At 52.4% G+C, this 70,543-nt stretch overlaps 1 protein-coding gene across 2 annotated transcripts; it reads left to right on the top strand.

Annotated features, from left to right (window-relative positions):
• The first annotated feature begins 22,975 nt into the window (after positions 1-22,975).
• Positions 22,976-44,102, top strand: DCTN3 (dynactin subunit 3). Of its 2 annotated transcripts, XM_054032523.1 has the most exons (7): positions 22,980-23,087; positions 24,344-24,428; positions 25,820-25,906; positions 26,940-27,023; positions 27,987-28,045; positions 42,505-42,564; positions 43,546-44,102. In XM_054032523.1, exons 1-7 carry the CDS (start codon positions 23,001-23,003, stop codon positions 43,633-43,635), a joined length of 552 nt encoding a protein of 183 aa, XP_053888498.1. In that variant the 5' UTR covers positions 22,980-23,000; the 3' UTR covers positions 43,636-44,102. The 2 variants fall into 2 exon arrangements, with proteins under 2 accessions (XP_053888499.1, XP_053888498.1); XM_054032524.1 differs by lacking the exons at positions 42,505-42,564; positions 43,546-44,102 and adding an exon at positions 30,149-30,467 and having other exon boundaries at positions 22,976-23,087.
• Positions 44,103-70,543: the final 26,441 nt, after the last annotated feature.

Here is a 70,543-nt window from a genome sequence, read left to right as displayed (position 1 = left end):
GCGGTTAGCCAGTGGGGTGAGACCGAAGTCCTCCTAGTCTGGCTGGTTTGGTTTGCCTTAGAGGTGGAAAAACCCCAGCCTTGGGCTGTAACTGCCCTGTTTGAGCAATTTGTCCTGAGTTGGCGCTCTCAGTTGGGTCCTGCCAGAACCGCATTGTCACAGCCCCCTAGCCTGCAAATAGGACCAGGAAACCCCTAACACTTAGGCTACATCTACACTACAAACTTGGTTCTGCTGCATTTACCCTGCGTGTGCCAAGCCCTACTGCAGTTACCTGCCCCAGGCCTGGCTCTGCTGTAGGTGTTTTTCATGTATGTGGCTCTGATGCATTTGCCTACCTGTGTTTGAATGCCCTGGTCTCCTTCCCCGAGCCCTCTGGATGCCGGGCTGGTGCGGTCTCAGCGTGGTGATGGGACGTCGGAGATCACCAGTGTTCAAAGTTGGGCCTGGGCCATGTATGCAGCGCGTGTCAGTGCAGACACGCTCAATCCCCGTCATCCCTGGACTCCGACCTGGCCTGCTGTAGAACAAGAGAATGGGTCCCAGCCCCCCAGGCTCGCTTCGGTCCGGCGAGGTTTCCCGAACCTAGTGACTTTCACATGAGACGGGGGGCGGAGGGGGTGAGACGCTGGGAACGCCTGCCTAGGGAAAGAGCAGGAGACATGGGGTGCAAGCCAGGGATGGATGGCAGGGCTGTGCTGGGAAGCGCTCCAGAAACTCCCTCAATCAGGGATGCTGCAAAATGCCCCTGCAATGCCCATGAAACTCCCGCCCCCAGCAGGAGCCTGGCAGACGCCATGCGTCTCGGGGAGGAGTGGGCTCCAGGAGCTAGATTCGCAGGGTGCTGAATGGCAGGGCGTCAAGGTGACAGCTGGCCCGACCTCCTTCACGGGACAGCAGCAGCTTTGTGTAGTGTGGGTGTTAGACTCATGTTAGCAATGCAGGTAGGGCTGGGGCCAGGGCGAGGTCACGCAGGCCGGCGTGAGACCACCAGCCTCTTGGAACAAGCCGTAGCCTAGCGATATCATTTCCCAAGGCCTCCGCAGCTCTTGCCGTCAGCCTCCTCTCCTGGGTCTTAAGGGGCGCGGGGGAGAACATAGACAACATCCACCTACCTCTCTGCTCTTCCAGCCCGCCCTCCCTTCGCCCCTGGAGACCACAGCAGCACACGCTCGCTGCACTCCTTCCCCAGGCTGAGGGCGGGAGCAGTAATTGCATTGTTGATTAAGGAGCTCCTTAAATGAACCGAAAATTACAACCTAGAATTGCTGCTGTGATTATGAATCCATCCGTCACTCTCCTCTGGTACTGCATCAACAGCTGGTGCCGCCTGCCCGGAGCACTGTGAGCCAGCCGAAGAGGCTTACTAAGCCCCCACCTAGTCTAGCCTCCCTGGGGGCCAGTACAGGATGGTCCCAGTGCCTTCTCCAAACTAGTTTTAATAGCCTAAGGGAATGAGGCTCCCAGCATCACCCCAGCTCTGACCAGTCTCCGTCCCAGGGCTCTGCTGCCAGCGATGATCACACGGAACAGACGCTCACCCGGGATTCCCATATCTGCCTGGATTCAATTGGGGTCAAAAATACCTTGGGAACAGACTTCCACCTGGCTGCCCCGGGAAGTGCAGAGGCAGCTGGAATGAGAAGCATCAGCCAGAAAAAGAACTGAGCTGGGCTTTGCAAACCCGAGGGAGTCCCGGGCCAGTCGGAGTTCTGGACAGGCACAGTGTGAGTTAATGACTGCTTCTCGGAGCAGCTAGTCCTGAAACCCACAGCGCAGAGGCAATTCTTGATTTAGTCCTAAATGGCCCATAGGATCTGGTCCAAGAGGTGAATAGAGCTGGACCCTAATGTAATTAAATGTAACATCTTTTCTGGGGGGAGGAGGGGGAAATACCAAAGAAACCCACTGCAGTGACATTTAACTTCAAATACGGGAACTACACAAAAAGGAGGCGGCTGGTTAAATGGAAATTAAAAGGAACAATCACAAGAGTGAAATGCCTGCAAACTGCATGGAAACTTTAAATATACCATAATAGAGGCTCAAATGAAATGTACACCCCAAATTAAAAAACACAGTAAGAGGACCAAAAAATGCCACCATGGCTAAACAGCCGAGTAAAAGAGGCATGTAGAGGCAAAAACTGGAAGTTTTTACAAACTGGAAGTGAAATCCTACTGAGGAAAATAGAAAGGAGCATAAACTCTGCCAAGACCAATGTAACTGTGTAATTAGGCAGGACAAAAAAAAAGGATTTGAAAAGTAAGTAGCAAAAGACACAAAAACGAACAGCAATTTCTTTTATGTCCATCAGAAGCAGGAAGCCAGTCAAGCAATCCGTGGGACCAGTGGATGATGGGGGTGCTAAAGGAGCACTCAGAGAAAACTGTTGCCGAGAAGCTAAATGAATTCTTTGCATCCGTCTCCACTGGAGAGGATGTGAGGGAGACTCCCACACCTGAGCCAGTCTTTTCAGGTGACAGATCTGAGGAACTGTCCCAGATTGAGGTATCAATAGAGGAGGTTTTGAACAAATTGATCAATTAAACAGCAACAAGTCACCAGGCCCAGATGGGATCGCCCAAGAGTTCTGAAGGAACTCCAATATGAATTTGCAGAACTACTAACTGAGGTGTGGAACCCATCGCTTTAATCAGCCTCTGGACCAGACGACTGGCAGCTAGATAATGTGATGCTGATTTTTTAAAAAGGCTCCAGAGGACATCCCAGCAATTACAGGCCGGTAAGCCTGACTTCAGTCCCAGGAAAATTGGTTGAAACTTTAGTAAAGAACAGAATTATCAGACACAGATGAACACGATATGTTGGGGAAGAGTCAACATGGCTTGTGTAAGAGGAAATCATGCCTCACCAATCTGTTAACGTTCTCTGGCGGTGTCAACAAACATGTGGACAAGAAGGATCTAGTGGATATAGTGATCCCTCACCACAGGCTCTAAAGCAAAGTAAGGAGTCATGGGATAAGAGGGAAGGTTCTCTCATGGATCAATAATGGTTAAAAGACAGGAAACAAAGGGTAGGAAGAAATGTTCAGTTTTCAGAATGGAGAGAGGTAAATAGTGGGGTCCCCCAAGGATCTGTAGTGGGACCAGTCCTATTCAACATATTCATCAATGATCTGGAAAACGGGGTAAACAGTGAGGTGGCAAAGTTTGCTGATGAACAAAATAATTCAAGTAGTTAAGCAGACTGTGGGGAGTTACAAAGGGATCTTACAAAACTGAATGACTTGGCAAGAAAATGGCAGATGAAATTCAATGTTGATAAATGCGAAGTAATGCACATTGGAAAGCACAATCTCAACTATGCATATAAAATGATGGATCTAAATGAGCTGTTACAACTCAAGAAAGATCTTGGAGTCACTGTGGAGAGTTCTCTGAAAACATCTGTTCAATGTGCAGCAGCAGTAAAAAAAGCAAACAGTATTAGGAACCATTAGGAAAGGGATAGATATTAAGGCAGAAAATATAATGCCACTATATTAATCCATGGTACACTCACAGCTTGAATACTGCCTGCAGTTCTGGTTACCCCATCTCAAAAAACGATATAATAGAACTGGAAAAAGTTCCAAGAAGGGCAAGAGAAATGATTAGGGGTGTGGAACAGCTTCCATAGGAGAAGCAAGAAAAAAGACTGAGATTGTTCATCTTAGAAAAGAGACAACCCAGGGGGGATATGACAGAGGGCTATAAAATCATGACTGATGTGGAGAAAGTGAGTAGGGAAGTGTTATTTACTCCTTCTCATAAAGAACCAGGGGTCACCCGATGAAATTAACAGGCAGCAGGTTTAAAACAAAGGGAAGTATTTCTTCACACATCGTGGTCCGTCTGTGGAACTCGTTGCCAGGGGATGTTGTGAAGGGCAAAAGTATAACTGGGTTCAAAAAAGAACTAGATAAATTCATGGAGGATAGATCTATCAGTGGCTATTAACCAAGATGCTCAGGGAAACAATCCCATGCTCTGGGTGTCCCTAAACCTCTGACTGCCAGAAGCTGGGAATGGGCGACAGGGGATGGGTCACTTGATGATTCCCTGTTCTGTTCATTCCCTACCTGGCAGTGCCCACAGTAGGAAGACGGGATACTGGGCTAGATGGACCTTTGGTCTGACCGTGTGTGGTGTTTCTTATGCGCTTATGTTTCCTCAGAAGGTTCACCCCAAAGCCCAGCGTGGAATCTCACCGGGATGCAGCGAGGAGCTCTTCCAGCAGCTGAAGCTCACATTGAACAGTGTGTTAGTGCGATGGCCATGCTTGGCCCCACTGCTGGCTTTGTTGGCAACTTACCAAGAGCCCGAGGGCTGCAGATAGCCTGCAAAAAATGTCACAGATTAGAGCTTCCCTTATCTTGAATGCATCTCATCGTGTTTGTCAGCTGCTCCGTATTAAGTGGCAAGACAAGATCAGCAATGAGGATATTTGTAGCCAAATCTACCAGTCGCCTCAGTGAGCACTGATTTGGTTGTGGTGGCTTTCTTGGTAGGGACATTTTATTGGGATGGAAAACCAATGAATTATGAAGCGTGTTTTCCAAAGAATGCTGTTGGACGGCCGGCAAGCACATGGTCACCAAACGCTTTGGTGGCACAGTAGGACCTAGATGGAACATCCATCCAGCAGGTCTAAAGATTGAGCCGGGTGGTGTGTGATCTGTAAGGAGGCAATGTCCCTTTGGGATTTGCCTTGATGCTGCTGCTGCTGACTTGAATACAGAGGTGAAGGCCAATGGAGACTACAGGTGCCAGATTGCTGTGCTCCAGCTGGGTGCACCGTGGCCTCACTACGGTTCATGCTGGGACCCATAGTCTCGGTGCCACAGGCCGGCCTGCAGGAGTCTGCACTGGAGCGTGAGTCCTATCGTGTGTGCTGACAGCATATAGAATGGAGACCACTCAACCTCCAACCTCCAGCCTCCGTGCAGCGCAAAGCCCGAGGCGGTTTGGATCCCGCACGGTTCGGGGTCAGCACGGTTTGAAGGGAGGGGCGATTTGTAAAATCTGGGTCTGGCCTGTGGTTTGGTTCCAACTTCCCCGGTACTGTGGGGAGGGCTGGGGCTGGAACTTTGCTTCTGGTCACTCTCTGGTTTATGGTTTCCTCACCCAGACTCTTTACCCCCACGTCTCCTCCATGCTAATTGTGAATCACCCTCTCTCCCTTCCACCTTGCACACCCCGCTGCCCTGCGGCAGCTCCCCGCCCCCCCCGCCCTGAGGCACTCCCCCCCCCCCCCCGCGGCAGCTCCCCCTCCCCGGGGAGCCGTGCTGCAGCTCCCCACCCCAGCTCACCTCTGCTCTGCCTCCTCCCCGAGCACGCCGCCCCCACTCTAATTCTCCTCCCAGGCTTGCGGCACCAAACAGCTGATTGGCACCGCAAGCCTGGGAGGCGGGAGAGGTGGAGCGGCGACCACGTGCTCGGGGAAGAACGCTGTAAAAAAAAATTGGGAGCACCGCTTTTTGGCGCCCCCAAATCTTGGTGCCCTAGGCAATCGCCTAGTTTGCCTTAATGGTAGCACCGGCCCTGCTCCCTTCCACGGTGCAGGCTCCTCGGGGTCCTACAGAGGTTGCAGCCTGGTGTTTGCCACTCCCCCTCCAGACACAGAGGTATGCAGGAATCTGAAGTTTCATTCACAGGGCCGGTTGGTGACCTCCTTCAGTCAGCAGGTACACTTATAAAGTGCGATTCGGCGAGCACTCACTGACGTCAGGGACAGCCCTTCTCCAGAGGGGAGTGCGAGCAGGCTGGCGTGCACACGGCAGCAGCCTTGAGACACACGGGGAAAGGCTAATGAATACTTTACATGCAAAGCTATTGTCATAGGGACAGAATCACAGGCATCAAACTCATCTGCTGTGACAAAGCCCGAGGAAACCAAGGCACTGGCACGTGAGCCCACACAGACACGCATGCTTCTGCAGATGCACAAGTACACACACCGACATGTACAGCTTCTGCAGATGCACAAGTACACACACCGACGTGTACAAGCTTCTGCAGATGCACAAGTGCACACAAACATACGTGCATGGCCATACACACATTCTGACTCATGCCTGCACATACACAAAACATATGTACACTAACATCCATTCATATGCCACCCACTTTGGAGCTAGTCCATAGAGGGGATAACAGCCTACTACTTCTGCCCCCTGATGGAGCTACTCCTTTGGCTCGAGAGGCAGAGGTCTGTGCTTTGGTGCTGAGGGTTGCAGATGGGGGATTGTTACACACGTTTCCTACTCAAGTCCAGGGCCGGCTCCAGCCACCAGCGCAGCAAGTTGGTGCTTGGGGCGGCCCTTGGAAGGGGGCGGCACGTCCGGCTGTTCGGCGGCAATTCGGCGGCAGATCCCTCTCAGATAGGAGGACCTGCCGCCGAATTGCCGTTGATCGCAATCGTGGCTTTTTTTTTTTCTTTTTTTTTTTCTCTGCTTGAGGCGGCAAAAACCCTGGAGCCGGCCCTGCTCAGGTCACATGAATTTTGTCCCGTTCAGGCTCCTCTCTGCTTTCTCATGGCCCTCCCCCTGCAACGCTTGCTGGCAGCGGCTGGGCCCAGGGTGCAGTGTGACCCCGCCCGGGTATACACAGTGCACCTGTCCCTGGAGCTGGGCTCTTTGCGGAGCATTTTCGGTGCCATCGCCCAGTGAAAATGAAGCGTCGCTGGGAGCCTGTGTCACTGGTGTCTGCTGCGGCCTCCATGCTGCCGGGTGGTGAGGAAATCACGGCTGTGCCGGGCCTCCTTTGCTGTAGTCCCCTCCAGCTGGGCTGGGCCTGGGCTGCTCAATGGTGCGGACGCCGGGGCTGGTGCCCTGATGAATTCCTCAGTGTCCCGTCTCTCTCTCCCCATGTTAATCTGGGCCCAGGCGTCTTATTCTCCCCCAGCGTTTTCCTCACTCCTGCTTTTCCCTCGTGTACCACCAGGGCTGGATGACGCCCGTCCTACACCCCTGTGCTCTCCACCACTGCCTCTTGGGGATCTTACCAGGGACTGCACGGGGTGCTGCAGAGAGTGATACTGGTGACCCCGGAGGGGGCGCTCTCCCCTCACGGTCAGTGCTCACCCCAATGGCCCAGCGCGGTGCTAGGGGGCACCGCTGCGCTGCAGAGAGTGACACTGGTGACCCCACAGGGGGCGCTCTCCCCTCACGGTCAGTGCTCACCCCAATGGCCCAGCGCGGTGCTAGGGGGCGCCGCTGCGCTGCAGAGAGTGACACTGGTGACCCCACAGGGGGCGCTCTCCCCTCACGGTCAGTGCTCCCCCCAATGGCCCAGCGCAATGCTAGGGGGCGCCGCTGCACTGCAGAGAGTGACACTGGTGACCCCGCAGGGGGCGCTCTCCCCTCACGGTCAGTGCTCCCCCCAATGGCCCAGCGCAATGCTAGGGGGCGCCGCTGCGCTGCAGAGTGATGCTGGTGACCCCGCAGGGGGCGCTCTCCCCTCACGGTCAGTGCTGAGCCCTAGTGCAGTGACAGTCCGTGTCCCCGTGCAGGGCCCTGAGGCGGAGTGCGCTAGGCAGTGAGCTGTGGTGACAGGATACGTGCAGTAGAGCTGGCTGGCAGTGCCATGCTAGGAACCCCTTTCCCTTGTTCCTCAGCCCCAGCAGCATAAATTACTAGCCTGTCTCGGGACCTGGCCGACGTGTCTCCCCTGTTCCCTGATGGGGCAGCGCTTCCCTGCTGACTTCCCCGGACCCCGGCATGGGCTTTCTTGCGTCAGCCCTGCTCCCTGTGCCCATTCCCCACCAGCTCAGCGCCCCAGTGTGGGTCGGAGAATGAAGGAGCATTCCAGCCCCCAGCTTTCCCGTCCCGGGCAGCAGCAAGATGCAGGCGGGGGAGAGCCGCACCCTGCGGTCGAGGGAGAAGCTGTCAGGGCTCCCTGTGAGCAGACCTCCAGCCCCGGTGACAACCCAGAGCCCGTGTGCGGGGCCCCAGGCGGATCTGGGAGCTCTGGGCAGGCCGAGCAGACCCCGCAAAGGGATCTGAGTGACTTCCGAGCTTGGCTCTGCCCTGCCTCGGGGGCTGTGGAGGGGCTCTCTGCTGAGTGACCACGCGGGGGGCTCTGGAGAGGAGGGGCACTCACCTGAGGGGGACACGCTGCTGAAATCCCAGTGATAAGAGTCTGTTGGAAATAACGGGGGGGCTGGTCCCTGACGGGGATCCCAGGCTCTGCTCCCTTCCTCACTGCCGGGGGAGATTGCTGGCCTCTGGGCACCACACGTGACAGGCTGCAGCCCCTGCTGCCCTGCAGACAGACTGGCACGGACCCAGGCTGTCCATGGAGGGCAGGGGGCTGGAAGCCAGCTCGCTGCGCCCCGGGACGTGGGGGGCTGTAGGGGGGTGAGGCTCATTTGAGATGGCTGGGGGTTGTGACAGCCCAACCGGAGGGCTGCCTGGGTAAGGTGACCAGACAGCAAGTGTCAAAAATCGGGACGGGGGTGGGGAGTAATAGGTGCCTGTACAAGACAAAGCCCCACATATTGGGAAGTGACCGTATAGAAACGGGACATCTGGTCACCCTGTGCCTGGACAGTGTGGAGATGGCAATGGGGCAGGCCTCCGGGCTGACGGGCTTGGGGCAGGACCCCCACCCCCAGCAGCTTCCCTCTCTGACACCGGGCCCTGCCTCAGGGCACATCCAGCCACAGGACATTTGGAAATCATCACAGATCATGGGGTGGAGACCGGGGTGGGCGGGTCTGAAGCATCGCCCTGTCCTGTTTTCTCTCTTGCAGACATAGTAAAGCACAGGAGATGTTAAGAGCCTTGCCGACTGGATTGAACCTGACATTTGAGACAGGGAGGGAGGACCCCTTACGGCAGGCAAACCCCTCCCCACCCGGGGGGCCCGCGCACCGTTGTCTCCTAGCTGTGACACTCTTGGCATGAGACTCATTCCTGGGAAGCTCTGGCTGCGCGTGGAGCTGCCTGGCACATCTCCAAAGGAGTGATTTACTGTAATTCCCCTGGAAAGCCACTTTGTCATCACTCGACTGGAGAGCTTGAGCCGGGCTTAAACAACAGGCTTCTGAGGAGCCTTGAATAATTCACTGTAATAAATATTAATCACTCAGATCCATTGTGGCGGGCGTGTAATTGCAAGGAGCGTTCTGGAAGCGCGGCTCGGGGCCCCCTGCAGAAGAACGTTAACTCTGCCATTGCCATGCTCCCACCGCAGGGAAACGGGGATGAGCGTTAGCAGCACGAGCGAATTCCTAGGGCGGGGAGAACCCTCCTGGTGTGCCACAGGCCTGCTGTGTGGTGCTGGGGCTGCTGGCACTGCTCAGGAACCAGAAAGCGACAAAAGACAAATGTAGTTCGATTTCAACAAGCCCCCCGCAGCGCCTTGAGTCTGAAAGCGGACGTGACACCGGGCGTGGGCTGGGGGCTGGAGTTCAGCAGACGTAAAGCCCCCGCAGCGCCTTGAGTCTGAAAGCGGGCGTGACACCGGGTGTGGGCTGGGGGCTGGGAGTTCTGCAGACGTAAAGCCCCCGCAGCGCCTTGAGTCTGAAAGCGGGCGTGACACCGGGCGTGGGCTGGAGGCTGGGAGTTCTGCAGACGTAAAGCCCCCGCAGCGCCTTGAGTCTGAAAGCGGGCGTGACACCGGGCGTGGGCTGGGGGCTGGGAGTTCTGCAGACGTAAAGCCCCCGCAGCGCCTTGAGTCTGAAAGCGGGCGTGACACCGGGCGTGGGCTGGGGGCTGGGAGTTCTGCAGACGTAAAGCCCCCGCAGCGCCTTGAGTCTGAAAGCGGGCGTGACACCGGGCGTGGGCTGGGGGCTGGGAGTTCTGCAGACGTAAAGCCCCCGCAGCGCCATGAGTCTGAAAGCGGGCGTGACACCGGGCGTGGGCTGGGGGCTGGGAGTTCAGCAGACGTAAAGCCCCCGCAGCGCCTTGAGTCTGAAAGCGGGCGTGACACCGGGCGTGGGCTGGGGGCTGGGAGTTCTGCAGACGTAAAGCCCCCGCAGCGCCTTGAGTCTGAAAGCGGGTGTGACACCGGGCGTGGGCTGGGGGCTGGAGTTCAGCAGACGTAAAGACCCCGCAGCGCCATGAGTCTGAAAGCGGGCGTGACACCGGGCGTGGGCTGGGGGCTGGAGTTCTGCAGACGTAAAGCCCCCGCAGCGCCTTGAGTCTGAAAGCGGGCGTGACCCCGGGCGTGGGCTGGGGGCTGGAGTTCTGCAGACGTAAAGCCCCCGCAGCGCCTTGAGTCTGAAAGCGGGCGTGACCCCGGGCGTGGGCTGGGGGCTGGAGTTCTGCAGACGTAAAGCCCCCGCAGCGCCTTGAGTCTGAAAGCGGGCGTGACCCCGGGCGTGGGCTGGGGGCTGGAGTTCTGCAGACGTAAAGCCCCCGCAGCGCCATGAGTCTGAAAGCGGGCGTGACACCGGGCGTGGGCTGGGGGCTGGAGTTCTGCAGACGTAAAGCCCCCGCAGCGCCTTGAGTCTGAAAGCGGGCGTGACACCGGGCGTGGGCTGGGGGCTGGAGTTCTGCAGACGTAAAGCCCCCGCAGCGCCTTGAGTCTGAAAGTGGGCGTGACACCGGGCGTGGGCTGGGGGCTGGAGTTCTGCAGACATAAAGCCCCCGCAGCGCCATGAGTCTGAAAGCGGGCGTGACACCGGGTGTGGGCTGGGGGCTGGGAGTTCTGCAGACGTAAAGCCCCTGCAGCGCCTTGAGTCTGAAAGCGGGCGTGACACCGGGCGTGGGCTGGGGGCTGGGAGTTCTGCAGACGTAAAGCCCTCGCAGCGCCTTGAGTCTGAAAGCGGGCGTGACACCGGGCGTGGGCTGGGGGCTGGGGGCTGGGAGTTCTGCAGACGTAAAGCCCCCGCGGCGCCTTGAGTCTGAAAGCGGGTGTGACACCGGGCGTGGGCTGGGGGCTGGGAGTTCTACAGACGTAAAGCCCCCGCAGCGCCATGAGTCTGAAAGCGGGCGTGACACCGGGCGTGGGCTGGGGGCTGGGGGCTGGGAGTTCTGCAGACGTAAAGCCCCCGCGGCGCCTTGAGTCTGAAAGTGGGCGTGACACCGGGCGTGGGCTGGGGGCTGGGAGTTCGGCAGACGTAAAGCCCCCGCAGCGCCTTGAGTCTGAAAGCGGGCGTGACACCGGGTGTGGGCTGGGGGCTGGGAGTTCTGCAGACATAAAGCCCCCGCAGCGCCATGAGTCTGAAAGCGGGCGTGACACCGGGCGTGGGCTGGGGGCTGGGAGTTCGGCAGACGTAAAGCCCCCGCAGCGCCTTGAGTCTGAAAGCGGGCGTGACACCGGGCGTGGGCTGGGGGCTGGAGTTCAGCAGACGTAAAGCCCCCGCAGCGCCATGAGTCTGAAAGCGGGCGTGACCCCGGGCGTGGGCTGGGGGCTGGAGTTCTGCAGACGTAAAGCCCCCGCAGCGCCATGAGTCTGAAAGCGGGCGTGACCCCGGGCGTGGGCTGGGGGCTGGAGTTCTGCAGACGTAAAGCCCCCGCAGCGCCTTGAGTCTGAAAGCGGGCGTGACACCGGGCGTGGGCTGGGGGCTGGGAGTTCGGCAGACGTAAAGCCCCCGCAGCGCCTTGAGTCTGAAAGCGGGCGTGACACCGGGCGTGGGCTGGGGGCTGGGAGTTCTGCAGACGTAAAGCCCCTGCAGTGGTATAAACTCCTCCGTGGGTCTCCTGTGCTGTGGGGAACCTTCTTGCTGATTTAAACAGGGCCCTGCCCCTCCCCCGCCCCCAGCAGCAACTGACTGAGGTTGACAGTCCAGAAATCTGGAGAGCAAATGCCAATGACGTAATACCCTGATTTGCATAGCTCACGAATACACATTTTCTCATTTACATAAACAGCAGAAAGTAACCCAGTTCTAACACCCTCGGGTTCAGCACAAGCCACCCACTGTCTGTCTGTCCTCAGCTCCTTCTGTAGTCTCACTCTGGCTCTGCAATTGTTGTTTTGCCCAAGTGAGGGCCAGGGGAGGGCTTTGAAAGCTCCAAGGTGAAAGCCAGTGCCCGGGGGGTGAGGGGGCTCAGGCCTGGGTCCCCAATGCATCTGTCTGTCTCTGCTGGGGAGCCCGGAGGCTCCAAGGCAGGGAACCGGGCTGGGCTGAGAGCAGTGTTGCCAACTGTGAGCCACTTTCAGGATGTCCGGGAGGATTTTTCTTACCCCCCAGCTCCTGGAGTCATGGGATGACGTGAGAATCTCAGTTTCCATTTAAAAAAACAAGAAAGCCAGTTTCTGGCCCTCCTGGTTGTGGAGAAAAGCCTGAAACTGTGACTCTGAAAGGCTCAAAGGCGAATCAAAAGACCTCCGCACCCCGCCATTTATTATTTTTAGACTGAAGATTTTGGGGACAAACACGTTAGTTTGGAGCCCTGCCATGGCTTTGGGTGCTGGCCCTGCTGTCCACAGAAGCTGCAGGCTGACAGTCCCGCCAGGCAGAGGGTGGATGGCAGCTGGCGCACCTTTGCAGATCTGCCGCCCACCCAAGAACTGCTGCTTTGCACCCAGCCAGCCCCTGCTCCATCCAGGACTGTGTGCAGTTCTGGTCTCTCGTGTTTAAGAAGGATGAATTCAAACTGGAACAGGTACTAGGATGATCCGAGGAATGGAAAACCTGTCATATGAAAGACAACAAGGAGTCTGGTGGCACCTTAAAGACTAACAGATTTATTTGGGCATAAGCTTTTGTGGGTAAAAACCTCACTTCTTCGGATGCATAGAATGAAAGTTACAGATGCAGGCATTATATACTGACACATGTCATATGAAAGGAGACTCAAAGAGCTTGGCTTGTTTAGCCTAACCAAAAGAAGGCTGAGGGGAGATATGATTGCTCTTTATAAATATATCCGAGGAATAAATACCAGGGAGGGAGAGGAATTATTTAAGCTCAGAACCAATGTGGACACAAGAACAAATGGATATAAACTGGACATTAGGAAGTTTAGACTTGAAATTAGACGAAAGTTTCTAACCATCAGAGGAGTGAAGTTCTGGGACAGCCTTCCGAGGGGAGCAGTGGGGGCAAAAGACGTATCTGGCTTTAAGACTAAGCTTGATAAGTTTATGGAGGGGATGGTATGATGGGATAGCCTCATTTTGGCAATTAATTCATCTTTGATTATTAACAGGTAAATATGCCCAATGGCCTGTGATGGGATGTTAGATGGGGCGGGATCTGAGTTACTACAGAGACTTCTTTCCTGGGTGCTGGCTGGTGAGTCTTGCCCACACGCTCAGGGTTTAACTGATCGCCATATTTGGGGTCAGGAAGGAATTTTCCTCCAGGGCAGATTGGCAGAAGCCCTGGGAGGTTTTCGCCTTCCTCTGCAGCATGGGGCACGGGTCACTTGCTGGAGGATTCTCTGCACCTTGAGGTCTTTAAACCACGATTTGAGGACTTCAATAGCTCAGATATAGGTCAGGGGTTTGTTACAGGAGTGGATGGGTGAGATTCTGTGGCCTGCGTTGTGCAGGGGGTCAGACTAGATGATCATAATGGTCCCTTCTGACCTGAAAGTCTCTGAGTCTATGAGACTCAGCAGCAGCCGCAAGCTGCCATGAAGTTGGAGAAGGGGGATGTGTGGGGAGTCAGGTGAGATCCCCCCACGTACTCAGGAGCTGGCTGGTTAGGAAGGGAATCCTGGGTGGAGTAGCCATCCCAGCCCTTCCCACTGCTTCCCCGGTGTGGCCGGCCTATCCCCCACAGGAGCCGCGGGTGGTACCCAGAATGGGCTGGGCTCAGGGCGTATCTCCTGCTCCAGACTCAGCCGTTGGCAGGTTTCGGGCCAGGCCAACCTCCACACCCAAACAATCCGAAAGGGTGAGGTTCACCCTCTGTACACAGGCCCAAGTGCCAATTCAGACTCATTTCCCTGGTACCTAGTGGCTGTGATGGCCTCTGGGCAGAGTGAATTTTGCCCCAGGGGATCCGTGATCTGCTCTGGTCGGGGTTCCCTAGCAGCTCCCGCCTTGGATGAAGTGATCAGTCATTTGAGGCTGGAGCACCCACGGGAAAAAAATAGGGGGTGTTCAGCACCCACCGGCAGCCCCGATCAGCTCCTCCCCCTCCCTCCCAGCAAGATCAGCTGTTCAGCGGCATGCAGGAGGCACTGGGGGGGGGGAAGGAAGAGGAGTGGGGGCAGGAAGAGGCGGGGGAGAGGTGGGGTGGGGGTGGGGACTTGGGGGAAGGGGAGGAGTGGGGGGTGGGGCCTGGAGCAGAGCGGGGCTCGAGAACCCCCTAATCGGGAATGCCTAAAGTTGGTGCCTTTGTCTCACAGACAGCCTCCAATTAACACAGCGATTTAATAACGGCAGAGATGTGATAGACTCAGCTGAACGGCCGCACGACACGACGCTTTAATGAGTGTTAATGGGAGGTAAGAATGAAATCCTGCCGGCGCATTAGCATGAGAAAAGGCTGGCGGGCTGGCGGGAAGGTGCCATCTGTATTACTCCTGCCATGTTCCACTGCCTGAGCGGCAGGAATGACATTTCACGTTTGAATTCATTTGCCCATCTTGCCAATCAGCTGGAGACAAAAGGTGAGAGCCCTGGGAGGAGCCCGGTGTCTGGAATAAATGAAGCCCAGAGGAGACATGCTGATTGAGAGAGACCACCTTGGAGCTGGACTGGATGGGACCCCTTTCGGAGCCCACCATTGCCTTGCTTAGATTGGCCACGGGGGCACCGCAGAGTGACATGAGCGGCCACCTCTTCCCCTGAGCTGAGCACGCTGCCTCCACAGCTCTCGCCTTCCCCCCGCCTCAGTCCAGGATTGAGCCTGGGATGGCCTGCAGGTGGGTACACGGGAACTGCACACACCCCGCTCTCGCCTGGAGACTTGACGTTGGTTCTTTCTTGTTTCCCTTACTCTCGCATCAAAGGAGGGTGACCAGATGTCCCTATATATAAGAAAAGAAGGTCTTTTTCTTATATAGGCTCCTATTACCCCCATCCCCTGTCCCGATTTTTCACACTTGCCTGTCTGGTCACCCTATATCAAAGCCTGTTTCCACTGGAAGTTTGCATCTGCTCTGAGCGCATGGGAACGTAGCGAACAGGCCGCAAAGCAGTGAAGGCCCAGGACAGAGCGCCAGGTCTGACTGTAAGGGCTTGTTGGCATGGGAACGTGTTTTCAGTGGAACTTTAGATTTCTGGCAGGAGCTGCTGTGCGTCCCCACACACACAAGGCGTTTTCTCAACTTCTCTGGCGTCCTATCCCACTCTTGCTAAGCCACGTTGGAAGTGACAAACCCTGGTTTGGAATGAGTGATACTGGCATAAGGGGGGTGTGGCTGCATCCCAGATTCGCCAGAACGCTTCTGGCAGTCCTCCCCCTGCTATCCCACGCTGCATTGCTTCCTGGCCTTGTGCCTTCTGCTGCTCTGGGCTTCTCTTGACCAGATGTCACCTCCCTTTGTCAATGCTGGCACATGGCCAGCGGTGTGGCGAGTTCACAAACACGGGCATGGACCCATTATTGCAGCCGGGCATCTGCGTGTCTGGTCCGGAGGTGCTGGACTCCCTTGGCCTCTGGGGACAGGAGCATGGCTTGTCCCATCGGAACAGAAGTCAGCAGCATGCGAAGCTATACGAGCAGTTGGCAGAGAAATGTGGGGGAAGGGCTGAAGCCAGGGAGCTCTGGCAGAATCCCAATACAGAACAGGACCTGCGGTGATGCTCCCATTGCCTGCGCTTACTCTGAGGAGCTGGACCGGATGTTTGCCGGCAGACCACCACTTGGTCCTGGCATGGGTTTCTGCACAGCTTGGCTGGGGCATCAGAAGGTGCCCAAGCGACCAGGGATCCCGGCCTGGAGGAAATTGCCCCGGATGCTCTTTGCAAGACCTAACCCCGCCCCAGAGATTCAGGCGGAGACGGAGCCAGAGATGCCCCTGAAACCCAGGCAGAAGGCCAGCCGGCCAGAGCTGGGGAGGAGAGCTCTGCCAGGCTGTGTCCTGTGCCCTGTTGCAATACAAGGGGCTATAAGGGGATTTCAGCCACCTTGTGCTGGGTGCTGTCAGGGTGTCGCCATGTCGGATGGATGTGAACTAGTCGTTTCTCGACCCCGCTCAACTTTTCTCCTCCCCGCCCAGCGTGCACTAAATGGTGTCCGCACCAGAGACTTCAAAGGGTTTATATCCCTGAAGTATCAACTCCCCCAACCAGCGCCCCAACATGCCCCCTGTGACGGAGCCACAGGATCGGTGCTACGCCCCCAGCTTCGGAACCGTCTCTGGGAGGGACCTCGTAGATGTGCCAGACCCCTGAGAGGTCTCACTCTTCAGGGTAGGCCACCGGCCTCACCGCCTCTGGGGACTGAGCCCGGGCCGCAGCCCCCCGTGAGCTCTGCCCTGCGCATCCCACAGACAGTATTTGCAGTGACACTCAGGCAGCATTTTGCAAACCGGCGGGTTTATTAGTCAGCTGGGCACAGCCTGGGAAGTCCTTATGTACGGGGACTGTTGCCCCCGTACTAACACTCAGTGGGGGGGTTTTGGTTGCTAGCTCCCAGCACTAAAAGGGGAGGGGTCGATGGCAAATCAGGACCTGAGACTGACAGTCCCCAGGAACAATGGGGAGAGGCCAATGCTCCAGATCAGCCTGATTGACAGGGCGGGCAGCTAATCAGGGAGTCAGAAGGCCGGGGGGGTCCCGTCCTCCCTGTGAACTGGACTGGCCTGGGTCAGACAGAGTGGGGCCGAGCTAAGGAGAGAGCAGGGGCCCGAGCTGAGCTGGGGGCAGAGCTGCAGCCCCAAAGCCAGAGCACAGCCCAGAGAGAGCAGAGCTGCCCTGGGGGCAGAGCTGCAGCAACCGGAGCCAGAGGGGCCAGAGACGCAGCCCAGGGAGCTGGAGGCAGAGCAGCAGCAGCAGCAGCCGGGCTGAGGCCGAGTGGAGCTGGAGCTGGAGCTGGAGCTGGAGCTGGGGCTGGGGCTGGGGCTGGAGCCGTCTGGAGCCGGGTGCAGGGAGCAGCTGGGGAGAGGAGGGGGATCCTGGGCAGTGTCCCAGCGCAGGGAGACGCCTCAGCCAAGAGGCCTTGCAGGCCAGACTTGGGGGGAGATCGTAACCCCGACCGGGCAGGGGTGACGCTGGGAAGACGGGTCCTGCCACCTAGAGCCTGAGAGCGTGTGGCCACCGCCCGAGCGAGTGTCCGACCCACAGCGTCCCTGCAGCACAGACAGGGCCTGAGAAGGAGCCTGGGACCTACAAGGAACAGACTGTGAACTGCCCTGAGGTTCCAGAGACACTGGTTGTGATGTTCCCGGTCACAGAGCGGGGTGACGTGTTTTCCTTTAACTTTTCCCATTTTTCCTTATTCTTTTTTAAAATTAATTGTTAATTAAACAACTAGTATTTGTTTTAAATTGTATGAAATGATCAGTGGGGCAGGGAGGTGCCCAGTGCAGAGAGAGTACCCCGGAGTGGGGACACCCTAGCCCCTGTCCTGGGTGACTACAGCAGGGTTGGGGGTTGAGACCCCCAGGAATCCTGGGCCCAGCCTTGTCGGAGTTACGAGGACTCTGCCACACAGGAGAGTGGAAGGGGAGCCCTCAAGGGCAGAGAGGCCTCTGGGTAAAGGAAATGGGAGCGAGGACTCAGATCCTTTCGCTAGCCCACTTCACCGTGGTAGTGCAGAAGCCAGGAAAGTTCCCCACAATAGCGGGACCATTCCCCAGCTTACACTTAGGTTAGCATTGGGAGATTCAGGTTACAACGACGGGAGGGGTTCTACCATTGCCGGTAATCCACCCCCCCAAGAGGCAGGAGCTAGGCTGACAGAAGAAATCTTTCGTCCACCCGGCTCTGCCATTGCTCAGGGGGTGGATTTTCCATGCCCCGAGCCACGGAGCGGGGTCGACCTAACTTTTTAGCATAGACCTGGCCTCGTATTGAACTCAGCTCAGCACCCACGGGTGCAGCGCTGTTAGAAGGGAGAGGTCAAGCCAAGGCTCTGACTGCGGGCCGCTCGGCATGTCCTGCAGGGTTACGGGGGTGTCGGGTCTGCGAGTGCCCGCAGCTGTGGATGGGATCCGCCCCCCCGCTTCTGTACATTGCTTCCCATCAGCTGCCAGGCCCAGGGGAGGGAGCGATGACTCCTCTCCGTGCAGGACGGGCGGCGCTGGGAGGAAAGGCACCAGCCCCACGCATGAGGCTCCTGCTACAGGGAGCACCCAGCTCCGACTCACGTCCGTACTGGCCCCTTTGGAATGAGGCCGCTGTGCACGGTGAGCGGCGGCTGCAGCCTGCGAGCGCTGATAAGTCACTCCAGATTCGGGGCAGCATTCGGGTTCAGACCCTGAGTTCAGTGACCCCGACCTGATGTGCACCGTGGTGAGCTGAGGTCACCGCGCCAGCCCTGGGCTGTGGAAGCAACAGGTGCCTCCTTCTCCGCAGGGGGCAGCTGGCCGAGCCATCCGTCTTCTGCTCCCCACCCTCGTGTCCCTGCCCGCTCTCTTGGGGTGTGCACCACTGCCCCCCAGCGGGCAAAGTCCTGGGACTGGGCCGGGGGCAGCTGGGCCTCAGGGTTGGAGCGGGAGTCAAGCCTAGTGGTTAGAACAGGAGACGGGCGCCAGGAATCAGAGCCCCGGTGGCAGAGCCAAGGGCCAGCGGTGCTCGCTGACGTTAGGAAATCTGGCGCTGGCTCTGCTGCAGGCCCAGATTTCTGACACACAGACTGAGCTGCTCAGGGACATGTGGCTTCGTTCTAGGGTGTGTGTGTGTGTCACTGACGCACCCTGTTAGTGACTGTGCCCTGTTACTGGCCAGTCCCTGTCCTGAGTGTTAGCCGGCACCTCCACCGGAGTCCTTCCCTGCAGGCCTGTGCAGACAGCGCCCAGCCAGCCGCCCCTCGGCTCCTGGGCATCAGGGGGTGCTGGGTGTGGTACCCACGCGATGGGTTCAGCGTGCCCTGGGCACTTAGCACTTGGGAACGAGGGTTAGTTTCTGGAGGCCCTGCACTAACTCTAGAGCTGTTTGCATGAGGGCAGCTCCACCAGCCCCGGCTGCAGGGCGAATGCCACTCCGAGTCCTGCCCGCCGTCTGTGCTTGGAGCGGCGCCTGTTTGGAGGGGCAGGGTCCACGTGTGGGTGCAGCCTTTAGGTTGGCCTGGTGGGTTAGGATGTAGCAGCTGTGAGTTGTGAGCCTCCCCCAGCCCCTCGCTGGCACTGCTCTGTGAGGGCTGCCAGCGTTACCCCTCCAGTCGCCCGTTACCCCTCCTCCAGGAACGCAGGCTGCTGGCACCGGCACCCCACAGGGCAGCACACTGAATGTCCTGGGCCTGACATTTCTTATGGCAACGGGCAGCCCAGCGTGTTCTCTCGCTAACACCCGGCCAGCTCTGGAGGTCTACGCGCCGTTAGCGAGCGTAGCGAGTGCACTGGGTGCGCCCCCTGGGGTGGGGACTGGCTTGCTGCTGCCAGGCTGGGCGTGCGGGGTGGGCACGGGTTGACTAGTGTGCTGACACTTGCTAGCTCCATCCCTCCCGCCCCGGGCGGAGTAGCCGTGCTTCATCCCCGACGTGCCCCTGGCTCCTGGGCTGCAGGACCAAGCGGCTGGGCGCGGGGTGACGCCTCTGGAGCTGGCAGTAGGCCCAGCCCGCGGCTGAGAGAGTCACTGTGCAAACTCTGCTGCCATCTAGCGTTGGCACAGCCGTGCACCCTCACGGCCCTGTGCCCTGAGGCAGCATTTCCCAAACGCGGGCTGCGATCCTGGCCCCGCTCCGTGGGCCGAAGGGAAGGGGGAGGGGCACTCCGTGCCAAAAATGGCATTGCCTGTTTCCCCGTCACCCATTAGGCGCAAGGAAATGATCCTGGGTGCGTCTGGCTCAGGGTCCGAGCAGAGGGGGTGTTAGTTGGTGTCTGCTCCAGACCAGCACAGCACACTGGGGAACAGGACGACCGGCTCCTTACGCACCAGTTATAACGTGTGGGGAAAATGCTGTGTGAGCACAGGGGACTTCAATTTACCTGACAGATGCTGGGATCTCCTTCTGCCAGGGCTAAAACATCCTGGGAATGTATTAACATTACACAGGAGAGTTTCCTAACACAAACTGTGTTGCATCCAACACGGAGATTTCTAGATCGGAGCTCGTCTGAGGCTGGTGCGACGGCTGCTGGCATACTGCCCAGTTCTGTGCCCACCTTTCCAGAAGGCTGTTCTAAATTACAGAGAATTCACAAAGGAGCCTCAAGAATGCTTCAAAGGTTAGAAAACCTGCCTCCTGGTGAGAGACTCATGGAGCACAATCTATTGAGCCTAACACAGAGAAGATTAAGGGGTGACTTGCTCACAGTCAATAAATACCTACACGGGGAATCAATATTGGATAGTGGGCTCTTCCACAAAGACCTAACACGATCCAATGGCTGGCAGTTGAAGCCAGATGAACTCCGGTTGGAAATAAGGCGTACAGGTCTTAACAGGGAGGGACAAAGAGTCCTGTGGCACCTTATAGACTAACAGACTATAAGATGCCACAGGACTCTTTGTCGCTTTTTACAGATCCAGACTAACACGGTTCCCCCTCTGATACTTAACAGGGAGGGTAATGAACCATTAGATCAACTTCCCAAGGGGCGTGGTGGATTCTCCATCGCCGACAATTTTTAATCAGGATTGGCTGTTTGTCTAAAAGCTCTGCTCTGGGAATTAGTGTGGGGCAGGTCTCTGGCCTGAGCTGTGCAGGAGGGCAGACCAGATCACAGCCTGGAACCTGTGTATCTAGAAATCAATGGGAGTTTGGCCATTAATGTCAACAGAATCAGGATTTCCCCCGAGATACCTCAAGCCAGACCCCTAAATCCACCTATAGCCCCGTGTGCCTACGGGGCTGGATTTCCAAAAGGACTGAGCACCCACAAATCCCCCTGAAGCCACGGGGGTGGGGGGTCACAGCTACTCTGCATGGCCCAGGATCATAGCCTACGCAATTCACCCACGGGCATGAGGCACAGAAGAGGCAGCGTTACAGGGCGAGCCTCGGAGTTCTCGACCCTGAGCTTCCTGCTCAGCTGTTTCAAAGGCCTGGTCAGGACTCAGGCGGCACGTCCCTCCCCTCACCGGGTGGGATAAGCAAGTGCAGAGCCGTGCGAATCCTCTCCTTTCCGAGATGTCCCTCCCGGGGAAATGGCACCTTCTGCCCAAAGACCCCTTAGTGCTTTACACACCTGGCCTCGTGCCTTGACTCGGGCAAACTCGCCTTGTCTTCAGTGGGAGTTCTCGGCATTAGGACTGTACGGTCAGGATCTGTGTTCACAGGGATATCTCACCCGGCACTGAAGTGCAGCCACCTCTGGGTTGGGATGCAGTAGCTGTTTAACAGCAATGCTACAGAAGAGTCTGGGGGAGAAGGTGGAGGATCCTGTACCCAAGTGAGACTGGCTGGGGAATCAGTCAGGATTAGCTGTCCTGCCCTTGCTGGAAGTCTTTGAGAGCTGGAGGCTCAGCGTCCCCCCTAACGAGGGTGCAGTGGGACAGAAGAATTGCTAGCAGAGTTTGTGATGACTGGAGGGATCTGTCTGGGGGCAATGTATGAATTCTGGCCGACGGTACGGAGCTGTGATTATGAAATAGTGGTACCAGCGAAGGGGGGCTGGACAGAGGAGCCGCACCCTGAAAATGTACCCAGGGACCCAGCCCAGGGGACGTGTCTGGGCTCTGCTCAGACTCTGGAGGGTTAAAGCACACAGGGTCCGGTCGAACGAGCCCCAAGCACAGCGGCCTGGGGAGGGTTTGGCCAGTGGGAGCTTGGCCAGGGCGCAATGTGGGACAGAGCGGAGCTGCAGGGAGACTGGTACTCTGCCAAGGGAAAGGGCTGGAGCAGGGTCCTGGGGACGGGCTGCAGGGAGCCGAGGGGCTGGACTGACGCCTCTTGCCCACCTCCGGTGCCTGCAGTGCCTTTGTGATGTCAGGACCCGGGCTGGGCCTGGCCCTGTATGATGCGCATTGGAACAAACAGCCCCTCAGGGGAGATCCAGCCGTGGCAGCAGGGAGCGCAGCGTCTCCGCCCCAGCGCGCGTCCCGGCTGTACTCCCCAGCATGCCTGGCGTGGCGGTGGGGGTCGTGCAGAGCTGATTCTCTGCCTGCTGAATGTCACAGGCGTACATGATCTGGATCGCCTTGGAGACCCAGCACAGCTTCTCCAGGAGAAGCAGGATGGTGGGAGCAACCCCCGAACCCCGCTGCAGCCTTCCTGCACTCTCAGCCCTGCCCTGACACAGCCCATGGAGCGCCCGAGGCCCCTGTTCTGGCTGGCGTGGCACATCCGCAGAGAGAGACACGGCCACAGACAGCGCTCGTGGCTCCATTCATCGGCCGTTCCTACCGCCCCCTTCCCGCCCCAGCTAGTGCTAGAAACGCCCGGGCTCTCCCTCCTGGTCCCTAGGTCCCCGGCAGCGACCCGGCTCTGGCGATTTATTGCCCTACGCTCAGGGAAGCCGAAGCCCCACAGCCAGGTTATTTCCCCCCGGGACTGAGTTGCTAGTGGGGCTGCGACCAGCAAACCCTCGCAAGCCGCGAGCGCCGGGTCCCTGGCCGCTGGGCAGGCCGGGGAGGGAGAACGGGAGCCGGCGCGGCCAGATCTTCGGGCAGCCGTGGGGGTGGTCGGCTGGGGCTCCGGGCTCCATCCCAGATGAGCTGGGGAGACAGGAGAGGGGGGCCTGCCAGGTGCATTGTGAAACCCAAGTCACAGCCTGGCCGGAGGGTCAGTGGGCCTGGCCCCCATTAGACCCATAACCCCCCCCAGGGTCACACCCAGGGCAGGTGCCCAGCTGGCTACAGTGTCTGTGTTTGTCACCCAGCTGGGACACACCGTCTCCATGGCAACACTTGGAGCTGGGGGGGAGCAGGGCGTGCGGGGACATATCATCTCCATGGCAACACACGGTCGTTTCAAAAGAACCACGTCCGGGTCATTAGCCCCCGCCTTCGCCTCCGACTTGAGGAGGGGCCGCGTTCGATTGGCTCCTGTCACGGAGAAGCCCCGCCCCCACTTCCGGCTTGCTGGGTGTTGACAAGATGGCGGCGCTCGGGGGGCTGCAGGACCGGGTGGAGGCGCTGGAGCGCCGGGTGTTCGGGGCCGGGGAGGCCCGCGGGCCGCGCAAGGTGCGGGGGCGGGCTCCTGAGCACCCCCCGCCCGGCTTGTGTGTGACCCCCTGGAGCGGGGCCCAGGCGGGGAGCTGCCGCCTCCCCCGGGGACCATCCCTGGGCTGGGCCAGCGGGGATCGTTCCCTGCGGCTCGGGGCCTAGTGCCGGGGCAGGTGGCTCCAGCCTCCGCATTAGGGGCAGCAGCCCGGGGATTGGCCCCCGAGGGGCTGGGGGGGGAGAGGCGCGGGGGGGATTGGCCCCCGAGGGGCTGGGGGGGGAGAGGCGCGGGGGGGATTGGCCCTCGAGGGGCTATGGGGGGAGAGGCGCGGGGGGGATTGGCCCTCGAGGGGCTATGGGGGGAGAGGCGCGGGGGGGATTGGCCCTCGAGGGGCTATGGGGGGAGAGGCGCGGGGGGGATTGGCCCTCGAGGGGCTATGGGGGGAGAGGCGCGGGGGGGATTGGCCCTCGAGGGGCTATGGGGGGAGAGGCGCGGGGGGGATTGGCCCCCGAGGGGCTATGGGGGGAGAGGCGCGGGGGGGATTGGCCCCCGAGGGGCTATGGGGGGGGAGAGGCGCGGGGGGGGGGCGGGGATTGGCCCCCGAGGGGCTATGGGGGGGGAGGCGCGCGTGGGGGGGGGGATTGGCCCCCGAGGGGCTATGGGGGGAGAGGCGCGGGGGGGATTGGCCCCCGAGGGGCTATGGGGGGAGAGGCGCGGGGGGGGGCGGGGATTGGCCCCCGAGGGGCTATGGGGGGGGAGGCGCGCGTGGGGGGGGGGGGATTGGCCCCCGAGGGGCTATGGGGGGGGAGGCGTGTGTAGGGGGGGATTGGCCCCCGAGGGGCTATGGGGGGGGGGGCAGCCAAGCTCTGGCTGTTTTGTTCTTTCTGCAGCCAGGCCCTGCTCCCCGCCTTCCGGCTGCGGGTTCTTGTCCCGCTCGCCTTGTTCGCTCCACTCCTGCCCTGCGTGATGCTCCCCGGCCAGCAGAGCCCCTCCATGACGGGCTGCCTAGCTCGGGGCTGCTTCATTTACTTCTGAACTGCAGCCACCCCTGGGGTACAACGTGGGCTCTGTTTAGCAGCCTGTAGTAACGTTCCGGAACCATTCCGGGAGCTAGTTGAAATATGCTGCGTGTGAATATTAGTAACTGAAACGGGTTTAAATAGACATTTTATTTTCTCTCACTGCTGGTCTGTTCCTGACAGTTTAGTTGTGGGATCCTAGTTAGAAGTGTCACTTAATCACTCTTTGGTTTATAACACCATCTCTTTCCTTCTAGGCAGCAGATGGCTTGGTGAAAGTTCAAGTGGCTTTGGGGAACATTGCAAGCAAAAGAGAGAGGATTAAAATTTTGTATAAGAAAAGTAAGTATTCGTCCAGCATTTGTGTTTTGTGGGTTTTTTTATCCCCAGGTTTTAGATCCAAATTGTATTTTACATGGTGGTCTTGTCGGGTGGCCTGTCTGAGATCATTTGAGTTGCGTTTTGGAGTGGGTTTAAAAACAACCCTCATAATTAGCTCCTTGGGAAGGCAAAGGACTGAGTAGACAAGCTGGCATCTCTCAAGTGCAGTGTACCTCTTGAGAGGTGAGAGTAAGGAATCTACTTTGGTTTCTGTTTCAATATCAGAGATCTAAAACCTAAGGTATCAGCTTTACTCCTTCCCTAGGACTGTGTGTGCTATCCCCGGGGATCAGATCCCCCTAGAAATCCGCAGCCCATCAGGCCTGATGTCATCAGAAAGGGGTAGTACATGTTCAGTGTATGTCCACCTGCAGAAAATCAGGGGCTCTGACTGCTCACTGGCATTGGAGCTTATTTCTCCCTGTTGAGTGTAGCCATACCCTCAGCAAGCAACCTTGGGATTTTTAAAAAGCAACAGAGGGTCCTGTGGCACCTTTGAGACTAACAGAAGTATTGGGAGCATAAGCTTTTGTGGGTAAGAACCTCACTTGCATCTGAAGAAGTGAGGTTCTTACCCACGAAAGCTTATGCTCCCAATACTTCTGTTAGTCTTAAAGGTGCCACAGGACCCTCAGTCTGAATCTGTAAAAAGCAACAAACACAGCTACCTCTCTGATACTTGGGATTTTTGTAACGGGGGAGAGATGTCGCAGAAAGAGCATGCTGTACCTGGAGGGGACAGAGTGGTGCCACTTTAGCACACCCTCAGCCAGCTTCAGAAGGCAAGACTTGTGTGTGTAAAGGAAAGACATTTCAGAGGGCAGGGGAAGTAGCAGGCCACATGACGGAAAGTGAGCATCTGTGCCCTCCCTTTAAAGAATGGACTGTGAGTTCTGCAGTTGAATTTAAAATTGGCTTATGTGATACTTAGCAGGTTAGTGGGACCTTCTGTAAATAATGGGTGCCTATTGGCGTTGGGCCATGTGTGTACACACTTTTTTAATAAGATCAAACAAAGAAACTTACAGGCTTGGTGCAACAAGTCAACTTTGTACTGTTGACTCAAAAGCCATTCCTCTCCGATCCCCCAGTGAAGATGCCTCTGCATCTTGGTACATCTGAATTGTTGTCTAATACAGTTAGCCAGCTCAGATGTGTAAGCTCTTTGAAGCAGAGTGTGTCTTTCAGATGTTCTATAAAATGCTGTGAATGGTCATGGTACTGTAGAAGTACTGTAGCTGCTGATTCTTTTTAACAACATCTTGTAGTGAGTAGGAAATTGTGACAGGCAGTATTTCCAGTAATAGTCACTTCTCCTCTTCTCCCTCCCTGTCACCTACTTCTGATCTTAGTTGAAGATTTAATAAAATATCTGGATCCTCAGTACATTGATCGAATGGCTGTTCCCGATGCCATGAAACTGCAGTTCATCTTAGCAGGTACGTCGTGAAATGGAAGGAGTATGCTCATTCCCCAGAAGCTCACAAGACAAGGTGTGTGTGTGTGGGGGGATTTTAATTGAATGCAATTCATTTAATCTCTCTCAATCATGGGTTTAGGACAGAAATGCCTCCTTTAGTGTCTAGTCTTCCCCTGTAAACTGGCTAATGCTCCAGTAAAAGATCAGAAATGGAGAAACTACAGTATGAATTGCACAGAGAACAAGAAGTGTGGTTCAGTCCCCAGTCTCTGGCTCCCTGGCAAGCACTTGGAATGCAACTGGCACAGTGGAGCCAGTTCCTGCATGAGGAGTGCTTTTCTCGCTGTTGAAGGCCTTCCCTGAATGATTAAGGAGAGACATTGGCTCCCTTTGAGTCTGTCTGGCCTTTGGTCAGAAGCTTGGGGGGGTGGGGAAAGGGGTGTGTTGAATTGCTGCCCTATGTCTCGCTACTGTTCCTGTAACAATAGTGTTCATAAGAGCAGTTAAGTGTATATATACTGTGATGTGCATTAAGTATCCATACCCTGTCCAGCTCACACAGGGGATCTGAGTCGCCCCGCTCCCATGGTAGGTGTGTAACTCCAGGGGCGTTTCCCCCGATTCAGACTGGTGTAAGTGAGGGAGAGTCGGAGCCATGAGGTTGACTTTTAATGGGGCTCAACAACTGAGCCAATGAAAGAGCGAAAAGCATGTGCTTTCTCCATTGCTGGCTTAGTGAGGAACATCCTGGCTTCTGCTCCTGGGTCTTCCCTTTATCTACTGTGTGCCGCCTTTGAGCTTCCCTTTCCCCGTCTGATGATGCCTACCCCAGAAACGGGTGGGGGATGTTTGCGAAAGGCACAGAGTTGAAAGGTGCGATGGTAACGCAAAATATCATTGCGGTGAAGTCTTTCTGCTGCATGTAGGGTTGATTGCCTTATGAGAAGGGGAAGCTGAACCAGGCCAATTAATCAACTGATTTTTTTTTCTCATCTGTGAAAAGCTGAAATAGTGTTTGGCTTAAACTTCTCCTTCTCTGTCCTTTAAACCAGAGGAGCAGTTTATTCTTTCCCAAGTCGCCCTTCTGGAACAGGTGAACAACCTCCAGCCGTTCTTGGACAGTGCACACATCAAAGGTAACACATGCTGATCTGCCAGCTACCTTTTCATAGCGGCTGTCCTGCAGTTAGCGAAGACAAGTGGCCTCTCTTTCGTTACCCTGGGCACTAAGAACAGTGTGCAAATGCTGTTTTTAAAAGTTCTCTAGCTGCCTGCCTCAAATAACCAGAAACCATAGTAAGCGTTTCCAACTCTGACGAGTTTGCAATCGAAGCGCTAAAACAGTGCAGCAGCGTGCAGAAAAAATGCAGAATGTGGCATGGCCGTCCTCTTCAGCAACATGGGCTTGAATGTATTCTCCTGGCTACGATACTGCCACTGTACAGGGAGGCTGAATTTAAGTGACACCAAGGCCATGCTATACTTGCTGGATTGTTAAATATTCCTGAGATGCTGGTCCAGTGAGCCGGGGAAATGGAGGCCAACAGATACACACTTTATAGAATCCTTAGAATCTTATAGGGGAAAAACCCAGTAGAACACCTCCATTCTAAGGTGTAGCTTCCTGTTCACTGAGTATCCCTTTCCCTTGCATGGTGAGGTCTCTGTAGTCTCTGTGCAGTTGCTTACCAGTAATAGTCACATATAGTAATCCAGTTGCGTGCTTCATACAAGTCTCTTGGGCATCTAATCCTCAGCTTGGGACCCATAGCTCCTGGCCCCAGAAGCAGCAGAGGGGTGACTTTGGAAAGTTGTTTTCAATTGGTTCTGATCAGCGTATACACAAACAACTAAAACGGTGGCAATTCATTTACTGTGCAGGAAAGTGGCAGTAACCAGTGGTGGTCTGGTGGCCAGCAGTATTTATCTTCGGGGCATTTCTGAGCTGTAATGTGCTTTGGCTGACAAGAAATGTATTAAATTAATCCCAATAGAAAGATTTTAAACATGCTCTTAGACAGTCGTCTCTGCTTTGGTAACTGCAATTCCTGGATGTCAAAACTAAGCAGGGACTGACTTTTCTTCTGTGTGCTTTGCAGCTGCTCCTGACCATGCTGCCAAACTGCAGCGACTTGCTCAAATCCACATCCAGCAGCAGGTAGAGTGAATACTCATCGTGGTTAACCTTCAGTGGGCAGGGATGGGGCCTCTTGTTAACCGTAGGTAATTCGTGGGCAAGGCTGGAGTAATTAGTAGCACAGACTAGAGCCACTCTAGTTAAGATTATCAGTATTTCTTCTTTCCATTACGTTGTTTTCAGTTTGTCCAGATCATGGAATTTCCAGGAGGCAGAAGAGATCTCTACTCAGGAACATCTCCGTGTACAAATAGCTTTGGGTGGCTTTTTAAAAACTGCAGTGGATTTAACGGAGTAACATTTCTACGTTAGAGAGAGAGTAACTGGGGCATGGAGAGGTGAAGTGACCAGCCCAACATCACACAGGAAGTTTGGGGCAGAGCTGGGAAGTGAACCCAGAACTCCTGAGTCCCAGACCAGTGTCTTACTCCCCAAACCATTCACCCTTGTACCCTGGTGTGTTTGTATTACTAGCTCCTTTGTCTCTTCTTCCCCCAGCTCTGTACCTCCGCATTAGGGTTTGTCTCTTTTGCAGCCTTAGGCTCCTTGGGCGGGTGACTCGCTGACTGTGTCTGTAGATTGCCTAGCCCAGTAAGGCCCTGATCCCAGCTGGGGCATGTGGCCACTAGTGCAGTGTAGATTTTGTAGTACCTGGAGGCCTCACTCGGGATCCTGTTGTGTAGGAGCTGTACAGAGTACAGTTGCTGTCCCAAGACACTTGCGCTCTGGGGACATGAGCCGTGTACAAAGGGTGCAGCGAGAGGGAGGCAGTCAAATATTATATTGGTGGAGTCATTTGACTGAAAGGTTCCTGAATTACAGGCCTTCCTCTCCACTGCCCCCCCCCCATGATTTCCTTCTGCTGCCTTGTACTGCTCAGTTTAACAGCACTAATAAGGTCTGATGAATCTCAGACCTGTTGACGGCTGTGAACTCACCTTTCAGTGAACACAACAAAGGATAAATTCATCACAGGCCCCTACCTAGGTTAAAAGTTGTTTTGGACTGAGTGACTGGAGGTTGCTATAATTTGTGACTCATGGGGAGCAATTTTATTTTGTGGGGAATGTCGGGGGGGAGATGGAGACTAGACAGGTGAAGGCTTCCTGGGAAGGGAGAGGTATCTGGGGGTGGGGCAGTAGAGAAATAGAGGGAGATGGGTTTGGGAATGCAGCGAGGGGCGTTATGGGGAGAGGGATAAATGGGGATGGATGGTAGGGGAGGCAAGAGAGGTTGGGGGCTCAGGTGCAGGAGGTACAGCACCCCCTAGCTCTGCCAGTTTCCCTTAACTGCTGTGCCAGTGCACCCCAATGCCCTGTAGTCCCCCTCCCACCCCGCAGCTCTGCCAGTGTACCCAACCCTATGCCACTGTACTGTAGTTGCCCTTTGCTCCAGGCACTTCATGGGAGCTGGGTTATAGGCGGGAGAAGTAACGGAAATAGAAGTGTTTGTAGACCAGGGAATGAAGTCTTCAGGGAGATGCGTTCCCGGATGGAAGGCTGGTTTAGTCGGGGGTGTGTGGGGAGGGGGCAAGTTGGGGGAGGGGACACCTTGAAGGGCTTAGGAGCATGGCTTGGGAGGTGTGCTGAAGCTTGGCTGGTGCGGTGCAGCTGGTGTGTGTGGGGATGAGGGGAGACAGGGACAGCTGGCACAATATGCTGATTCCTACAACCGCTTAAATGACCACTAGCTCCTACCAACAACCTCCCCTTTGTTTGACACTGTGACGTTATTAACATAAACTGGGACTGTATAGATCATTGTTGCAACCAAGGTCCTGTAGTGGCACCCAAATCTTGTATAAAGGGGGTCAAATGGGGTGTCTAGGACAAGGTTATGGTTTACTGGTTATGATTATGCCGTCTGTATGTATGTATCAGTTTTGTAGTCGAAGTTATGAATATTGGCTCTATACTGTCTGTATGGCGAACTTATGCTATGCTTCTGGGTGACATCCCAGACAAGCTGAGATTAGCTCTGACTAGCCTGCTTAATGGCCCATTAAGGACCATCCGCTATACAATGGACCCATTGAGAGAAGGCAGATACGCCTTGTACCTCAGCAAAGTATGCAGGGACTGGCCCATGTGACTCCAGACTCCATTTTGCTGTAATTTTCCACAGTAAGAACAAAGAGGTGATCTTACACCTGGAAAAGACTATATAAGGCTGATGCCTGATCTCCATCTGGTCTTCAATCCTGCTTCTTACCTCTGGAGGGACTTTGCTACAAACTGAAGCTCTGAACAAAGGACTGAGGACCCATCCCAGCGGGGGATGTATTCGAGACTTGATTTGAACCTGCAGTTTATTCCATCGCTGCTGCAAGCCTGAACCAAGAACTTTGCCATTACTGTATGTAATTGATTCCATTTAACCAATTCTAACTCTCATCTCTATCTTTTTCCTTTTATGAATAAACCTTTAGATTTTAGATTCTAAAGGATTGGCAACAGCGTGATTTATGGGTAAGGTCTGACTTGTATATTGACCTGGGTCTGGGGCTTGGTCCTTTGGGATCAGGAGAACCTTTTTCTTTTACTGGGGTATTGGTTTTTATAACCATTTGTCCCCATAACATGTGGCACTGGTGGTAATACTGGGAAACTGGAGTGTCTAAGGAGATTGCTTGTAAGACTTGCGGTTAGCCAGTGGGGTGAGACCGAAGTCTTAGTCTGGCTGGTTTGGTTTGCCTTAGAGGTGGAAAAACCCCAGCCTTGGGCTGTAACTGCCCTATTTGAGCAATTTGTCCTGAGTTGGCACTCTCAGTTGGGTTCCGCCAGAACCGCATTGTCACAGTGGCGTAGTCGTGCTTGGATCCACAGAACCAGGTCAATTAAGCTTTGGGTCAGAACCCCACGCTATCCAAATTTGAATTTTGGGATTGAGAGTTTTGTTAAAGAGCTGCTGCAATGGCTGAGCAAAGAGCATATGCGGGACTTGGCAAAAAAGCCCTGGAAAATTTGTGTTCAGAAAAGAGGATAAGCTTTAGAAAGAAAGCTACAAAGGAAGAACTGAGAAATCTGTTAATAGCCAGTGATCAGTGGGCAAGAGCACAGCCCTTACCTGAGGCTGCAGAAGATGCAGAAAAAATTAGGATACAAAGGGTGACAAGTAAACTGCAATTTGAGCATGAACAGAAGCTAGCAGATCTTCGATTGCTGGAGAAGCAAAAAATAGCAGAGTTAGAAAGAGAGAGAGAGAAAGAGGCTGATGAGAGAGGAGAGAGCTCGTAAGGGACGTCTAGAGCTGCTCGCTGCTGAGCAGGAGACTCACAAGATGGAACAGGAGACGGCCAGACTTCAGCTCCAAGTAATGGAAGAGCGGAGAAAGTCATCCCCACCTGGTACTCCACTTCCCCCCCACCATGAGAAAAACTGGGAAAGGATGTGTCCCATTTACAATGATACTGAGGATATAGAGGAGTTTTTGTCTACCTTTGAACGCCTCTGCAATCTGTACCAGATCCCTGAGGGTCAGCGAATGCCTGTCCTGCTGACCAGACTGACTGGAAAAGCCAGGGAGGTGTTTAATGACTTGGGGGAACAAGAAGCCTTAAATTATGAGCGGTTTAAGGATTCTGTGTTAAGGCGGTTCAAGGTTACTCCGGAATCTTACAGAGTTAAGTTTAGAGAGTTTAAAATGTCTAAGGATTGTACTTTTGTAGAATGTGCTCATAAGCTGATGGGTTTTGTTAAAAAGTGGGTTATGGGAGCCAAGGCGCATGGGAGTTTTGAAAAACTGCTGGATTTAATAACTTTGGAACAGTTCTTAGATATTGTGCCTGACAATGTGAGAGCAGCTGTGTGTGACAGGGACCCTGAGTCAGTCCTACGGGCAGCAGAGATTGCGGATGCCCATACCCAAAACAGGGCTCGAGAAGGGTGTAAAACCCCAGGGAAAAGTAATCACCATTCTCCCCAGTTCAAGAGGAGGGAAGGATTTAAAAATAAACCTGACTCTTCTAAAGGAGTTCAAGGGGGCCCGGGGGGTAGGAACTCACATCCCAGGACGGAACAGGTTACATGCTATCACTGTGGTATGCTGGGCCACATGAGACCAGACTGCCCGATACTGAAGGGCGGCCCAAAACCAGCAACCCCAAATGCCACGGCCAATGCTAACCCTGTTGTTGTAAACTCACAGGCAAGCCACACAGAGCCCAGCATTGGTGCCCTGTGTGCAAATGCTGTTTCTGTGGTCTCGGAAGAATTTGACCTTAAAACTCACATTAGAGCTAAATATGGGGGAAATAATGCAGAGTTTATTAGCAGTGCAGAAGTTAATGGAGTGAGGTGTATGGCATGGAGGGACACCGCAGCAGATATTACTCTGGTTAAAGCAAGTCTTGTCAGGAAGGAAGATTATTTGCCAGGTGAAGATGTAACTGTTGTAGCCTTATCTAAGTATTTTGTCAGGGTGCCTTTGGCTAAAATCCACCTGAATTGGAAGGGATTGGAGGGCACCATGGTTGTGGGAGTAAAAGACATAATCCCTAAGGATATTATGATTGGAAATGATATTAAAGCTATGGTCAGTCAAGTTAATACAAACCAGGCACAAGAGAGGATTGATCCTGAGGTTGTGCCTCTGGAGGGTTTCTCCAAAAGTTTGTCTTTGGAAAGTAGCTGTTTGGCTGTGAATGAAGTTTCTGAATATCTATCTAATGTCTCAGAAGTAAATCTGGAATTAGATCAAGCGAAGGGAGAGGAGAGCAAGGAGATTTTGGATGAGCCTAGGCAGTCTTGTGAGCTAATGGCTTTATCTAGTCAGCAGTTTGGGAGGGCAAGGAGAGTGGAAGATGAGTGTCCCTATACCTTATCTGTTTCCTATGCGAAGAATAGTGACAGTGAAGGAAATGTGCCTGTGTCTGTCAGGGGTATTGACTTGCCTGTGGAGGAAGCTACCCCAGTCTCCAAGCAGTTGTCTGTGAACAGCCCGGTGTGCTGGGACAAGGAAAATGAAATCCCGAGCTGTATGTCTGGTAAAGAAAAATGCGTCTCCAACTCTTTTTTGTCTGTGGAGCAGACAGAAGGTGCCTTTCGGCCTGTGATGGTTAAGAGTAATTTAGTTGTCTCAGAGTTGGTTCTGAATTCAACTAAAGCCCAGGAAGGGAATGGTCCTAAATTTGCATCTGCTGGGGAGAATGGCACCGTAACTAGGTTGCATCCAGTTAGTGTCTTTGCAAAGTCCCAGAGACCAGACAATTCTGATGCTTGTATTGGGCCTGTTGCTCATGTGTGGTTGGAGAAGGGTGTAACAACTCTGTCTGATCAGGGTGATACCCTAGCCAGGGCACAAGGAGAGCAGAAAGGTAATTTGGTTGTGTTACCTACGGACAGTTTAACAACTTGTAGCAAAAAGGAAAAAATTCCTAAGCTGGTGTGTGGCAAAGAGAAGGGAAATATTTCTAACCTTTTATCTAGGAAGTCTACTGGTTCGCCTGAAAGGGGATTGTGTAGAGATCTGCCTGATGGGCCAGAGGTGATTCTGAATGTAAGTAAGACCCAGACAGAGTCTGTTGTTGCTCAGGAAAGTGTGCCTTTAGAGCAAGCCCTAGGTGAAGAGGGTAAGGGCAGAATTTCTGTGAGGGGTGAATTGCTTGTTTTGATGTGACCATCGCTTATTATTAATAATAATAGTACTACTGTGCTAATAAGCGATGGTCACATCAATACCACCCTATACCGGAAACCTACTGACCGCTACACTTACCTACATGCCTCCAGCTTCCATCCAGGACACACCACACGATCCATTGTCTACAGCCAAGCTCTAAGATATAACCGCATTTGCTCCAATCCCTCGGATAGAGACAAGCACCTACAAGATCTCTATCAAGCATTCTTAAAACTACAATACCCACCTGCTGAAGTGAAAAAACAGATTGACAGAGCCAGACGAGTACCCAGAAGTCACCTCCTACAAGACAGGCCCAACAAAGAAAATAACAGAACACCACTAGCTGTCACCTTCAGCCCCCAACTAAAACCTCTCCAGCGCATCATCAGAGATCTACAACCTATCCTGAAAGATGATCCTTTACTCTCACAGATCTTGGGAGACAGACCTGTCCTCGCTTACAGACAACCCCCCAACCTAAAGCAAATACTCACCAGCAACCACACATCACTGAACAAAACCACTAACCCAGGAACCTATCCTTGTAACAAACCCCGATGCCAACTCTGTCCACATATCTATTCAAGTGACATCATCATAGGACCTAATCACATCAGCCATACCATCAGGGGCTCGTTCACCTGCACATCTACCAATGTGATCTATGCCATCATGTGCCAGCAATGCCCCTCTGCCATGTACATTGGCCAAACCGGACAGTCTCTACGCAAAAGAATTAATGGACACAAATCTGACATCAGGAATCAAAATACTCAAAAACCAGTGGGAGAACACTTTAACCTGTCTGGTCATTCAGTGACAGACCTGCGGGTGGCTATATTACAACAGAAAAACTTCAAAAACAGACTCCAAAGAGAGACTGCAGAGCTAGAATTGATATGCAAACTAGACACAATCAACTCCGGTTTGAATAAGGACTGGGAATGGCTGAGCCATTACAAACGTTGACTATCTCCCCTTGTAAGTACTCTCACACTTCTTATCACACTGTCTGTACTCGGCTAGCTTGATTATCACTTCAAAAGTTTTTTTTTTTTTTTTTTTTTCTCTTAATTAATTGGCCTCTCAGAGTTAGTAAGACAACTCCCACCTGTTTATGCTCTCTGTATGTGTGTATATATATCTCCTCATTATATGTTCCATTCTATATGCATCCGAAGAAGTGGGCTGTAGTCCACGAAAGCTTATGCTCTAATAAATTTGTTAGTCTCTAAGGTGCCACAAGTACTCCTGTTCTTCTTTTTGCGGATACAGACTAACACGGCTGTTACTCTGAAATCTGTGCAAGCAGTTCACTGCAACTGAAGGGTGTGAGAGTGATTTGATCAAGGAAGTTTCAGTTCCTAGCAGCCAAAAATTGTCTGTTGTGAATGGATCCTCTGACTTTCCTTTTAAAAGATCCAGTGTGGGTAGCTTTGAGAAGGTCTCAGAGGAAGTAAAAGTTGTTAAGGAATTGAGGCATCCCTATAACCGAGTGGCTGTGTGGGGCCAACTTGTTGGGGAGACAATGGTGTTGGAACAGGAATGTCTCCTTTCTGATTCTTTAAATGAGCAGTTTGTGCTTCAGGGTTTGAGGACAGATTTGGTTACTGATGTGTCAGAGCAGAGCAGTTTTATGGCTAAATGCTTGAGGATGCGGGGGAGAGCAAGCAAACTCTCACCCGCAGACTCTTTGGATTTGTGTGGTGTCTCTTTAAGACAGAGTCCAGCCTTGGAAATTATAGCAGTTAAGGATATGAAAACTGGTGGACTGGCTCTGGTCTGGGGTAGTGCAAATTACTTGCCTGGCTGGGAAAGGAAGGACTTGCTAATAGCTGTTAGCACAGAGGGCCCACCCCATCAGCCAGTGAATTCTGTTAAGCAAGAGAAATCGGGGTTTGATCCTGCAGGACAAGGAGGAAAGAGAAAACTGAATTTTGCAAAGGGAAGCCACAGGTTAACCCTAAAATGCCCAAACTCCAATGGTATTGAGCCAAAGGTGTGGCATGACAAACATGACTGTAGATGGACACTTGCAATGAACTTGTTGTTATTGCTAAATTTTGTGATTAACAATGTGCCTAATCTTTTGGAGAATCCCTTGAACATGTTAAAAGGAATACATGAAAACACACGTTATGTTAAAAGGCCTTGTTACACTGGGGTTTCACAGGTAATGCCTATAAACAATATGGGAACTTTTCACAGGGGAAAAGACATTCCAGACCTAATGTGCTGTATGAAAAGGAAGACTGAGGCACACTACCATATTGCTTTCATGGCTAAATGCCAAGATTCCTGGACTACGAAGAACATTAATATCTGTATTTATTCAATGTTAATTGGGTTCCAAACATTTGCCCGAGCTTGTATGGATAAAGTAGCAGTTTTCTTTAGCTCTTGGCAAGATCACATGGCACATACAGGAACCATGCTGCCAGAGCAGATCCAATCCACTATTGTTCTAACTAAGTGTTACCTTGAGTTTGTAAAGAGGTTCAATCATGTGGTTGAACATGATTTTGATAAACCATTTCTGTTATACACTGGTACGGCTTCTAACCCAATACTAGCTGTAGTGAGACAGAACCCAGGATGGGGAGCTCTTGGGATGCAGTCAGTGATGTTTGTGTCATCCCTTCCTGCATCAATTTTGCGTTGGGGGTGTGACATTATTGACATAAACTGGGACCGTATAGATCATTGTTGCAACCAAGGTCCTGTAGTGGCACCCAAATCTTGTATAAAGGGGGTCAAATGGGGTGTCTAGGACAAGGTTATGGTTTACTGGTTATGATTATGCCGTCTGTATGTATGTATCAGTTTTGTAGTCGAAGTTATGAATATTGGCTCTATACTGTCTGTATGGCGAACTTATGCTATGCTTCTGGGTGACATCCCAGACAAGCTGAGATTAGCTCTGCCTAGCCTGCTTAATGGCCCATTAAGGACCATCCGCTATACAATGGACCCATTGAGAGAAGGCAGATACGCCTTGTACCTCAGCAAAGTATGCAGGGACTGGCCCATGTGACTCCAGACTCCATCTTGCTGTAATTTTCCACAGTAAGAACAAAGAGGTGATCTTACACCTGGAAAAGACTATATAAGGCTGATGCCTGATCTCCATCTGGTCTTCAATCCTGCTTCTTACCTCTGGAGGGACTTTGCTACAAACTGAAGCTCTGAACAAAGGACTGAGGACCCATCCCAGCGGGGGATGTATTCGAGACTTGATTTGAACCTGCAGTTTATTCCATCGCTGCTGCAAGCCTGAACCAAGAACTTTGCCATTACTGTATGTAATTGATTCCATTTAACCAATTCTAACTCTCATCTCTATCTTTTTCCTTTTATGAATAAACCTTTAGATTTTAGATTCTAAAGGATTGGCAGTAGCGTGATTTGTGGGTAAGGTCTGACTTGTATATTGACCTGGGTCTGGGGCTTGGTCCTTTGGGATCAGGAGAACCTTTTTCTTTTACTGGGGTATTGGTTTTTATAACCATTTGTCCCCATAACATGTGGCACTGGTGGTAATACTGGGAAACTGGAGTGTCTAAGGAGATTGCTTGTAAGACTTGCGGTTAGCCAGTGGGGTGAGACCGAAGTCTTAGTCTGGCTGGTTTGGTTTGCCTTAGAGGTGGAAAAACCCCAGCCTTGGGCTGTAACTGCCCTATTTGAGCAATTTGTCCTGAGTTGGCACTCTCAGTTGGGTTCCGCCAGAACCGCATTGTCACAGACACCCCTGGGGAATTCCTGGGCAAGGAAAGCACAGTCAGTGGAGTTCAGGGTCCCCTTGCAGAACAGCAAGCTGAGCAAAACTCCACTGCCTGAAAGCCAGGAAATGCCCAGTTACGGGTGTCCATGTGAGCTTAGCTCTGCCCGCTTGCAGCAATGCCCCACCCCTTTACTCTGCCAACCCCACAACTGCTGAAATGTGCGAGCGCTTCACCTCCTCTTACAGACCAGTTGTACTCAGGCACAGGATTCCATCGAGCGCTGTTAAAGGACAAAAGAAGTTGCCCGTGCCACCTTCCTGGTGGTCTCAGTGGCCACTGCCCGCACTTCAGCTGCAGACGGTGTGTTAGGTGGACCTTCACTAACTGGTGGAGGCAATAATTAGGCCTGAGGATATGTGTGGATTTCTTTGAGGTGCATGGCAGAGCTGTGATTGCGATAGAAGGAGATCTGTGTTTTGCACCCCCGATACGTGTGAGCAAAGGGAAGAGGTACGTGGGTACCTTCAGGATGCAGCATGCATCATTTCTGTGCACAGTTGTATTGTGTAGGTTATGTCAATAGCAGGGCAAAGGGCTTTTCTAATCCAGGATGTCAGCAGTGAGGGGGAATGAGAGGGTTCTAATGCTTTCGTGATGGATAAGTGAAATGAGATGGTCTCCTAGGAGTACGTTTAAGGGAGTTGTAAAAGGCTGAGAAGTGGTTCTTAAATTGTACACTTGTGCTCTTTCTGGGGAGCTGGCTACGGGCTTGTCCGCACTTGAAGTGCTGCAGCGGCACTGCTGTCCTGCTTCAGTGTAGACACAACCTATGCTGTGGGGAAGGGTTCTCCCATTGGCATAGGGAATCCACCTCCCCTCAGGCAGTAGCTTGGTATCAAGCAGAGTGCCCCAAGGGTCGGTCCTGGTGCCGGTTTTGTTCAATATCTTCATTAATGATCTGGAGCAGGGATCCCCAACGTGGTGCCCGCTGGCACCATGGTCTAAGTGTGCCCGTGTACTGTCCGGCGGACGAGCATCCGCCGAAATGCCGCCGACAAGCTGCGTCATCCAGAGGTGTCGCTGCCGAAATGTTGCCGATTTTTGGCGGCATTTCGGCGGCAAGGCCTCTGGATAACACTGCTGGTCAGCGGCATTTCGGCAGCAACGCCTATTGACGTTGCCGCTTGTTGGCGGCATTTCGGCGGATGCTCGCCCTCTGCCACAGTCCTCCGTGGCTCGTCATCTGGTGCCCACCAGACGAAAAAGGTTGGGGACCACTGATCTGGAGGATGGCGTGGATTGCACTCTCAGCAACTTTGCAGATGACGCTAAACTGGGAGGAGTGATAGGTACGCTGGAGGGTAGGGATAGGGTACAGAGGGATCTACACAAATTAGAGGATTGGGCCAAAAGAGACCTGATGAAGATTGGGCCAAAAGAAACCTTGTTCAACAAGGACAAGTGCAGAGTCCTGCACTTAGGACGGAAGAATCCCATGCACTGCTACCAGACTAGAGACCGAGTGGCTAGGCAGCAGTTCTGCAGAAAAGGACCTAGGGGTTACAGTAGACGAGAAGCTGGATATGAGTCAACAGTGTGCTCTTGATAATTCTATGATGAAAGAATTCTTCTGATGACCTAGCACTGGCTACAGTGGGGATGAGGTCAGCTGAACTGCATCACTCTGGGGTGGATTTTTCTCCTCCCTGAGCAATGTAGTTAAACCAACCTGATTTGCTAGCGTACACCAGGCCTACATGTGAGAGTGTACGGCAGGATCTGGAACCTCCGGAATCATACAGTGCCAAGGGCCAGTGTGAGTGTGTGCTACTGAGGCATTGCTTGAAGAGAGGAGAGGCGAGGGAAGGTGACATGGGGCAGCCTTTGCTCCTTCAGTAGTGCTAGATGGCATCCTGTGGGTAATGGTAGATGGGCTTTTTGTGACAGACAAGGTCCAGGCCCCCCAGGAGACAACAGGGGTCTGAACCTCAAAGACTAAGCAACTGAATCAACTGGTTATACACAGCAACAGAGAGTCCTGTGGCACCTTGAAGACTAACAGATGTATTAGCAGTGTTACGGTGTAGAAATGTATCAAGTAAGGTCTTTTATGGAAGCTTGTGATGGTCTGAACGTGATGGTCATGAGGTGATATGTACGCAGGTAATGGTTTTATGTGTGTAGAACAGTGTAATTGTAACTAGGGCCTGGCCTACACTAAAGAGTTAGGTCAGCCCATCTTACGCCACTGAGGGTGTAAAAAATCCAGCCCCCTGAGTGAAATTGTTAAGTTGACCTAGCCCCTGTCATTAGCATAAGCACTGTCCACGCTGCATCTGTGCTACTGTAGCATTTCAGGTGTAGACAAACCCTACAATGCAACTGCAGCATCACCTCACAACAGGAAGTGAATGAATCAGGCAGGGCGGGTTACAGGCTAGCTGTTTGCAAAGCTAACTGCAAGGATCTAGCACTGTACAAACCGAGGGAAAGACAATGAGGACCTTTACGTTTAATAGAAAGACATTGAAACTGAAAAGAAATCCTAAGGTCTTGGAAAACTAAGGCCTGCCGCCCCTACCCCGGGGCTGCAGCAGCGGGGCTCCACTGGCGATTTAAAGGGCCTGGGGCTCCCCGCAGCGGCTGGAGCCCGGAGATCTTTAAATCTCCGCTGGAGCCCTGCCGCCCTTACCCCGATATAACGGGGTTTCAGCTATAACGCGGTAGAGATTTTTGGCTCCCCGTGACCGCGTTATAGTGGGTTAGAGGTGTATATTGATTTCAATTACAACCGTACAAAGTGTACAGTGCTCACTTCATATTTATTTTTTATTACCAATATTTGCACTGTAAAAAAAGAAATAGTTTTCAATTCACCTCATACCAGTACTGGAGTGCAATCTCTTTATCATGAAAGTGCAACTTACAAACGTAGAATTATGTACAAAAACCACTTGAATTCAGAAACAAAACAATATAAAACTTTAGAGGCTACAAGTCCAATCAATCCTACTTGTTCAGCCAATCGCTCAGATAAACAAGTTTGTTTATATTTGCAGAAGATAATGCTGCCGGCGTTGCAAGATATTTACATGCCAGATGTGCTAAAGATTCATATGTCCCTTTTTGCTTCAACCACCATTCCAGAGGACATGCGTCCATGCTGATGCCGGGTTCTGCTCGATAACGATCCAAAGCAGTGTGGACTGATGCATGTTCATTTTCATTATCTGAGTCAGATGCCACCAGCAGAAGGTTGATTTTCGGTTTTGGTGGTTTGGGTTTTGCAGTTTCCACATCAGAGTGTTGCTCTTTTAGGACTTCTGAAAGCACGCTCCACACCTCGTCACTCTCAGATTTTGGAAGGCACTTCAGATTCTTAAACCTTGGGTCAAGTGCTGTAGCTATGTTTAGAAATCTCACATTGGTACCTTCTTTGCATTTTTGTCAAATTTGCGGTGAAAGTGAACAACATGTGCTGGGTCATCATCCAAGACTGCTATAATATGAAACATATGGCAGAATGTGGGTAAAACACAGAGCAGGAGACATACAATTCTCCCCTAAGGAGTTCAGTCACAAATTTAATTAACGCAATTAGTTTTTTAATGAGCGTCATCAGCATGGGCACATGTCCTCTGGAACGATGGCCAAAGCATGAAGAAGCATATCAAACTTAAGCCCATCTGGCATGTAAATATCTTGCGATGCCGGCTACAAAAGTGCTATGCGAACGCCCTCTTCTCACTTTCAGGTGACGTTGTAAACAAGAAGCGGGCAGCATTATCACCCGTAAATGTAAACAAACTTGTTTGTCTGAGCGATTGGCTGAACAAGAAGTAGGACTGAGTGGACTTGTAGGCTCTAAAGTTTTACATTGTTTTGGTTTTGAGTGCAGTTATGTGACACAAAAAACTAGATTTGTAAGTTGCACTTTCACGATAGAGGCTGCACTACAATACTTGTATGAGGGGAAATGAAAAATACTGTTTCTTTTGTTTATCATTTTTACAGTGCAAATAAAAAATAATCTAAAATGAGCAATGTGCACTTTGTATTCTGTGTTGTAATTGAAATCGATGTATTTGAAAATGTAGAAACCCATCCAAAAATATTTAATACATTTCAGTTGATATTCTGTTGTTTAACAGTATGATTAAGCGTGATTAATTTTGAGTTAATCATGTGAGTTAACTGCGATTAATCAACATCTCTAGAATTTAGCTAATACAGAAGTGAAGCCTGAGATTGCATGTGTCTCTTTTCTGTGTAACTTTGCTTTTCCACACTATTTCATCTTTGGATCTGCGTTTTCTGTGAAATCCTGTTTGCTTTTACTCCAAGCAGGTGTCTGGTGTGCAAACTGTGGGGAGAGTGTGCACCAAAGTGAAGTGATAACTGGGGGCAGGTTTCACTCCTTTGGGGGTGACGAACCAGAGGGGAAAAGTCTGAGTGTCTGGTAGTTAAGAACTCAGGGAGATGGATTTGGGGGGTGGGGGTGACTCGGGACCAGAAGAGCTAGTGGGGGGTGGAAGCCAGAGTTGAGAACCTTATGCTTATAGGCTGGCTAGTGGTGTCAGGGCTCTGAGCCACAGCCAGAAGGCACCCAAAGTTACAGGCAGGCGGCGACAACCCCTTACAGGTCTGAGTGATCCCCAGAATGTGTGTGTGGTACTGGGGCGCACTGAGGCATTGCTGGAAGAGAGAGCTAAGGCTGTTGCCTAGGCAACCTGAGCGTTGCCTGGGATTCAGAAGCTTGGGTTTTGCTCAGCTCTGTGTTCTGCAGGGGGACGACATTCCGCCCAGCAGCCTTATCTCTGCATTAGCATGCCAGCTCCTGTGCTTTAGACACTTCATTTGCTTTGTGGTTTCCTGCACCTCATTTGATTGTCCTTTTCCGTGACTGTCAGAATTTCCCGCAGCAACCCTGATCACAGCCTGGAACGGCCACATGCGAAGCCAGGCTCTGACCTGGGCCGAGGCGCTTGCCCCCTGCCTCAGTTTCCCTAGGGTAGTTACCTTCCTCCCAGGGGCTGGGAGGTAAATGCTCTGAAGTGCTTTGGAGCTGGAAAGTGCGGTATCCAGATCAGGATGTCCCGTATTGCCTGTTCACTCAGTGCTCTCCTCCTGTTGCAGGACCAGTGCGAAGCAGTAACCGAAAACGTCCGGATGCTCCTAGAAGACTACAATAAAATGGTATCCTTTAACCCAGGGCCACGGGCACAGCCCAGCCAGCGTGTGGGGCGCTGGCGTCTTGCAGGACCATTGTTAATCTGAAAATAGCTGTACCAAGTGGCAGAACGACGCTCTCAGGATTCTTCAGCCCATTGGATACCTTGGGTAGCTGACTGTTCTAGCCCCCGGCTTTTGAAAAGGGAGAGCCGTCCGTGTATCGGGCTGTCCCCTATGGCGCAGCCTCTATTCGGTGTGTGACTCACAGCGCTGTGTCATGTTACCCAAGCGCTGATGCTGCCCTGAGTGTCCAGCTAGCCCAGTGAGGGAGCGCCTAGATCCCCCCTTACTGAGAGGAGCTCACGCTGGGCTAGGAGCCCTGTGGCCTGAACGCCTCACGAGGGCTGGTCTCAACACAACAGCAGAGAAACCTGTTCATTTGCACTCTCCATTCTGACAGCTTCCTGCCCAGAGCCCATCCTGGACGGGAGCCGTCAGCATGTGGGTCGCTTGGACTGCTGATCACTGGGAGCACCTGCCTGAGCTACGTTAATGGCTCTGCTACCTTCAGAGTGAGAAGTGTGGATCCCAAATGAAGGCTGTGGGCCTCCTTCCTGTGGTGTGGCAGACTAGAGAGCAGGGTGTGAGGTGGGCCGTTCTGACTCCGTACTAAGCCCCGCTGTCATCTTGGGCCCTTGCAATCCCAGCTCTGGGAGAGCCTCCACAGGATCAGCACGGTACTTCCCTGGGCTGATCTAATCGCTTGCTCTCCACTTGCTGCAGTGCGTGAGCCCAGGCTCCGCTGTCACCCGTCACAGGGGAGAGGCGGAGGCCCCAGGCCTGTTCCGTGTTCACCTCTGTACGAATCAGGTGTCTGACAGTGGCTGGGCTCAGTCTGACTTCTGAGAGTCTCCTGGGTTCATTCTCCGGGACCACGCCAGCCTCGGCTTCACTACCACGTTCTTTGCCTCATTCTACCTCTTCTTCCTTAAAAGCCTTCTTCAGACCCTGCTTCTGTCCAAGCAGTTTGTCCAGTGGGATGAAATGCTGACGCAGCTGGAAGCGGCCAAGCAGGTGAAGCCTACGGCAGAGTGATGGCAGCGATGTATCACCAGGAGAAATGCAGCCTGCAGCCCCAGGGCAGCACCGAGCTTGGGTGAACTGGGGAGGATTGCAGCTGTGCTGGCACCACAGGTTCCAGTATGCAATGCTCTGGCCTGGCTGCTTGGAGCAGAGCGCTGCATGCTGGGACTTGTAGTCTCTGGGCTGCACCTACATATTGAAAATGAAGGTGGCTGCCAGTGATGCCATAGGTTCTTGTAACCACTTTTGGTCTTTGAGCTGCACTTTGCCCTCCCCCCTTCTTAAAAATGAAGCTAGCTGACTGGCGTCCTTTTAGAACTCGACTGTCTGCACTCCTCCTGACTGGCACTTCCATGAAATAACTCTGACTTCTAATTTATTTAAAACTCCCTGCTCAGCTCGCTGTTTGGGATCTGACGGAAACGTGAATCTATTACACTTCCTTGTGGACCAGAATAAAATCCTCAGATGTTAACTGCGTTGTGGCTCACTTGCTGTTCTTTGCTAACTTCTGGAGTTATAGTAGAAACGTAAGAATGGCCACACTGGGTGAGACCAAAGGTCCATCTAGCCCCATATCCTGTCTTCCGACAGTGCCCAATGCCAGGTGCCCCAGAGGGAATGAACAGAACAGGGAATCATCAAGTGATCCATCCCTTGTCGCCCATTCCCAGCTTCTGGCAAACAGAGACTAGGGACACCATCCCTGCCCATCCTGGCTAATAGCCATTGATGGACCTATCCTCCATGAATTTATCTAGTTCTTTTTGAACCCTGTTACAGTCTTGGCCTTCACAACATCCTCTGGCAAGGAGTTCCACAGGTTGACTGCGTTGAGTGAAGAAATACTTCCTTTTGTTTGTTTTAAACCTGCTGCCTATTAATTTCATTTGGTGACCCTCTAGTTCTTGTGATTCGAGCAGTAAATAACACTTCCTTATTTACTTTCTCCCCACCAGTCATGATTTTACAGACCCCTATCATATCCCCCCTTAGTTGTCTCTTTTCCAAACTGAACAGTCCCAGTCTGATTAATCTCTCCGCATGTGGAAGGTGTTCCACATCCCGGATCATTTCTGTTGCCTTTTCTGTACCTTTTCAAATTCCAATATGGTGCGGCTAGTGGCATGGGAGTTCATGTGGTCCCAATGACGGGCGTGCTGCTGGTGCCACCGTGATGAAAGCTCCCTTGCGTAACCGCAGATACCTGCTGCTGTACCAGCGTGGGGCTCACGGTAAGCTTCCTCACAGCAGGGCCAAGATGTATGTTTATAGCTGACTAAAGAGCAGTGGGCGCTGGACAGGCCGGCAGGAACTGCTCGGACTGGCACCAGGCAGTAAATTTCAGCCTGGTCTCTGGCCCGGCGGGGGAGACTCTGTCCATCTGATAATCCCATGGCGGTCGGGGGAGAACTAGCTGAGCTGCTGTGGTTGGCTGGTGCATGTGCTATTAGGGACTCTGGTCAATCCGGTCAGACTGTAAATCCCTCCCCTGAGAAAAGGGCCATTTCCTCTGGTGCCCACCCACCGTCCTTGGCACAGGACAGAGCTTGTGAAGTCATGGGGAAGGTTCGGCCCCCTTCCCCTGCTTTGTATCTCAGTCCCAAGAGGGAAAATAAGGCCAGGTGCCTGCAGTGCGAGGGCATAAAAGTGATGGGTCCTCCCACTCTGAGAACTGGAGAGAAGCCCAGCCGGCCGGGGCCGTCGCAGGCTGACAGGCCCCATGCCCACTAGGAGCCATTTGGGCCCTTCTGAAAACTTTTGTCCTGAGTAGGTGAAGGGGGAGCGTCCTGGCTAGAGGGGGGCAGCTGTGGCGCCCGGCAGGATCGAATTGGCTGAAGAGGTGGCACCAGCCTCAGACGAGCTCCGATCTAGAAATCTCCGTGTTGGATGCAACACAGTTTGTGTTAGGAAACTCTCCTCTGTAATGTTAATACATTCCCAGGATGTTTTAGCCCTGGCAGAAGGAGACCCCAGCATCTGTCAGGCAAATTGAAGTCCCCAGTGCTCACGCAGCATTTTCCCCACACGTTATAGCTGGTGCGTAAGGAGCCGGTCGTCCTGTTCCCCAGTGTGCTGTGCTGGTCTGGAGCAGACACCAACTAACACCCCCTCTGCTCGGACCCTGAGCCAGACGCACCCAGGATCATTTCCTTGCGCGTAGTGGGTGACTGGGAAACAGGCGATGCCATTTTTGGCACGGAGTGCCTTTCCCCCTCCCCTTCGGCCCACGGAGCGGGGCCAGGATCGCAGCCTGCGTTTGGGAAATGCTGCCTCAGGGCACAGGGCCGTGAGGGTGCACGGCTGTGCCAACGCTAGATGGCAGCAGAGTTTGCACAGTGACTCTCTCCGCCACGAGCTGGGCCTACTGCCAGCTCCAGAGGCGTCACCCCGTGCCCAGCCGCTTGGTCCTGCAGCCCAGGAGTCGGGCACGTCGGGGATGAAGCACGGCTGCTCCGCACGGGGCGGGAAGGATGGAGCTGGCGAATGGCAGGACACTAGTCAACCCTTGCCCACCCCGCACGCCCAGCCTGGCGGCAGCAAGCCAGTCCCCACCCCGGGGGGCGCACCCAATGCACTTGCTACGCTCGCTAACGGCGCGTAGACCTCCGGAGCCGGCCGGGTGTTAGCGAGAGAACACACTGGGCTGCCCGTTGCCATAAGAAATGTCAGGCCCAGGACATTCAGCGTGCTGCCCTGCGGGGTGCCGGTGCCAGCAGCCTGCGTTCCTGGAGGAGGCCGTGCTGGGTGACCGGAGGGGTAACGCAGAGCAGTGCCAGCTGGGGGAGGCTCACAACTCTCAGCTGCTACATACCAACCCAACCTAAGGGCTGCACCCACACGTGGACCCTGCTCCTCCAAACGGGTCTGCTCTCAGCCTCGTGTACTGCAGGCAGTGGAGGGTCCGTGCGGCTCCCCAGCTGGGCTCCAAGCTGGCTTGGCTGGGGCCTTGAGGGGAAGAGGTGGGGTCCGCTCTGGCAAAAAGTGGGAGGGCCCTGCCCCTCTGCTTTCCCCCACCCCCCAGTCCAGTGCCACTGGTCCCTGAGCAATTCAGTCTGTCAGGGATCGGAGCTCTCAGCAGAGCCAGCGCCCAGATATCCTAATGAGCACCGCTGGCTGCCTGACTGGCCCTTGGCTCTGCCGCCTGGGCGGCTAATTCCTGGCTCCCAACTCCCGCTCTAACCACTAGGCCTGACTCCCGCTCCAACCCTGAGGCCCAGCTGCCCGGCCCAGTCCCAGGACTCTGCATGGGGCAGTGGTGCAAACCCTCAGAGAGCGGGCACAGACGTGGGGGTGAGGAGCAGAAGACGGATGGCTTGGCAAGAACTTACCTAGGGGCCTGGTGAGTCTCCATCCCTTGGAGTCTTTACATCAGGGCTGGGTGTGAGTAGCGAAGATCTGCCATACTCAGAGGTTTGCCTTTGGAGGAATGTTTCCTCGGTGAGGTTCTATGGGCTGGGTGCTGCAGGGGGTCTGACTAGAGGCTCTAATGATCCTATCTAGCTTTGACATCTAATAAGGTGGGTAGCTGATCGTGACCTGCGGTGCCGGTGCACTGAGCTCAGAGCTCTCCACTCTCACGGGGGGCAGGTTTTACGCCCACCCTGCACAGATATAAATGACAACACACGGCACCAGGTGGGAGAATCCTAAGTGCCCTAAGTGTGTGTGTGTCAGTGTGTATGTGTGTTGTCCACCTAGGTGTGGCATACAGCACCCTGGGGAGTCCCATAGATGTGTCAGAAACACCCCTGAAACTCGCCAGCCAGCCCCGCTGGCATTTTCTTCTGAGCCTCCTGGCACATTCTGCCATCAGTCTGGGGGTGGGAGATTGGGGGGAGCTGGCTGGAAAATATTCCGCCAATTTTGGCTTTGATTGTGGCTCTGGGCAGTGGGCGGGGTTGGGGCTGGTGATTTGTGAATCTCTCAGATATCTGGAAATTGTCTAAAAAAACGAGGAGTCCGGTGGCACCTTAAAGACTAACAGATTTATTTGGGCATCAGCTTTAGTGGGTAAAAACCCACTTCTTCAGATGCATGTGGGTTTTTTACCCATGAAAGCTTCTGCCCAAATAAAACTGTTGGTCTGGTCTTTAAGGTGCCACCGGACTCCTTGTTGTTTTTGTGGATACAGACTAACATGGCTACCCCCTGATACTTGGGAATTTTCTGTGACTATCAGCGGGACCAAACCGCAGCCTCTGGCTTCTTCCCCTTTCCCAGGGCTGCTCTCCTGTATTTTGTGTGAAGCGTCTGCACCACAGTGCAACTCTCAGGCTTGGCTGAATGCCACAAACTCCGGCCAAAGCCGGGCAGACGCAAAAGGGCTTGAAAGTGGTTGAATTCGCCTGATTCCCTAATACATGCAGACTAGCCATGCCTGGAATGCAGCCAACTCTAGCAATTAGCATCCAATGGAATAACAGCTAAGAATGACATCAGCCAAGCCACAAGCCACCCCCCCCCAGCTGGGGTCCTGCTTAGCGCCCATGGGTGGCTGTCTAGTGGGGTCTCGGCTAAGGGCCCCCCAGACACACAGGCAGTTTCTGATATGTCACTTCCAGCTAGGGCAACGTGACCCCTGCTGTGAGCTGGCACTGTCCGCTGAGGGGGAGTGAGCCCCTCCGGTCGCTGTCTCCACCTGGGATCAAGCTCCCTCGTGCTCAGAGCTGGCTGCAAGAACAGCTCCTCGGCTGGCCCAAATCAGCGCAGCTCCATGGGGCCAGAGCCATTCACTGTAGCCCAGGAGCGGGGCCAATGGGCCTGTCATACCAGACCCATGTGGGGAGGGGCTGTCGCCCCCCAGCGCTGGGTTACTGCACCCGGCTCCCATTGCAAACCCTGGTCTAGCGTGCGGGGCTCGTTCGGGCAGCTGGATCTCTTGCGGCCCCACACTCTGGGGCAGTGGGGGGTTGTGTTCCCCTGCAGGGGCCCCCTCTGGACTCTCGGCCTCATGTTGCCTCTGGCAGCAGCTTCCCCCTCAGTGTTTGGAGCAAAGAAGGTCCCTGGAGTGGAACAAAGAGGCGGGGGTCAAACCCCTGCAGAGGTGAGGCCTGTGAGACTGGACACACAGTGCCCCCCGCCCCCGACACACAGACACCTGCCCTCCCAGCTGTGACGTTATTGATTTGAACTGGGACCATCTAGAACATGGTTGCAACCAAAGTCCTGTAGTGGCACCAAATCTTGTATAAAGGAGGTCAAATGAGGTGTCTATGGTTTGCTGGTTATGATTATGCTGTCTATATGTGTGTATCAATTTTGTAGTTGAAGTTATGAATATTGGCTCTAAACTGTCTGTATTTCAAACTTATGCTGTGCTGCTGGGTGACATCCCAGACAAACTGGTGTCAGCTCTGCCTAGCCTGCTTGATGGCCCATTAAGGACCATCAGCTATACCATGGACCCATTGAGAGAAGGCAAATACGCCTTGTACCTCAGCAAAGTATGCAGGGACTGGCCCATGTGACTCCAAACTCCGTTTTGCTGTAATTTTCCACAGTAAGAACAAAGAGGTTTTCTTACACCTGGAAAAGACTATAAAAGGCTGATGCCTCATCTCCATCTTGTCTTCAGTCCTGCTTCTTACCTCTGGAGGGACTTTGCTACAAACTGAAGCTCTGAACAAAGGACTGATGACCCATCCCAGCTAGGGATGTTCCAGAGACTTGATTAAAACCTGCAGTTTATTTAATAACTGCTACAAGCCTGAACCAAGAACTTTGCCATTACTGTATGTAATTGATTCCATTTAACCAATTCTAACTCTCATCTCTATCTTTTTCCTTTTATGAATAAACCTTTAGATTTTAGATTCTGAAGGATTGGCAACAGCGTGATCTGTGGGTAAGATCTGATTTGTATATTGACCTGGGTCTGGGGCTTGGTCCTATGGGATCAGGAGAACCTTTTTTCTTTTCCTGGGGTATTGGTTTTCATAACCATTCGTCCCCATAACGAGTGGCACTCGTGGTGATACTGGGAAACTGGAGTGTCTAAGGGAATTGCTTGTGTGACTTGTGGTTACCCAGTGGGGTGAGACCAAAGTCCTCTTAGTCTGGCTGGTTTGGTTTGCATTAGAGATGGGAAAACCCCAGCCTTGGGCTGTAACTGCCCTGTTTTAAGGGATTTGTCCTGAATTGGCACTCTCAGTTGGGTCCCCCCCAGACTGCATCATTACACCAGCCCCAAGCTGGCCCTCAGCCAGCCCTGCTCGCCCCTCTTCTGCAGGGACCGTGGCAAGTATGTGAGGGGGGCTGAGTCCCCATTCGCTCCTTGGCCTCTCCACGGAGGTGACCCTACAGAAGCCAGGGATGGCGCATTGGCTGGGGTGTCGCTCTATACGTTTAAGGACTACCACTGCCTGTAGGGCCATGGGACAGCTCCCAGGAGCCCCCGCCAGCACCCCAGAGAGACAGGCTGGGGTGGGAGCCTCAGAAACCCGGGCATTTCCGCAGCCAGGAGAGCCACCGCGCGGCTCTGGGGCTGGCTCCTGGCCCATCAGGGTGGCTGTAATGGCGGTGGGTTTCCTGCAGGGGGTGCTCTTCTTCCTCCGTAATAGCTCCCTGGCTTCTTGCACTGGCCTCTGACACAGCAAAGGGCTGGGGGACCCTGTCAGAGAGGGGTGAGGTTTCCTTGGGGGCTGTACTTGAGAGCCTCTCGATGGCCTTCCGGCCTGACATTTCTGTCATTCTGTGCTCCACAGTGCATCCTCCCGGAGCAGCGCCCAGCCCCACTGCCAGGGAGGTGAGAGGTGCCCCAGGTGGGGGCCCAGGCTGTCTGAGGGCACCTTGCCCCATGGGAGAGGTGACACACTGCATTGCCTGGCCCGAAAGGGTGGCATGCCCCCCACTGACCCCTGCGAGCTGCCAGCACTTCCTCACAGGACTGCGGACAGTGACAACATTCGGGGAAGCCGGGCGTTGTCAGGGGCGTCTGCTCTGGTGTCCCGGCTCCAACAGGGGCCAATGTCAGATCCTGCAGATGAAGGCAAACAGCTCCTGTGCTGCACTGACCCTACTGGGCCATGGCACATGGTGCACGTGTGTGTGTTTGTGCACGTGTGTGTCTGTGAGTGAGGGTGCGCGTGCATGCTTTTGTGCAGCCCGTGTGTGTGTGTGTGTGCGTGCGAGGGTGTTTCCTCCTGACCCTGACTGCTTGGGCCCTGCAGCATGAGGACTGGCTGCCCTTATAGCTTTATCTTAGCTAGGATAACTGCAGCCTCCATTTCTAGGCACACAAACAGCCTCTCGGAAGAGGGGCTGGACCTGCTGGGTTCGTTCCGGAGCTCGATCCATGCCGCTGCTCAGTTTAGGGGTGTTCGGAGCCAGGGTGTTGTTCAGCTACAATAGGAATAGGCACCAGCTCAAGGTTTGGAACTGGACCCGGACTCTGGCTTCCCCAAAGGGCTCCTGCTTTCAGGGCTCCTAGTTTAACCCTTTCTGAGTTCTCATGAAGCCATTTGCCTCGGCAGTTCCCTGCAGCAGGGAGTTGCACAGGTGCACCGTGCTCTGTGCAAAGACGTTTCTCCTTCTATCCATTTCAGGTGTGCTGCTGTCCGATTGTGACATTCTGTACCTTGGGGGAGCGTACCGTAACCCCCATATGCCTCGTTTTCATATCATCGTGATCTCACATAGAAAGCAGGCCTTGTAAGGGATCAGGGGAAAGGCTATGATCTGCTGAAAGTCATTTCTCTGTCCGTACCTGTGTATCATTAATGCATATGAAGTTATGAGAATTGTGCTGTATGGTGGTCACTAAAACATGCTGTAAGTTGGGGAACCAGCGAGATATTCGCTCCCCAGAGGCAACAGCAAGGAAAGTAACCAACACCCGGGCGGGGTGTTAAACAATACAAACTCCGTTGACAATGAACTGCTCAGGACGTCCGCTGTGGAGCCTCTTCCCACCGGGGGCACTGGTTTGAGTCCTAGTGCCAGGCCCATCAGCCAGTGGCCTGTGGGAACTGGGCACGATGGGCTCATCACAGCTCCTGCAGGGACGTGTCAGAATCTTCTGCTAAGCTGGCAGGGGTTACAGTGGATGAGAAGCTGGATATGAGTCAGCAGGGTGCCCTTGTTGCCAAGAAGGCTAACGGCATATTGTGCTGTATTAGTAGGCACGTTGCCAGCAGATCGAGGGAAGCGATTATTCCCCTCTATTTGGCACTGGTGAGGCCACATCTGGAGTACTATGTCCAGTTTTGGGCCTCCCACTACAGAAGGGATGTGGACAAATTGGAGATAGTCCAGCGGAGGGCAACAAAAATGATCAGGGGGCTGGGGCACATGACTTATGAGGAGAGGCTGAGGGAACTGGGATTGTTTAGTCTGCAGAAGAGAAGAGTGAGGGGGGATTTGATAGCTGCTTTCAACTACCTGAAGGGGGTTCCAAAGAGGATGGAGCTCGGCTGTTCTCAGTGGTGGCAGATGACAGAACAAGGAGCAATGGTCTCAAGTTGCAGTGGGGGAGGTTTATTGGATATTAGGAAACACTATTTCACTGGGAGGGTGGGGAAGCACTGGAATGGGTTACCTAGGGAGATGGTGGAATCTCCTTCCTTAGAGGTTTTTAAGGTCAGGCTTGACAAAGCCCTGGCTGGGATGATTTAGTTGGGAATTGGTCCTGCTTTGAGCAGGGGGTTGGACTAGATGACCTCCTGAGGTCCCTTCCAACCCTGATATTCTATGATTCTATCTCGGTGATGCCTCTGCCCCTTCTCTGGCCCTTTAAAAACAGGGATGTCCCAGGACAGCAGCTTCTTCTGCGCAGGGACAGCCCTCCCCCTTTGGTGTGTGCATTAACCGCAGCCCAGTGGCGTGAATGAGTCTCACCAGAAAGCTCTGGTGCCCCAGGCTCACTGCGTGGCCTGGGGAGCTGCAGGAGCAGCCCTGCCTCCTTTGTCGTTGGCCAGGCCTGGAGGTGAGTTGCCCAGCTGAGCAGGTGGCACTGCAGAGGTCTCCCTGGGCCCAGTTTCTGTCATAAGGACATCGTGGGAGGGGTGATGACATCACAGGGAGGGGAGATGTAGCTGTTGGGGCTGCCTAGTGGCCAAGTTCCAAGGTTTAAACCGAAAGACAGAGATGCATGCGGGACTAACTCCTCAGCCAGATCCATGTGGATTGCAGAGCGAGGATCCCTAGTGGTTCCAGCACGCTCATCGCTGCGCATATCAGTCTACACCCGACCTGCTCCCACCTGTCCAGACCCAGCTGCTTGGTACGGGGCACACCCTGACCCCAAGGGCACAAGGGGGCAGAGCCTGATCTCAGTTAAACCAGTTTGAATCGGGAGTGACTGCACCCTCTGCAATGGAGTTATTGCAGGCTCACAGTGGACTGACCAAGAGCAGGATCCAGCCCAAGGTGACTTGATAGGGCTGGTGTCCAGGGCCAGACCTGCAGTCCCTGATTCAGACAAAGCTTCAGTGGGCGTTTGCTTGCACCAGAACTCAAGAAGGGCCTCAGGATTCGGCCCTAGGATCCTACCTGGTGCAGCACCCACTGTGATGGGCCCCTGGTGGTAGCTAACAAGGGTGATCAGACTCTCCAGGCCAGAGATCTGATCTGCTGGGCAGGAGGTAAAGGAGACTTTGGCAAAACTGTTTTGTGTGGAGGGGGAGTGGGGAAGAGCTGGGGGAAGGCCCGGAACAATTCTGTGCCCGCAAGGAGTAATGAGAAGGTTTACAAGGAGAGGGTTCGATTTCGCCCTGGCTGCCAATCTCTGAAAACCGACTCCGTTTCCTGTGACCTTTTCCTGACAGCCTCCCAAGACGTGCTTCGGCTGGAATTCATGCTTTTGGCAGCCGCGGCTGAGAGCTTTGCCTCTTTATTGCCGTTTCATTAAACCCAAACAAGGCAAGAGAAACTACCTGGTGTTTGATTTGCCGCTCAGGTCAACCTGGGGCTATTTTGTTCTCAGAACATCAAACGGATTAAATGCCACTGGAGGAAAGCCTCAAGGACAGGTGCGTTATGGGCAGTTGGGGCAGTGCTGGCTGTGAATGTGTGTGCTGGTGAGGTGGCCACAGACAGGATTAGAGGCCTACTACCAGTGCTGGCTAAGGGAGTGCTCTCGTCGAGCTAGAGGTCTGCATTTAGGGACCCAAATGAGCAGGGTTCCTGGTGCTGCTCCCGAGATGTGTGTGCTGTGGGCAGTGCGTGGGGCTTTGTCGGGATTCCTTGCAATCTGCACACTGCATTCTTTTAGGAAGGGGGGAGGCTGGTTGTCACGTATTGTAGAACTGATGAATGAAATTGTTTTTAATTGTTCACTTGATTAATGTAACTTCATAAGTAAAGTTTTATGAATGAAACAATATTCATTCATAAAACCGGTTACCCCAATAACTGGCTAATTAACAGTTAAGATGCTTGTTAAGAGCCATAGCTGTTCAGTCAGCTGCCTTTGTAAGTTTCACTATCAATCCAATTCCTGCTTAAATCACTGAGACTTGCCCTGTTTCAGTATTGGAACTTCTGGTCACCATTTATTACACTTGCCTACAGTGTAACTTCTGTTCACTGTTTGCCATATTGTAATTCAAACCCCATTTTAAAACGTGGACTCCATTTTGTAAGGGCTTGCTGCAATCTTCATTTTTGCAAACCCTGCTGTAATCTTATTAGTTTAGTTTAGATGTGTGAATGAGGTATGTATGGATGATGGACTCAACCTCCAGCCCCAGCCTGTCCTGATTAAATAGAGTTCAAACACCAATGGCTGAAGATGCAGACAAGAGCCCTAACAAAGTAAGAAGAATCCACCCTAAAAAGAAAAGGTACAATAGAAGGAAGATCAAAACCCGGTCCCAGGCTGAAAGTCATGTCTGCAATTGACGGGTGATCAATCACCAAATCTGAAGGCAGCGTGACACAGCAAGACCTATAGACTCTGGATTCAAACTAAAGCCTACAAAAAGGATGGGTGAGATGGAAAACTTTGGAGGAGGGTAACATTCTGCTGCCAACATGGAAGGGCATCGGTGCATGCCCAACAGAGACCCAGCTCGTCCTTGTGCCCGGCTTTCCTGGCCAGTTACCGCCACAAGCTACGAACCCAAGCTGCAAACTCAAGCCACAGACTCAAGCAGGACTGGTAACTATGCAGCAGCTGCAGAACATCTGATGGATGTGTGTGTGTGTGTGTGTGTGTGTGTGTGTGTGTATATTAGGTATAATGTGTGTGATGCATCCGAAGAAGTGAGGTTTTTACTCACGAAAGCTTATGCCCAAATAAATCTGTTAGTCTTTAAGGTGCCACCAGACTCCTTGTTGTTTTTGTGTGTGTATAAGGATTAAGATATTAGTTATTGGTCATAAATCAAATTGTTATCATAATAAATGTGGCATCTTTATCTTGTCCCCTTTAATAAGATCCTGCTAGTTTTTATTGGTATAACAGTATCCCTTGTACATGATAGGTTGCAGGGCTGCTCTTAGCAAGTCAGGCTAACACCAGATATGGACTGGCCACAGAGTTTCCTTCCCAGAGAGATACACCCCAGATGTGTTTATTATGAGATCGTTTAATGTTCTGCCAGGTGTGGCCGAAGTTAGCTTAAATAAGGTCTGTCACACACAGCGCCACCGAGTGGCTGCACAGTGTAATACAGTTTTATCATTCCATCACATCTCCCTCTTTGAGTTCTACATTCCTGCCATTGACTGTTTCTTCTATCATGCTGCCTTTGAAGTTCAGTATGGACCAGTCTGCGAAGTGTCTCTGGATCAGACTGTTTTTCTAAGTACACAACCCGGGCCTATAACAACTTGGACATCTGGCTGTCTCTTAGTTAGGACACCTGGCTGTGGTTGGTTTAAATCCTTGAGTCATCTTCTTGTTCTGCATCTGCCCTCTAGGGTGTTTGCTCTGTTGATTATTGTTGTTGAGGGACAGTCCATGTTGACAGTTTCTGTTGGACTCTCCATTGTCGGTCTTGCTCACATGATCAGGGCTTTGACTTATTTTTCTTCGTGACAGTTGGCGGTCTCCGTCCTTTTCCTCCATCCAATATGACATGAACACCGTCACCAGGTTCTAGACCCAGCAGTTTTCTAACCAAGGGAGAGCTGTTTGAAAAGTGTTTGTGAGCTCGTTTTGCCTTTTTATCAGATTCGGCCACTCTCGTCAACTCTGGCCATTTCAGAGAGAGTGGAACAGTAGGTCTGAGTTGTCTTCCCATCAGGAGTGGTGTTGGACTGTATCCAGTAGCTGCTATCGGTGTTGATCTGTAACTCAGAAGAGCAAGGAGTGGATCTTCCTGCTGTGGGCTTTTCTTGGCTGTCTGTCCAGCTTTCTCAGCCTCTCCATTCACTTGTGGGGAATGGAAGCTCCTAGTCATATGATCAAAATCATATTTAGTTTGGAATGACTTAAATTCTGCTGCAAGGAATTGTGGTCTGTTGTCTGTCTCTAGTTATGCTGGACTACCCAAGTGAGTAAAAGTACACTTCAGTTTCTCTATTACACAGCAACACGTTATGTCTTTCAAATACGTTATTTCTATATACCTAGGAAAATAGTCCACTACAATCAGGTCACGATGTTCTCTGAATTTGCATAAATCTGCAGCTAGTCTCTTCCAAGGGCTTTCTGGTAGGTGTGTTTGTACACTATATGGTTCAGCATTGTTTCTTAAGTTGATTTGTAGTGAATGTCCTATCAAATGTCCAATATCATCAAATTCTCCATCCTTCCACCTGTCTGACGAGGCCCATCATGGCTGTCACAGTTTTGCTGAGAAGGTCGTTGGTCTTTGATCCTTTCATCAAGTTCACTCTGAATGCTCAGCTTTGGTCTTTGTAAGTTGTTTCTTTGGTGAACTGGCCCATGCAGTTCAGAACCCCTCCAGGGCTAATCGAGGCTACGTCAGGTGATTTCAGCTCTGGGAAGAGTTGAAGATGATTTTCAGTCCCTTCTGCGCTGGCTGTGACGTTTGCTCCTGAGTCAATTTTAAAGTCAATAGTCTTGCTATGAATATTCATTTTCACTCCCCAGGCAGGCTCTGTGTCATCAGATGTGATAGAGCCCAGAAACAATGGAATCACGATTGTCTGTATATGGGCCAACTCCCCGATTGCCTTGGTACGGCAAACAGCTGCAAAATGTCCTATTTTTTGCATTTATTACACCTTGCACCTTTGGCTAACTATACATCTGTTGGGCTATGCATTTTTCCACATCTTGTGCATTTAGGCTCAAAGGCTTTGGGTTTTGACTTGAATTTGTCCCTCTTAGCCTGGGAGTTCTCTCTCCTGGCCGCAGGAGCTTTAGAATAATGACTTTTAGCCGTCACGCTCTTTACACTTTCTAAGCTAGTTTCAGGTTTTTAAATTACTCCGGCCTTTTGTTCTGCTGTTTGACTAGTTCAAACTGCTTTGCTATCTGTATAGCTGTGGATAGGATTAAGTCTGTCCGTAACTGTAGCTGCTGTGAAAGATTTTTGTCTGTTAGCCTAATAACCAGCCTTTCTGGGATATTTTCATGCTTTGCTTTCCCAAAATCACAGTGTTCTGACAATGTTTGCAAAGCTTTTATAAAAGATTCAACATTTTCTCTTGGTTCCTGCATTCTCTGCTGAAAACATGCTCTTTTGTAAACCACATTTCTCTGAGGTATAAAGTACGCACCAAACATCCCCAGGAAGGACCCTTTATAGTCATCCTTGTGACTGTCTTCAGTAAAGTCAAAGGATTGAAAGATATTCTCTGCTTGCTTCCCTGTAGCATAAGTAGAGCCCTTTGTTTTCAGTTTTTATTTTATTTTATTTTATTTTCCTTGGGAATTTATCAGTGTTTATTATCACAATAATAAAAACCGGTGAAAATCAGTGCAAAAAAAACTATTAACATTTTTTCTGGGTAAATATCGGGGTTTATTTTGGTGGACGGAAAGACGGGGGAAAAGTATTCAGTAGATTAATGCTTTGAATTCCATTAATCAATGTGGTTTGCTGCAGAACTCAAACAGAACTCAAAACACCCCACCTCTGAGTTTAAGAAGACCATATATCTCTAATCCCCAAATAAAACTTTTCATTTGAATAAACAGTTTACGGTTGTAGACCTAGAACTATAATTAGACTATAAATATTTACATTTAATAATTGGGCCACCCCATTTGCAGTGCATACACTCCACTTCATCCTTTTCTCCTGTGTTTGGTTTTTTTAAACTTTTGAATACTTCCTTGTGTTCTGAAACGTATTCTTATACAGATTTTCGTTTTCTTCCCATGTTAGTGTGTCAAACCTTTAAATCGTTATCTGCTGACAGCTTGAAATGTGTACATGGTGGGTGTGAGATTCCTCAGTACATTCAGATGTGCACACGCTTCAGAGCTTGCATGCTGCCTGTTTGTTTATTGGGTGTATCTTTGAAGCAATGCAAAATACTGCTTTCTGTCTGTCCATTCTGAAGGTGATGTCAACGCTGAAATTCTCTGGGGTCATTGAAGAGTGGCATAATATATAATAATGGAGATATCCCATCTCCTAGAACTGGAAGGGACCTTGAAAGGTCATCAAGTCCAGCCCCCTGCCTTCACTAGCAGGACCAAGTACTGATTTTGCCCCAGATTCCCAAGTGGCCCCCTCAAGGATTGAACTCACAACCCTGGGTTTAGCAGGCCAATGCTCAAACCACTGAGCTATCCCTCCCCCTACATATTGATGAGATCCTGCAACCTTTGTTGGTTTTTTTCCTTTGACTTGAGACCTTTGTTGCTTTGTTCCTTTGTTTGCAACCGGGGTTGCCGTTGTCCTTACGTGTCTGTTCACAGGCATTAGTTTCCTTCTGGCACCGTGTCACGGACAGCTTGTACGTGGTAGGTTGTGGGGCTGCTTCTAGCAGACTGGGCTTCTGTAGCATATAGGGACTGGCCACAGAGCTTCTTCCCAGAACCTAATGGCTGAACTGTAAAACTCAGTTTTGCTGCCCATTACAGTGGTTAAGGCCCTGGGTTGGGATTCAGGGAAATTTCGGTCAGTTACCATCTCTGCAACTGTTTGCTTGGCTGGGCCTCCATTCCAGTGGACAGTGAGGCGCCTGTCTTTCTCCCACCCCCTTGTGGTTTGATTCCTGACTCCCTGCTGTTTCATTAAGTCAGTTTTTCCCACTCACATCACTCCCTGTAGCAGGGTCAAGCATGCTGAGGTCTGACGCAATGCTTTGCACTTCCCGCGGCTGCTATCCAAGGGGCTGCCAGCCTCCCCGGCACCAAGGGCCAGATTTAGCAGCCCTTGGTCATGACAATCCCTTGAGCAAGGGCTGATGAATCTGGTCCTAATGAAGTATTATCTTCATGTCACTGTCAGGGAAACTGAGGCACAGGGCGACAAAGAGTTTGATTCACAAAGGGATTTAGACACCTAAGTCCAACATTGAAGTGGCATTGACACTCACAAAACTACTATCCAGATGCCATCTAATCCTGTAGGTGCCCAAATCCCCTAGGGGTTTAAGCTTCTGCTGATGGGCATGTCCAAAACTGCCTAAATCCTTATGCCACCCCCAAAGCTAATGAGCTGCTCAGAGCCTTCTATCAGACCTAAGCCCAGCAGGACTCTCAAAGTAGGTGTTCCCCCACCTTTCTCGCTTGCGGGGGGCCGATGCATTTGGCGTGCTCAAAGCACCTTTAATTTGCACAAAAGACAGTCAGGTTGAGAATTTTGGGAATTGGTGTGGCCAGAATACCCAGGAGCCTTGGCCTTCAGGTGGGAGGTAGGAGAATTATGTTTTCAGCCACACTCACCTGCATATAGGGCAGGGACTTGACCTCTGGTCTCCCCTATTACAGGTGAGTGCTGTGACGCTGTATGGAATATGGGTGACAATTTATAATATTATGGGTGCCAATATCACAAAATTGCAAGGAGTCATACAAGATAGGCCATGTAAGGGATCAGTGGAAAAGTTATGATTTGCTAAATATGATAAGCTTATTTAAATGCATGTATCATCTTTGTATTGTGAGTTATAAATATGTGTGATCTATTGAGACTCAAACTTGTGCTGTGTTTCTGGGTGACACCCCCAGACAGATTGCCACCAGCACTCCCCAGCCTGCTTAATGGCTGATGGAGGGCAAGCAGTTCTACAACAAACCCACTGAGAGACGCCAGGGGCTACGCCTATGAGTCAGCAGGACATGTAGGGACATGTATGTGGACAGGGGACTCCAGGAGCTTTTCCATGCCCGTGTGCTGGGAGCTTGTGTTTGGGACAGAGGATGCACAAGCCACATGGCAAAGGATATAAAAAGGCAGCTGCATCATCTCCATTTTGGATGACAATCCTGCTTCCCACCCCAGGAGCAACTTCTCTACAAGCTGAAGCTTTGAACAGAGGATTGAGAGACCCAATCAAGCTTTGGGTGTGTTCTAGAGGGAATTTACCTATCTCATAGACCTGGAAGGGACCCCAAAAGGTCAGTGAGTCCAGCCCCCTGCCTTCACTAGCAGGACCAAGTACTAATTTTGCCCCAGCTCTCTAAGTGGCCCCCTTAAGGATTGAACTCACAACCCTGGGTTTAGCAGGCCAATGCTCAAACCACTGAGTTACCCCTCCCAGTGAATGCAGTACTGCTGCTAAGAGTCAGCTACATGGACTCTGAAGTGATAGGTATGTATCTGATTGCTTTGACCATTTATCAACGCTCTTCTCATTCTTTTTTTTTTTTTCTAATGAAACCTTTGGTTTTAGCTACTAAAGGACAGGCTGGCAGCGTGGTATTTTGGGTAAGACTGGCTGGCCCTTTGAGGATCAGAAGAACATTTTGTATAGCGAATAGAGTTTGAAATAATTTCTCACTGTACTGGCCCTATGCGCTGACTGGGAGAACTGGGATGCACTAACAGGGGCTGTGTGATTTCTTTTGTTCAGCTTCTTGATAACCGGAGGGGGGTGGGGGGGGGGAGATCAGGAGCACAGTGTGTGACTCGTTGATGAGTCTAACTTCAGTGTTAAGCCCCAGTTTTGGGAGACTCTGCTCTCCTTTTTGCAGCCTGCCCTGACCTTGGCATTTTCCGTGTAGTCTCCCTGGGCACCTCGGCTCACAGGTGCTCTAGCTCCCATGCTGGGATGGAGCTGTTCCACTGTATATAAAGAATGTATTATTCATTGGAGCAGAGACTTAAACCCAACTCTCCCACAGCCTGCCTGAGCAGCAGAACCACACCCAACCCCCACGAGGTAGACCAGCTCCGGCAGGAGAGATTGAGAGAGTCCTGGCCCCACTGCCCAGTGGTTAGAGCACTCAGTTGGGAAGGGAGGGTACATCTTCACAGCCACCCCACCCCCCTGGGGCAGCCAGTTTCAGAGCCCAGGCCCACGGGCTCACCCTGCGGCACCCAAAGTAGCCACACAGATGTTCTGGGCTTGGGCTGGAGCCCCGACTCTGAACCCAGGGGGTGGGTTTCAGCGCCCAAGTGGGAACCTCTGCTGTAGCATGAGCCCAGGGCTGTAGCCCCAGGCGCTGAGACTGGCGGCGACAGGTTTATTTGTGCTGTGTAGATGCACCCTTCCAGACCTGGGCTGAAGGCCCAGCTCCCAGTCAGGCAGAGTGGGTTTGAAAACAGCCTCCTCCAGCCTTGGGGAGGGCCCTAGTCACCAGGTTACTGGGCATAAGGACATGCAGCCAGGCGGGCAAGTGGGCATCCCGTGGCCTTTCACTCTCTCTTTTGATTCCCCCAAGAAAGGGGTGGGGCTGATCTACTTTAGGTACCTTCCCAGGGCTCGTCACATGATCAATCAGAGACGTCAGCCCATCAGGGACCAAAAATGGTTCTCGCCCCACCCGTCTTTCCCCCTTATTATTGCAGGAACAGTAGCCCTGGGCTCTTTGATTCACTGGGCTGGGCTGGGGCAGGCCAGGCTGGCTAGCTAGCTGGCTAAACTAGGATAGGCTACGCTAGGCAGTGCTGTCCTCTCCCACCCCCCCCCCCTTGCTGGGGCTATAGCTTTATGGGAGCATGAATCAGTGGGAAAGGGAAACGCAAAAGACGCCTCGAAGCATTTTCTCCTTTGTGGTGCAGGGCGGGTGGCCTGTTTGCTTCTGATGGGAGGGGGCCCACCCTGGGGTGGCCTGACATCTCCACCCACTGCCAGAATTTTGCCGGGACTTGGCTTGTAACATTGGCCCTGAGCTGCAGGGCGTCGGAGCTCAGCTGCAGGCTTTGCAGCTCGTAAAGGCGCGAAATAAGTGAAATCCATCCAGCTGCTGACTGAAGGGAATTGGTAGCAGGGCCTTCTGAAGCAGCATTGCACACTGCTAGGGGCTTATTCCTCCACCCTCTCACTTCCCTGGGCCTTCTCGCGTGAACAGAGAGCAACAAGACCCAAAGGCGCAAACAATTCGATGTTTGTTGGGGTGAACTTCCAGCAAGCATGATTCCAGTTTCCTTCCTTAGTGTCCCCCTGCCCAGCTCTGACACCACAGAGCCTTGCCTTTGTCCCTGTTCCCATTCCCCCCCTTAGCAAAACATGATCCCAATTCCCCCACCCCCAGTCCCTGTTCCCATTCCCCCCTTGTTTCCTGATTGACTGCAGACTATATAGTAAAACTTGAGTTCTGCTTAGCTAGACCTTAACCAATCATTTTACTGAAATTTAACTAACCAATCCTAACATATTGTAACATGGTTATTTAACCAATTATATCCCACCACCTTAATTGGTTTACACCCAACAAAATTAATTATAGAGCAGACAGAAACAATTACAGAACCAGACAGAGACCATGCAAATGACCATACAAAACAATGCAGAAGTGAGGATTTCACAACTCCAACTATACAGACATAAGGGTTTTCCAGCTGTGTCTATTGATAAGTGAGTTCTTACAGACAGAAAACTATTAACCTAAGTTTCCTTTTACATCTTCTAGGCTCTTCCCTTTCTCTGGGGATGACAGGAATATCAGGACAGGATTGGATTCCTAACAGCCCACTAGCACCTTATGTGACTGGTTTGGAATGTGAGGATGTGACCATTCACTTCTCAGTTTATGGCTGTCTCTGCTGTTTAGAGTTTACTTAGCCTAAGAACAGGGCCTCAGACTGTCCCCCGTAGACAGACAGTGATTTTAATTCTCTCTTTTATATCTCTAGAACTAGCTAAGTGATAAGAATACATGTAAATTCTTAAAGACAGGCCTGAATATCTATATCCTAACACATGCTGTCTGAGGAAGCGTGGCCTAGTGGTTAGGGCTTGGCAGAGATGGGTTCAAGTCCCTTAGCCTCTCGGTGGCCCACCTGACTGCTGGGGATCACAGCCCGGCCCTGCCTCGCAGAGGGGTTGTGAGGATAGATAGATGCATTACAGCTGGCGGTGCTCAGGGGCACTGGTACTGGGGATAGATCTCTCCAAGCGGCGCTCCCCTCTTGAGCTGGGATCCTACAGCACCGGTGACCGTTCTGTGGGGGACCTCGGTGTCTCTGCTTACTGGGTGCGCCAAGCTCTTCGCAGTCTCTGGCAGCGTCCCCTTAATGCACTACGCTCCAAACCTCCCCTTTTTTCAAGGGTAACCCCCCGGACTCCACTACTCTGAACCTGGGCTTCCTGGCTCCAGCAGCCCAGTGTCTCACCATGGCTTTCCAGTGGGTCCACGTGAGTTCAGACCCCTGGTAGAGACTTCGCCCCTGTGAGAGCAACAGAACCAGCAGAGCTTTGCGGTGCCACAGGGCAGCCGGGGTTAAGGGGCCAGCTGGAAGGCTGGGCCGTCAGGTATCATGGGATAGCAGAGCCTGTATGAGAGCCCACTTTGGCAGCAATTCCTGTCCTGGAGTCTAGAGCCTCCAGGAGTCCCTCTCACTCCCCATCTCTCCCTGGGCAGCAGCCATCCCAATCCCAGGCTGCTCCACCGTCCACCTTCATCTCCATGTGCAGCTGGGCTGGTTCCACGTGGTCCTCTTCCCGTGGCTGCTGGTCATTAAACTCAAATGCCCCGTTATTGGTCTCCATCATCTCCCCATCCCCATGGGGACAGGTCCTGATAGTTCATTTGCACCAACCCAGCCCACCTGTGTGACTCCAGCACCCCATCCCTCATTCCCCTGTCCTACGGGAGAAATTAACCCGTTCACACCCAGTGGGTGGCAATACACATTGAGTGGGGAACCTGAATCAGTCATATTTTCCATACAAATATTACCAAAAATGTCCACATTCTCCATGCTTGGGGACCAGGAAAGGGATGGGCAGACAGACAGAGCGGGAGGGTGCCCAGCGCTTACAGGAGCCATTCACATAAGCACCCACCGAGTTACTGGGCTATCAGGAATGGGGAACCTAGGAGATGAAGCCGTAAGTAGGAGCCGATTGGGATGCTCAGCAGCGAATGCTGTGTCCCAGAGGCGGTGGGCCCAGAGCTGCACGGAGAAATGATTCCTCTCCTTGCTCCAGGTCACAAAGCTGCGTGTGTGTCCCAAAATCTCATTGCCTACCGCCGCGTTCCCCCAGCACCATGGCTTCTGGGTAAATGGCCCCTACCCCGTGTGGCTTTCCCCGCACGGGCCCCTGCTGGTTGGGCTTGCTGAGTGCTTGGAATCATTACGATCCCACGCTTGGGCTCCCCATAGGGCCGAGCCCTGCTTGGAAATCCCCTGCGCAGATGCCACTGGATTTCTCGGCGGTCCTGTCAGCTGTGTTTAAAGTGGGAAATGGGGCAGCATTAACACAAGTGCTGATTACTCTGCCTTGGCTAAAAGCAGTCACATTCTGGAGCTGTTTGTTTGCAAACCTCCTCTGGCTGGGTCCTTGCCTTAATCTCCACCATTAGCTGAAAATGGAGAGACCATCCCTCAGAGCCTGGGAAGAGGGACAAACGCACGGGGCATTTCAGAACTTCCCAGAACAATGTGCTTCATTTGGACTGAGCCCAGGGAGGACATGGCGCCCTGGGAGGTAGCATGATGGGGAGGTCTTAGACCACACAGCGTGAGGATCACGCATCAGTTTGTAAGCGCCAAGAGGAGAATAAGGGTATAAGGAATATCCAAGATGGAGTTGTCAAGAGCAAATCATACCAAACCGTGTCCACTGAAGGCAGGACAAGAAGCAATGGGCTTAATCATCAGCAAGGGAGATTTAGTTTGGATATTAGGAAAACTTTCTAACGCTCAGGGTAGTTAAGCTCTGAAACAGGCTTCCAAGGGAGGCTGTGTAATCCCCGTCATTGGAGGTTTTTAAGACTAGGCTGGAGAAACCCTTGTCAGGGATGGTCTTGGTTAACTTGGCCCTGCCTCAGTGCCTCTTACGGTCCCTTCCAGCCCCACATCTCTATGAACGAGACACTCTGCTCACACTAAACACACATGGACAACCAGCACCACATGGTGGCAGTGCTGGGAGCTTTGGGGCAGGCCACCTCTCTGACCCCAGTGTGTCCCTGCTGTAGTTCTATCTACAGCATCGTCGGTTTCCGGCCAGAAGGGATCATTAGATCATCAGGCCTGATCCCCTGCACAGCACAGGCCAGAGATCCCACTCAGGGAGTCCTGCATCCAGTGCAGAATTTGTGATGGAGCCGGAGCATGTCATCAGCAAAGAGAAATCAAATTTCAATCTAGAGACCCCAAGTGATGGAGAATCTACCAGGTGCCCGGGAAGCTGTTCCAATGCCTAATCCCCCTCCCTGTTAGAAATGTGCACCTTGTTTCCTGTTCGAACTTTGCTGATTTCAGCTTCCAGCCCTTGTACTTCCTTCTGCCTCCGGCTTCTAGATTAAAGAACCCTCTGCTATCCAAAATCTTCCCATGGAGGCACGTACAGACCATGATCCAGTCACCTCTTAACCTTCTCTTTGATAAGCTAAATAGATTGAGCTCCTTGAGTCTCTTGCTTAAGGCAGGTTTCTTGTCTACCTTAAGGTTTTTCAAGGCTCTCAACCCTATGGCTATGTTTGAGCGGGGGTGGGGGGAGTGGTAGAGTGACCCCATCACCGTCCCCTGCAGCACCCTGGGTTTTCCTTACACAGGAACGGGTTTGTACTCACTGAGCAGGTTTGTCTCCTTCTTGATAAAAGGCGCTAGAGGTGACCCAGGGAATTAGAGAGCAGTGAGCCTCTCTCCAGCACCTGGGAGAGATCTGCTCTGATGGGTTCTCCATTAGTAGCCACCGCTCTGAAAAACACGAGGCATGCTGGGAGCCAGCTGCATGAAAACCTCTTTTCAGTGCCCCGCAGCAATCAGAAAGGCAAACCCTAGGCTGTGGGAATACAGGGACAGAGAAAGCACACAGCCAGCGGGCACCCAGAGAACTCTCTGGCCAGCAGAGTTAAGGACAATAAGAAGGCAGGATTTTTAAAGTCTGTTAGGTGCAAAAGGAACCGTAACAGCGGCATTGGTCCGTTGCTGCCAGGAAATGGTTGGATTGTCAGTTGCAGGGTCGCAGGGCCGGCTTTAGGAACTGTGGGGCCTGACTCGAATACCCGGCGGCGGTCTGGGTCTTCGGCGGCACTTCGGCAATGGGGGGTCCTTCACTCGCTCCGTACTCCCCGCCGCCGAAATGCCACCGAAGACCTGGAGCGAGTGAAGGACCCCCCGCCGCTGAAGTGCCGCCGAAAACCCGGACCGCCGCCGGGTATGTAAAAAAAATTAAAAAATTAAAGAGGTGCCTAAGGCACAGGGCCCTCTTAGGCACGGGGCCCAATTCTGGGGAATCGGGGGAATCGGCCTAAAGCTGGCCATTCAGGATAGACGAGGCGGAACTGTTCAGGGACTATTTCTGTTGTGAATTTAGGGAAAGGCCAGATGAGATCTCTCTGTCAGATGATGGTGATAAGGAAACACTTTCCATCCAACATTAACTGAGGAAAATGTTCATAGCATCATAGAATATCAGGGTTGGAAGGGACCTCAGGAGATCATCTAGTCCAACCCCCTGCTCAAAGCAGGACCAATTCCCAACTAAATCATCCCAGCCAGGGCTTTGTCAAGCCGGGCCTTAAAAACCTCTAAGGAAGGAGATTCCACCACCTCCCTAGGTAACGCATTCCAGTGCTTCACCACCCTCCTAGTGAAATAGTGTTTCCTAATATCCAACCTAAACCTCCCCCACTGCAACTTGAGACCATTACTCCTTGTTCTGTCATCTGCCACCACTGAGAACAACCGAACTCCACCCTCTTTGGAATCCCCACTCAGGTAGTTGAAAGCAGCTATCAAATCCCCCCTCACTCTTCCTTTCTGCAGGCTAAATAATCCCAGTTCCCTCAGCCTCTCCTCATAAGTCATGTGCCCCAGCCCCCTAATCATTTTCATTGCCCTCCGCTGGACTCTTTCCAATTTTTCCACATCCTTCTTGTAGTGCGGGGCCCAAAACTGGACACAGTACTTCAGATAAGGCCTCACCAATGCCGAATAGAGGGGAATGATCACATCCCTCGATCTGCTGGCAATGCCCCTACTTATACAGCCCAAAATGCCATTGGCCTTCTTGGCAACAAGGGCACACTGTTGACTCATATTCAGCTTCTCGTCCACTGTGACCCCTAGGTCCTTTTCTGCAGAACTGCTGCCTAGCCATTCGGTCCCTAGTCTGTAGCAGTGCATGGGATTCTTCCGTCCTAAGTGCAGGACTCTGCACTTGCCCTTGTTGAACCTCATCAGATTTCTTTTGGCCCAATCCTGTAATTTGTCTAGGTCCCTCTGTATCCTGTCCCTACCCTCCAGCGTATCTACCACTCCTCCCAGTTTAGTGTCATCTGCAAACTTGCTGAGGATGCAATCCAAGCCATCCTCCAGATCATTAATGAAGATATTGAACAAAACTGGCCCCAGGACCGACCCTTGGGGCACTCCGCTTGATACCGGCTGCCAACTAGACATGGAGCCATTGATCACTACCCGTTGAGCCCGACGATCTAGCCAGCTTTCTATCCACCTTATAGTCCATTCATCCAGCCCATACTTCTTTAACTTGCTGGCAAGAATACTGTGGGAGACCGTATCAAAAGCTTTGCTAAAGTCAAGGAATAACACATCCACTGCTTTCCCCTCATCCACACAGCCAGTTATCTCATCATAGAAGGCAATTAGTTAGTCAGGCACGACTTCCCCTTGGTGAATCCATGCTGACTGTTCCTGATCACTTTCCTCTCCTCTAACTGCTTCAGAATTGATTCCTTGAGGACCTGCTCCATGATTTTTCCAGGGACTGAGGTGAGGCTGACTGGCCTGTAGTTCCCCGGATCCTCCTTCTTCCCTTTTGTAAAGATGGGCACTACATTAGCCTTTTTCCAGTCATCTGGGACCTCCTCCGATCGCCATAAGTTTTCAAAGATAATGGCCAATGGCTCTGCAATCACATCCACCAACTCCTTTAGCACTCTCAGATGCAGTCCTAAGAATGAATATAACTGTGGCGCATTGCCTGGCAGTGGTGCTTCAGGAACCATCTTCTCTGTCTCGGGCAATTTCCTGAAGTTCGTGGTATCAGTTACAAGTCCAAGGTATTCATAGACTCATAGACTCTAAGGTCAGAAGGGACCATTATGATCATCTAGTCTGACCTCCCGCATGATGCAGGCCACAAAACCTGACCCACCCACTCCTGGAAGAATTTTCTCCCTTGACTTAGCTGTAGAACTCCCAAATCATTATTTAAAGACTTCTAGTCACTCAGAATCCCCCAGCAAGCGACCCCTGCCCCATGCTGCGGAGGAAGGCGAAAAACCTCCAGGGCCTCTGCCAATCTACCCCGGAGGAAAATTCCTTCCCGACCCCAGATATGCCGATCAGCTGATCCCCGAGCATTGCGGGCAAGATTCTCTAGCCAGACCTTCTGGAAAAGTTCTCTGTAGTAACTTTTAATATCCCATCATTGACCATTGTTATGGACCTATTGACTAAAATCACTGTATCCCATCAAACCATCCCCTCCATAAACTTATCAAGCTTGATCTTAAAGCCAGAGAGGTCTTTCGCCCCCACTGTTTTCCTTGGAAGGCTATTCCAAAACTTCACCCCTCTGATGGTTAGAAACCTTCGTCTAATTTCAAGCCTAAACAGATGAAGGTTTGAAAAAACTCACATTTGTCTCAGTGTACTCTCAATCCACGGTCTTCCAAACATTGCATGATAGCATCCATATTTTGAAGATTATCCTCTTAATCCTTTCCTGTAACAATGATGTCATCCAAATAGCACTGAACTCTGTCCAGTCCCTTCTGGCTCTCATTCTTGGCTTTCTGGAACAGGGTAGGTGTCAATGTGATCCCAAAAGCAACAAAATCAGCCTTTTTGTGTGTTGATGGCGAGTTATTTGCAAGATGCCAGATCAGTCTCCATTGGTAGAAAATCCAATTTACTGAAACACTGAAACACTGTCCTCCACTAAGAATAGCAAACAAATCTTCCACATGAGGTAGTGGATACTGGTCTGCACACAAAATTAGATTCAGTGTTACACCGAAATCTCCAGGAATTCGGGCTGAGCCAGCCTTTTTTAACACTGGTACGATGGGTGTAGCCCACTCACTGTGTGAAACCGGTGACAGGACTCCGATGTTCCCTAAACAGACCAAATCAGCTGCCACCAGAGGCTTTAGAGCATAAGGCACAACTCGGGGCTTGCAATATTTTGGCTGGCTATCAGACTTAACAGTGAGCTTCACTGACCCATTGCTCATCTGTCCAAACTCCATTTCAAAAACTGTGGCATGTCTGTCCAGTATTTCTTGACGATTTTGAGGTGTTTTGGTGATGTCTTGATCTTAGTCCAATTCACCTTGAGCTTTTCAAGCCAAGATCTGCCAGATGATGGTGGATACTCTTCAATCACATCACCTTGATCACCTTGATCGATCGGTCCTTCAGCCCTCTTATAGATTGCGCCCATCACAACACGTCTTCCATTCTTCTTGTATCCTGCCTTCCTTCTCCACGTGCGGCCATGTCTTTTCATGATAAAATCTGCCCATCTCTTTGGAGGTCAGCCCAGTGGTCATTTCAGTTCCCGTGGGTACCACTCGGCAACAGCTGCAGTCCATTGATTGTCAGTGAGCCTCGCTATATGCCCGGCCTATTGCATTTTACTCTGCTTGCTCTCAACAACGACGTCCTGCACTCCACTCTGCTGTCTGATCACTTCTTTGGTCACTTGATCGCAGATTGAAATTCCCAGAATTCTTCTTTCCATCGTCCTCTGTGACAGACAGTCGCTGCTCCTTTGTCTTCATCAGCGCCGAGGTTTCGCTGCCGTACAACATTGCTGGCAGATCTGTTGAGTTGAAGAGGCTGGCGCATGTTGCCTTGTTGATTTTTCCTTGGAAGACAACCTTGATAGAATTGAATGCGCACCAGCCTGCTTTCTTTCTTCATGAGAGTTCACCTTCCCGATCACGGCTCATGTTAATTTCTTGGCCCAAATAGACATATTGCTCAACTTCTTCTATTTGTTCTCCCTTGATTGTTATTTGGGCTTTTGGCCAGGTATCACACCGCATACATTTCGTTTGGAGCAGTTAATTTTCAGTCCGACTTGGCTGCTTTTTGTGTTGAGTTGTTGCAGCATTTTCTATAGTTCGATGGTATTTTCAGCAATGAACACAGTATCATCTGCGAATCTGAGATGGTTTAACTGCTCTTTGTTGATTCCACCCTTTCAATTCATCTGCCTCATTACCATTTCGAGGCAGGCTGTGAAGAGTTTTGCTGTAACCGTGTCTCCTTGTTTCACACCTTTCTTAACTGGGATGAGAAGGGGAATATCAAATAAAGTTATATCTGTAGTTCAGTCAGAATTCGCTTCCTTTAATAGTTTGATATAGTTTGTGTCGATGCCCTGCTCTGCAAGACCTTTCAACACTGCATTGATCTCTACGCTGTCGAATGCTTTTTCATAGTCGACGAAGGCAATACATAAAGGGAATTTGTATTCCCTTGAGCATTCCAGTAGCTGGTTTATAGTGAAA

This window comes from Malaclemys terrapin, chromosome 6 (assembly GCF_027887155.1).
Source record: "Malaclemys terrapin pileata isolate rMalTer1 chromosome 6, rMalTer1.hap1, whole genome shotgun sequence".
NCBI lineage: Eukaryota > Metazoa > Chordata > Testudines > Emydidae > Malaclemys > Malaclemys terrapin.
Note: the sequence above shows the minus strand (reverse complement) of the source record. Positions and strands in the feature narration are given on the sequence as shown.

What these genes read in the sequence shown, in the direction of transcription:
- DCTN3 (XM_054032523.1), top strand. Translation starts at nt 23,001, where the DNA reads ATGGCGGCGCTCGGGGGGCTGCAGGACCGGGTGGAGGCGCTGGAGCGC. An exon ending in ACTGCAGTTCATCTTAGCAG is followed by an intron (nt 25,907 to 26,939) that starts GTACGTCGTGAA and finishes CCTTTAAACCAG; the next exon opens with AGGAGCAGTTTATTCTTTCC. An exon ending in AAATCCACATCCAGCAGCAG is followed by an intron (nt 28,046 to 42,504) that starts GTAGAGTGAATA and finishes CTCCTGTTGCAG; the next exon opens with GACCAGTGCGAAGCAGTAAC.